At 35.9% G+C, this 62180-nt stretch overlaps 1 protein-coding gene across 1 annotated transcript; it reads left to right on the top strand.

Moving 5' to 3' along the window:
• The first annotated feature begins 1899 nt into the window (after positions 1-1899).
• On the top strand, positions 1900-37920 carry LOC123537446 (uncharacterized). Its single transcript, XM_053532469.1, has 7 exons — positions 1900-2045; positions 19816-20130; positions 22907-23050; positions 23497-23622; positions 28298-28543; positions 34684-34842; positions 37784-37920. Exons 1-7 carry the CDS (start codon positions 1973-1975, stop codon positions 37915-37917), a joined length of 1197 nt encoding a protein of 398 aa, XP_053388444.1. The 5' UTR covers positions 1900-1972; the 3' UTR covers positions 37918-37920.
• The last annotated feature ends 24260 nt before the right edge of the window (positions 37921-62180 follow it).

Below are 62180 nucleotides of genomic sequence, written 5' to 3'. Positions count from 1 at the left end.
CTGTACAGGTAAATACTCAAGTGACAAGCGAAATCAAATCATAAAATTAAAAGTACATAACATTAATTAAATTCCTTTTGGGGGTATTATTAAGAATGTAATTCCAAGGATTTAAAAAAATATTTTATACTTTAAATTTTATGATTTGATTTTGCCTGTCATTTGAGATTTTATAGAATCGGGCGAAATCAACACCAGTATACGTTTTTGCTTTCATAGCCATGCTAAATATGAATGTTTTTTTTCTTGAAAATTGGCATACACACGCAGAATTATATTCTTAATAAAAACGGATTTTTAAAAAATATTCATTACTTTAAACTTTATGATTTGATTTCGCTTATTTGATTTGATTTCGCAAAATCAAATTTAATTTCGCTATTGGTCATATGGAACAAACTCAATTTCCATAGGCCCAAATTGTAATGTTTCCGGTCATGGGCCTTTCCTCACATTTAAACTTTTGATGCCACCTACTAAGGGTGAAAGAACTATCCAAGAACTATCGAAAAACTGCAAGAAATGTACATGTTGACCGTCACTTTTGGGCACTTTTTTCTCTTTGGACTCGGTTACCCATAGTCCGGCAGTGATAAATCTTTTTTATTTTTCATGAAAATGCTCTATTGATAAAACATGCATCTTTCTCATACAAAATGCATCATTCCATATTAGTTTAGCCAGTAATCATGGGTTACAGTTTTATTTTATGAAATAAGATAGTTTTCAAACATATCCAACATATTTTACACCAATGGGAGATCACTTTACATGGTAAATATACACCGCGGAATCCATATACTTTTTAAAGGTTAAAGGTCAGTAATTCAAACCCTTCTTTGTTTCATATAAAAAACGGCATCTTCAGGTCGTCTTTACGTATCTTTAGAGAACATCACTTTTTCTTACACCTATTTTTCATGAAAGTTCTATCACAAATTAACGAAAAAATGAAAAGAAAATAGGGGGTTATGTAGTTCCTAGTGAAATGCCAGTCAGTTGTGGTCTGCTACCCTAAAAATGGCGCATATTTGCTCTCGTCCGCGCAATAAACACCTACTTCCGGTTTCGATCTGCAAAACTTGCCATGTGGGGTGTATGAACATGAAAACCGTCTCATTTCATGCAGAATGTATTCTAGTAGTGAAAAATGGTGATTAAAGCACTCGTTCTACATGAATTTGCGCAAAAAATGGGAAAATTAGGATCTATTTATTATGGACTTCTTCGACTTCTACACCACGGAAGCACATTTTTGACCGAATTACTGACCTTATTCCTAAACCAATCGGCGATCTCGTTAGTTGGTTCCTTCTGACCTAAATTCAGTCCGATGTAGGCAGATCACTACCAAATGAAATGTAAGCCTCCGCTGGCCTATCACAAGTAGTTCAAATATAAATAGTGCTAATCTTTCTCCCTTTCCTCGCGCCTTTTCTCAGTAGCATCGTGTTTTCTTTCACTCTACCGCGTTTCAGTATGTATCACTTAGCATTCTTTCAAAATCGGCATGTTCCTATCGCATGCTATGTAAAAATGGCGGCGTAAGAATCTAATGTTTTGAAAAGAGAAATTGAAAGAAGTGAAAAGGAGTAAATTCAGCGGGTTAAATTTAACGAACTGTACAGTTTTCTTATATAAATGTTAACACCCGCTTTTCATTTTGTTTTTCTAAAGCAGCAATATAGTTCTTTACGGGAATAAAAGTTTCTGAAAATCTGATATGCTAGAAAATGTCGACAAACCGTTTTAAAGTGGGTGGAATTTATATAAAATAAAGAACAGCTGGATTTAGTGGTGTTCAGCCTGTAGCTCATGCGGTCTTCTGCGCATGCCGGTTCTGTATATAAGCTTGGTTTTCCAGTTCTAAAAATAGCACCTCGAACAAACAACAAGGACAACAACGCACAGCCAGCAAAGTCATCATAGATCTAGTAATAATATTATACGATTGACAGTTGATGTAGTTAAGATGGTAGAAATGAATATTAAAACAATTTCAAGTGTGATAGCGACTATACTGTGTATATTACCAGTTCATGCAGGTATATTGTTCTTTTTTATTTATAAATTATATTCGATATTAGCTCTTCGGGTCTCCCATAAATCAGTTTATCGGCAAAGCAGAAGCCTTTCCCTGGTGGATTGTTTTCCCAGTTACAATTGCTAGACATTATGTGAAAAGCTGTGGGACTTTTTAAAGGAATATTCGAATAGGAAGTGGCTGAATCAGGATAAATTTTCAGTCAACTGGCCAGTCATTTCGTCCTCATTGACGGTAGTCCAAATAATTGTACTCAACAGTTGAATATCGTTTATATTTTTGACTGGTCGATATCCCCCTACTTTTAGGTAGACAACGTAAAATATCAGAATGTAAAATCGGTCTACCCAAGGTCTCATTATTTAGACTACTTTGACGGCAGCACGAAATACCCAAATAAATTTCGTCCCCCGTATTTCGGCCCCTCTGTACGTTCATACTTATCAAAGTTAGAAAATGATTAATAATGTGATTATGATATGTTCTGCATAACAGTATGAAAAATTTTCATTATTTTTGTTTGTTTTAAAATTGTTAGCTAAAAAGATTCAGCTCAGAGATGTTTATATGCTGTTAGGGATCTCTGCTTAATGGACGCGACCATCAGAAAATAAAAAACAGCGTCAGTTAAGATATGGTAGCCAGAACTATAAAATTGTTAGATTGTATGTAATTAAAAGTGCAGAGTGCGTGCCCATTTCGTAGCTTAAAGTGGAAAGTTTTCTAGTATGTTATTATTCTAATGGTAATTGTTTTGAAATACAAATATTTAACACAAGTTTTAAAAAAATTAGAAAATGTCAGATTTTAAATGTGAAATTACACAATGTGTACTCTTATTGTCATGTACTCAAGCTTATTGTTTCTAATTACAAGTTGATTATCATACATAAAAATAATTATACTGCTTGTAACAAATATGTTATTTCTAGCAATTAATTATCTACACGTTATTCTTTTCATAAACCTTTTAAAAGATAATTAATACATGCATGGTATCGTGATTGACAGTTTTTTTTTTATCCATGTTATAATCAAAGGAAGAAAACAAGCCAGACTCGATCTTGTCTACATAATTTTTTTAAAAAAAGAATATAATAACTAAATAGTTAAAGCTACAACACTACTTTAATATAACGTGTAACAAAAGTACAAAGTACCGACGGATTAACATGTTTATTACAGCAAATTAAAGTAATCTTTACTTGCTTCATTATATGTTTGTCTCACTTATCCATTAATTGATTAACAGTTAACATATGCTGTTTTATTCTAATTATAAATATTTAACACTGTGACTGTGTTTCCTGCATCAGTTATTTTCTTAAGTTTTACTTTACAAGTTAATTTATCTTAAATAGTGTGTAAATAAAGGACTGAGTGAAAACAAAATGACAAAAAGATATGCAGGGGGGACGAAATGACCAAAACGGCGACCAGTTGACAGAATATTTCAAGAGGGGGGACGAATTGACTAAATTTGGGGGACGAAATGACCAAAATGGGTACAAGCGGACAGAATAATTTGGGAGGGAGTTGGGACGAATTCACCAAATTTGGGGGACGAAATGGCCAAAATGGGGACGAGTTGACTGGGAGACGAGTTGACTAGGGGACGAGTTGACTTGATACCCTAAATCAGGAGGTCTGATAATGCTGTTACTCAGTATATGAGCTGTTATGGGATGTTCAGTAATCAATATGTAATATTGTATTGTAAGTTTATCGGAGGGAGAAGGTTATCAGATAAGTAGTAACAAGGACGTAATTTGCGTCCCTGCTTAAGAAAATTGATAATAATTATAGATCTGTGCGGCATAATGGGTGCTTAAAATTTTATTCAAAATATCATGTCTTTCTAATGATTGAAGGACTATAATTTCTTCTATTTCCTATCACTTGTAATACTTTGAAAACAAGGGAAAAAATAAGAGCTGTTGTTTTTAACGAAAACTTTGTAATATTGTATACTTTAAATTTATTTTATTTTGGAAATCTTATGTTAATTGTTTTTAATAATTATAGTATCTTGTCTGTATATACGATTTTCAGTCCATTGCTTGATTCAATAATTGTATTAATTTAATTACCGGACTCCTATACAATCCATATGTGGTGTTACAGTGCAGTTACCAAACAAAAATACCCATTCATGAGTAGTATTATTTGCAGCTAAGCTGCGATCATGCAGTGGATGCATTGGTCTAGAGGGCTAAGATGCTTTCCTCTGAGCTGAAGGCCCCAGGTTTGATTCCTGGCTACACCCGTTGCATTGTGTAAGGCCAGGCACTTTATCTGTCATGATTTCCTCAATTGAACCAGCTGGAAATGGGTATACACAAATATCTGGGGTTATTTGATATACATGTAATTGGTTTTAACTGTGCTCATAAGCTCAACATCATTTATATTCATAAATGTTTCACAAAGCAAAGCTGAATAAAATTTACCTTTACATTGAGATCTATGCTACAATTTATTTGATATTTACATGCTTAGCTAGTTTTGCGGGATATTTGCACTAAGACCAAGGATCGCGGTCTATTTCGCAGAAGAATTTAAAAGATTGTAGTGTTGTTTTTAGGCTGGCGATATTCGCCAGACTATTATAACCATATATCGAGTTTCTGTAAAGTTCAACAGGTGCTGAGACTGACAACACAAAATATAATTTCATGCGCAATTCAAATAGTCCGCCACGTTAATCAGTTTTGCCATAGAGTTGTATAAAGAATGTTAAACTTACCTGTTTCAATAGATCTACTTGCGCAAATATGTTATAATAATGTTTTATTTTTCTAACGGTAAATACTTGAAAGATAACATTAGAAAATATTACATAATGATGGTAAATTAATTCGCCTCCATGAATGAAATGTCCGTATGAATGGAACTAACTCAATGTTGACCGCTTCGTTATAGATTATGACCTCGGTCTATAAGGAGCTAAGTAAGCAAACGCTGGTTCCGAGAAACAACCGTCGATATGAATTATACTGCGCATTATTCGACTACCTGACATAACGTGGAAAATAAGAAATATGAAATATCAATTGAAATGCACTTATAGTGATATGAGTTATGTCAGGTCTTATATTTAGGGCTTTCAGATCATTTGCTATAGGTACTAAGGGACGTAATCGCTGCGTGATTGCCACAGTAACGTGATAAGAAACAAATGACCACATTATACCTGTTTTTAGGCTATTTTTATGCCCCCCTTCGAAGAAGGAGGGGTATATTGTTTTGCAGATGTCGGTCGGTCTGTCGGTCGGTCGGTATGTCGGTCGGAATGTAGACCAATCCGTTTCCGGATGATAACTCAAGAACGCTTGGGCCTAGGATCATGAAAGTTGATAGGGAAGTTGGTCATCACAAGCAGATGACCCCTATTGATTTTGAGATCTGTATGTCAAAGGTCAAGGTCACAGTGACCCTGATTAGTAAAACGGTTTCCGGATGATAACTCAAGAACGCTTGGGCCTAGGATCATGAAAGTTGATAGGGAGGTTGATCATGACTAGCAGATGACCCCTATTGATTTTGAGGTCAGTATGTCAAAGGTCAAGGTCACAGTGACCCTGAAAAGTTGAACGGTTTCCAGATGATAACTCGAGAATGCTTAGGCCTAGGGTCATGAAATTTGATAGGGAGGTTGTTCATGACCAGCAGATGACCCCTATTGATTTTGAGGTCAGTATGTCAAAGGTCAAGGTCACAGTGACCAGGAACAGTAAAATGGTTTCCGGGCAGTAACTCAAGAACGCTTGGGCCTAGTGTCAGGAAAATTGATAGTGAGGTTGGTCATGACCAGCAGATGACCTCTATTGATTTTGAGGTCATTAGGTCAAAGGTCAAGGTCACATTGACCAGGAACAGTTAAATGGTTTCTGATCTTCTTGTCCAAAACCACAGGGCCTAGGGCTTTGATATTTGGTTTGTAGCAAAATCTAGTGGTCTTCTACCAAGATTGTTCAGATTATTTCCCTGGGGTCAAATATGGCCCCACCCCGGGGGTCACATGGTTTATATAGACTTATATAGGAAAAAACTTTGAAAAGCCTCTTGTCCAAAACCACAGGTCCAAGGGCCTTGATATTTGGTGTATGACATCATCTGGTGGTCCTCTACTAAGATTTTACAAATTATTCCCTTAGGGTCAAATATGGCCCCGCCCTGGGGGTCACACGGTTTACATAGACTTATATAGGGAAAAACTTTGAAAATCTTCTTGTCTAAACCACAAAGACTAGGGCTTTGATATTTGTAATGTAGCATCATCTAGTGGTTCACTACCAAGTTTGTTCAAATTATCCCTCTAGAGTCAAATGTGGCCTCACCCCGGGGGTCACATGGTTAATATAGACTTATAATAGGGGAAAACTTAGAATCTTCATGTCCGTAACCTATATCATTCAAATTTGGGCCACGTGTATTGTTTTGAGTGGCAAGATGAACTTTGACATGAGTTGACCTTGATCTTGACCTAGTGACCTACTTTCACATATCTGTAGCTACAGCCTTCAAATTTGGACCACATGCATTATAATCTAAGGTTTGTGTACCGAAACAAACTTTGACCTTGTTATTGACCTAGTGGCCTAGTTTCACATTTTTGAAAGTACAGGCTTCAAATTTGGACCACATGCATAGTTTTGTGTTCCGAAATGAAATTTGACCTTGAAATTGATCTAGTGACCTACTTTCACATTTCTGAAGCCACAGCCCTCAAATTTGGACCACATGCACAGTGTTTTGTACTGAATGAAATTTGACCTTGATTTTGACCTTGAGCTAGTCTTGAAATTTGAAACGTTCAAAAATGGCTCAGTGGTGGGTGCCAAGATCACTCAGTGATCTCTTGTTAGGTTAATAGGTTAAAGGTCAAGGTCTGATTGAACCAGAATGGTAGAACTTTTGTTTACAGTGAGCATACAATTTCTGTTCCTTGTGCAATTACTGAATGCATCAAGGGGGGCATTTAGTGTTCGACGAGCTCTTGTTATACTAAATTCGTTTTAAACATTCTGACGAATACTGAAAGATATAATGTAAAAAGCGCTTTGTCACCAATCTGCTTTAAGGGTGGGGTGTAGATGTAGTGAGTTTTGTTTAAACACACGTTTTCAACTTTTTTCAGGTTATATAAGATAGTGGACCCGTATTGGTAATGTCTAACAATTGCACTAACTTGATCCAGTTCTGAAGTTAACATATTTCACACTGTGATTCATCTTTAAATGACTTTTACCGTGTCGTTGTTGTTTGTTTGTTTGTTTTTTATTTGTTAATTTTGTATAAGTTATGTCTTTTTTTCCTCCAGCTGAAACAGTGACAAATTTCAAAGTGATAGCCATTGTGCAATACGATTACAGAGAATTCATTTTCCCAAATATTTTTCTAAATGAAACCTCAAAATATTGCGTAACAATTATAAAACACAAAATACAAGAGATCACAGAGTGATCTTGGCGCCCACCAATGTGCCATTTTTGAGTGTTCCAAATTTCAAGTCTTAATGAATAGCTCAAGGTCAAATTTCATTTCCGTACACATCACTGTGCATGTGGTCCAAATTCGAAAGCTGTAGCTTGAGAAATGTGAAAGTAGGTCACTAGATCAATTTCAAGGACAAAGTTCTTTGTACACAAAACTATGCATGTGCATCAAGTCTGCAGGCTGTAGTTTGAGAAATTTGAAAGTAGGTCACTAGGTCAATCTTAAGGTCAAAGTTTATTTCGGTACACAAAACTATGCAAGTGGTCCAAATTTGAAGGCTGTAGCTTGAGAAATGTGAAAGTTGGTCACTAGGCCAAAATTAAGGTCAAATTACACTTCAGAACACAAATCTATGCATGTGGTCCAAATTTAAAGCCTGTACCTTCAAAAATGTGAAAGTAGGTCACTAGGTCAATGTCAAGGTCAAAGTTTGTTTCGGTACACAATCCTATGCATGTGGTCTAAATTTGAAGCCTGTAGCTACAGAAATGTGAAAGTAGGTCACTAGGTCAATCTTAAGGGCAAAGTTCATTTCGGTACACAAAACTAAGCAAGCTGTCCAAATTTGAAGGCTGTAGCTCGAGAAATGTGAAAGTAGGTCACTAGGTCAAAATCAAAGTCAAATTTTATTTCGGAACACAGAACTATGCATGTGGTCCAAATTTGAAGCCTGTACCTTCAAAAATGTGAAAGTAGGTCACTAGGTCAATGTAAAGGTCAAGGTTTGTTTCGGTACACAAAACTATGCCTAAGGTCCAAATTTGAAGGCTGTAGCTTGAGAAATGTGAAAGTAGGTCACTAGGTCAAAATCAAGGTCAAATTTCATTTCAGAACACGAAACTATGCATGTGGTCCAAATTTGAAGCCTGTACCTTCAAAAATGTGAAAGTAGGTCACTAGGTCAATGTCAAGGTCAAAGGTTTTTTCAGTGCACAAAACTATGCATGTGGTCCAAATTTGAAGGCTGTAGCTACAGAAATGTGAAAGTAGGTCACTAGGTCAAAATCAAGGTCAACTCATGTCACGGTTCATCTTGCCACTCAAAACCATACATGTGGTCCAAATCTGAATGTTGTAGGTTATTGACAAGAAGTTTTTAAAAGCTTTTCCCTATATAAGTCTATATGAACTATGTGACCCCCAGGGCGGGGCCATATTTGACCCTAGGGGGATAATTTGAACAAACTTGGTAGAGAACCACTAGATGATGCTACATTACAAATGCCAAAGCCCTACTAAATGATGTCACATACAAAATATCAAAGCCCTAGGGCCTGTGGTTTTGAACAAGAGGTTTTTCAAAGTTTTTCCCTATATAAGTCCATATAAACCATGTGACCCCCTGGGCGGGGCCATATTAGACCCAAGGGAAATACTTTGAATCATCTTGGTAGAGGACCACTAGATGATGCTTCATACCAAATATCAAAGCCCTGGGCTCTGTGGTTTTGGACAAGAAGATTTTCAAAGTTTTTCTCTATATAAATCTATGTAAATTATAGAAATAAACAAAGGGCTATAACTCATTCAAAAATTGTTGAACCAGTCTGATTTTCAGCGGGACACAACTAGGGTACCAATACATCATTCTGACAAAGTTTGGTCAAAATCCCCCTGGTAGTTTCTGAGGAGATGCGATAACGAGAAATTGTTAACGGAAGGACGGACGGACGGAATGACGGACGGAAGGACGACGGACCACGGACGCAGAGTGATTTGAATAGCCCACCATCTGATGATGGTGGGCTAAAAATTGGTGATAACAATTTTTCTGGGCAGCCTCGAGTAAAAGGATTTAATCAGAAAGAAATTAAGCTCGAACTTTTGAAAATTATGGCTTTGCTCTATGCAAAGAAGTAAAACCTACCTACCTACATTTATTCAAAACTTTGTAAAAATAAATGCAAAATCAAGAACTTTTACAAATGTAATTAAGTATTTTTCAAAGATGTCTAAACATTCACCTTTCAGGTCAAATTCATTTGAAACTGAAGTAAACCAGGGTTCTCGGGTGTAAACCATAGCTTACGAACGTGAACATATGTTAACGATTGAGAATTTAGGTTTACGGCCGTGAACATGGGTTTACAACCGTATACATAGGTTAACGCTGGGGAACATAGGATAATGACCAAAAATCATAGTTTTGTTCGAGAAACCAAGTTTTTAGCCCACCATCATCAGATGGTGGGCTATTAAAATCACTCTCCGTCATTCCGTCCGTCCGCCCGTCCGTCCGTTAACAATTTCTCGTTATTGCATCTCCTCAGAAACTACTGGGGGGATTTTGACCAAACTTTGTCAGAATGATGTATTGGTACCCTAGTTGTGTCCCTCTGAAAATCAGACTGGTTCAACAATTTATGAGTGAGTTATGGCCCTTTGTTTATTTCTATAATTTATATAGATTTATATAGGGAAAAACTTTGAAAACCTTCTTGTCCAAAACCACAGAGCCTAGGGCTTTGATATTTGGTATGAAGCATCATCTAGTGGTCCTCTACCAAGATGATTCAAATTATTTCTCTGGGTCAAATATGGCCCCGCCCTGGGGGTCACATGGTTTATATAGACTTATATAGGGAAAAACTTTGAATAACCTCTTGTCCAAAACCACAGGGCCTAGGGCTTTGATATTTTGTATGTGACATCATCTAGTGGTCTTCAACTAAGATTGTTCAAATTATACCCCTAGGGTCAAATATGGCCCCGCCCTGGGAGTCATATGGTTTACATAGACTTATATAGGGAAAAACTTTGAAAATCTTCTTGTCCAAACCACAAAGCCTAGGGCTTTGATATTTGTAATGTAGCATCATCTAGTGGTTCTCTACCAAGTTTGTCAAATTATCCTCCTAGGGTTAAATATAGCCCCGCCCTGGGGGTCACATGGTTCATATAGACTTATATAGGGAAAAGCTTTTAAAATGTTCTTGTCAGTAACTACAACATTCAAACTTGGACCACATGTATATTTTTGAGTGGCAAGATGAACCTTAACATGAGTTGACCTTGATTTTGACCTAGTGACCTACTTTCACATTTCTGTAGCTACAGCCTTCAACTTTGGACCACATGCATAATTTTGTGCACTGGAAAAAACTTTGACCTTTATTTTGACCTAGTGACCTACTTTCACATTTTTGAAGGTACAGGCATCAAATTTGGACCACATGCATAGTTTCGTGTTTCAAAATGAAATTTGACATTGATTTTGACCTAGTGACCTACTTTCACATTTCTCAAGCTACAGCCTTCAAATTTGGACTACATGCATAGTTTTGTGTACCGAAAAAAACTTTGACCTTGACATTGACCTAGTGACCTACTTTCACATTTTTGAAGGTACAGGCTTCAAATTTGGACCACATGCATAGTTTTGTATTCTGAAATAAAATTTGACCTTGATTTTGACCTAGTGACCTACTTTTACATTTCTCAAGCTACAGCCTTCAAATTTGGACCACTTGCATAGTTTTGTGTACTGAAATGACCTTTGACCTTTACCTAGTGACCTACTTTCACATATTTAAGGTACAGGCTTCAAATTTGGACCACATGCATAGTTTTGTATTCCGAAATAAAATTTGACCTTGATTTTGACCTAGTGACCTACTTTTACATTTCTCAAGCTACAGCCTTCAAATTTGGACCACATGCATAGTTTTGTGTACCGAAACAAACTTTGACCTTTACATTGACCTAGTGACCTTCTTTCACATTTTTGAAGGTACAGGCTTCAAATTTAGACCACATGCATAGTTTTGTATTCCGAAGTAAAATTTGACCATAATTTTGACCTAGTGACCTACTTTTACATTTCTCAAGCTACAGCCTTCAAATTTGGACCACTTGCATAGTTTTGTGTACCGAAATGAACTTTGACCTTAAGATTGACCTAGTGACCTACTTTCACATTTTTGAAGGTACAGGCTTCAAATTTGGACCACATGCATAGATTTGTGTTGTGTACGGAAATGAAATTGACCTTGAGCTAGTCAATAAGTCTTGAAATTTGGAACACTCAAAAATGACACATTGGTGGGCGCCAAGATCACTCTGTGATCTCTTGTTCGAACTTAAACCTACGTTCACGTTCATAAACTATGGTTCACGTTCGTAAACCCAAGTTCATGGTCGTAAACATAGGTTCACGTCTGTATACAATGGTTCTCGGCAATCAAATTATCCAACAATTACATTCTTTGTCGAAAAACTATGATTATCGAATACTAACATAAATTTTCGAGCGAACACACAGTATAACGGGCTTAAACTATAGTTTACTCTCTTGGACCCATGTTTACGTCCGATAAACTAGGTTTCTCGATTGAACTTTAACTTGGATGCACAAGTTAATCAAGATCACAACAATACCCTGTGCTATAGTTTAATATGGAAATCCCATAATATCTAAGATTTTGCAAACATCTTTCCCGCACAGTTTTCATTCAGTGTTTTGTGGTAGCCAGCCTTTCTGTACTTTCAGTACTTTGATTTTGTTGGGAATCAAACTCGGGCCACCTCAGCAAAAAAAAAAAATTCCAGTCTTTTTTACCAGAATACCATAGAGGAATTCATACTTAAGGGTTGTGGAATATGAAGCTTTATAATTAAGGAAGTTTACTTCCAGTACCCAATTGCAAACACTTTAATTTTGAATGGAAATAATAACAAAAATAACTAATTGGCTTGTCTTTCCATACAATCTGTCAGTAACTTAAAGCCTCAAAGCTTCAAAAGAAATACAGCAATGATTTCTGGATACCTAGAGGTTGTTGCCTTTAAAATTTAAAATATCAACAGGTATCATGATGTGAAAAACACTGGCAGTTTGAATTTTCCACAGCCTCAGTGCTTCATTCACTTTAATTACTTTCCCTCAACTTCTGTATATTAATTAAGATGATTCTTTGTTTGAACATTTTCAACAGATAAAAGTCAGTTATTTAGAATGAGAATACAAAGAAGTTCACTTACATTTTGCTGACTTTACTTTGTGAAAATATTAAATTGGATTCGTCATCTTAATTATTGTTTGCCACCAGAAACCCATATGGGTGCACGGCTCCTGTAGAGGACAGTTTGTAAATTTAGTTTGAGGATAGTGAATGGTACTGAAGAAGCGCAGATTCCAAATTTTTAGCTTCCCTATTTCTTAAGCATGCCAGATGTGAAGCTCCCATACACTTGATTCTTATCCAAATGTTAGTAATTATGTCTCTCACCACACCGCTATGGTGGGAAATATATTGATTTACTCCTGTCTGTGCGTGTGTGTCCATGTGTCTGTCTGTTTTTTTTTCACAAATCTTGTCCGTCCTTTAAGTCTTAACAGTTCTTATCCGATCTTCACCAAACTTGAACAAAATGTGTTTGACATTATAAGTCTTCGACCACGTTCGATAACTAGCCAAATCGGCCCAGGCACTTCGGAATTATGGCCTTTGAATTACCGAAAATTCTGATGCCAGTGATACAGGTCTTGTGCATGGTTGACTCAGATACATATTAAATGGAGAAAAATGCCAATCTAGATGATAAGGCAGTTATGGGAGACATTTGCTTTTCTCAAAAGCATCTCTAGTTTTAGTTGGAGGAGCGGATGATGAAGCTTACAAACCCAGAATTCTTAGTCAGACAATGCTGCTTCTAGACCACTGTTTGCAATGTTTAGAACTTTATTTAGTTCATTGCCAAATAATTTATTTTATTTAAATTTCTAAGCTTTATTAATGGATAGGGTTGTAGAGTTGTATTACAATCATGCATATTTTATTATTCTCAGAATAAATTATATATTTAAAACAAATTGTTATGAGGCATTAACTATTTATTTTTTTATAACCAGTTCATTGCCAAATAATTTATTTTATTTTAATTTCGAAGCTTTATTAATGGATAGGGTTGTAGAGTTGTATTACAATCATGCATATTTTATTATTCTCAGAATAAATTATATATTTAAAACAAATTGTTATGAGGCATTAACTATTTATTTTTTTATAACCAGTTCATTGCCAAATAATTTATTTTATTTTAATTTCTAAGCTTAGTGTAGGGTGAAAAAAAGCAACAGTATTAGCAAACTATTTACACTGTTTGAAAATAAACCTTGTCTAGTACTTTTTGAATAATTGCAATATATAATTATGAAGAATGTTTTTATACTTTGCATTCAGGGTGTATAAAATGATACATTCCTCACCAGTCACCTCTATTAAGGGGCCAATTGCTTTAAGCAGTCACTTCATTCTTATTTCATCTTAGCAGCCACTTTCTTCAACCTTTAGCCTGCTGCACGTACGTGCAGGCTGATCATGGTCTACACTGTTCGCTATTCAGTCAGTAAATTGTCATTGAAAACCCCTTCAAATAAGAAATAGTATGGCTCAAACTGAATGATTGACCGGCCCATTTTAGAAATTTAGCAGGCTTGCCTGGTTGATTTAAATAGAGACTGTATCAAAAGAAAAACATTTACATATAAAGATTTTGAATTGGGATTTTACATAAGAAAAATATTAGTGTATTTTAGTGTAAGAATGGAATACCAAGAACAGGAGTGCAATTAAGTGAATGAATTAAGACTGATTACACCATGAAATAGGAAGCGACCACTCGGTGTTACATGTTAAGTAGTCCAAAATGTAGTTCCATGTTATTGATGAGATGTGGTATGGGTTATATAATGATACGACACTTTGACACTTCTTATAGGTGCATTTTCTATTTTTTAGAACAGATTATTTTTAGCTCGACTTTTCGAAGAAAAAGTAGAGCTATTGCACTCGCCCTGGTGTTGGTGTCACCTATTGATAAAGTTTTTGATAGAGTAAAACCATGAAAATATCTCTGTTACTATCAATGCTATTAAAGTATTTACTATTACAGTGTACACCAGGAGGAACATTCCCCATAATTCTGATTTGAATTTTGACAGTGTTATGCCCCTTTTTAACCTAGAAGTTTTTTGTTGATGTTTTTGATCAAGTCAAACATCTGTTTCTATCAAAGCTTATGACTTGAAATTTAAAATAGTTATTTCGTATCGTAGTCTGCACCAGGAGAAACAATTCCCATAACTCTGATATAAATTTTGACAGAGTTATGCTCCTTTTTAACATAGAATTTATTTGTTAATGATAATCTGAATATCTGTTGCTATCAAAAGCATATGACTTTAAACATAAAATAGTTGTTTAGTATCAAAGTCCACACCAGGAGAAACAATCCTTACAACTCTGAAATGAATTTTGACAAAGTTATGCCTCTTTAACTTAGAATTTTTTTTTGTTGAAGTTTTTGATAAAATCCAATATCTCAAGATCTGTTACTATCAAAGCTTTTGACTTGAAACTTAAAATAGTTATTTACTATCAAAGTCTACACCAGGAGAAACAATCGTCATAACTCAGGTTTGAATCTTGACAGAGTTATGCCCCTTTTTAACTTAGACTTTTTTGGTTAAAGTTTTATAAAGTTTTTTTTCTGGCAAAGCTCTAATTCAGAATCCAGTCCATTTGGTAGCTAGACTAATTTTTACATTCCAAATTCCATAGATCTATCTCCATGGTGTTATTTTGTGAGGAAATAAATTTTGACTAACATGGCCTCCCATACGTTGTAAAATCTAGCCCCTGCAACAGCTGTTTGTAGCCACTGTATCCCACTTTTAATTTGCCACTTGCTTGACTTTAAAAGAATTTCTTGTGAATATTTTACCTTTATGTTTTAAGTTATTTTTAGCTCGACTATACAAAGTATTGAGAGCTATCCTACTCGACCTGGCATCGGCATCCTTCCGCGTCCGCACTTTGGTTAAAGTTTTGATGCACTTTCTCTTTATCTTTGTTATTACTTGATGGATTTACTTTAGAGTTAAAATAGTTGTTCCTCATCATCACCCTGGTGACATCATATGACACAAGGGTCATAACTCTGGCACCAATATTTCATGAATTATCCCCCCTTTTTACTTAGAATTCCAGGTTAAAGTTTTGGTGCACTTTCACTTTATCTCAATTATTACTAAGTGGACTTGATTCAAACTTAAAATAGTTGTTCAACATCATCACCCACATCATATGGCACAAGGGTCATAACTCTGGCACCAATATTTCATGAATTATCCCCCTTTTTACTTAGAATTTCACGTTAAAGTTTTGGTGCACTTTTGGAACCACTGCCTCACCCTTGCATGATCGTTAGAGGCGACTAATAGGGTCTTAACACTTGGTTTTGCTGTAACTCTGTGATTCAAGCAGGTATGCAAATTTTGATTCCATACCTCATGTTTTTATTACGATTTAAATGAGATGTGAAACCAAAATTTGTAGTCCTGTTTGGCGCCATAAAACCTATACTGTGTTGGTGCGCCGTAAAACCCAAATAAAATAAATAAATGAATTTGGTGTACTTCAAAATTATCTCAGTTATTACTAAGTAGATTTGATTCAAACTTTAAATAGTTCTTCAACATCATCACTCACATCATATGGCACAAGGGACATAACTCTGGCACCAATAGTTCATGAATTATTTCAACTTTTTAATTAGAATTTCAGTTTAAAGTTTTGGTGCACCTTTACTCTATCTCAGTTATTACTAAATGGATTTGAATCAAACTAAAAATAGTTGTTCAACATCATCACTCACATCATATGACACAAGGGCCATAACTCTGCACCATTATTTCATGAATTATCCCCCTTTTACTTACAATTTCAGGTTAAAGTTTTGATGCACTTTAACTCTAACTCAGTTATTACTGAATGGATTTGATTTAAACTTAAAATAGTTGTTCCACCTTATCACCCACATCATATGACACAAGGTCCATAACTCTGGCACCAATTGTTCATGAATTATGCCCTTTTTACTAAGAGTTAAAAGTTAATTTTGATGCATTTTCACTATATCTCAAGTTATTACAAAATGTTTTTGATTCAACATGACACTAGGTGCATCACTGTTGCACCAATATTTCATGAATTGTGCCCCCTTTTTGCTAAGAATTATACTTAATATTTAATGTTTTGATACACGTGATCCTTTTCTCTCTTACTACTTAATACTTTTGGCACAGACTCAAGCTATTATCCAATATCTCATCCATGTTGGAGTCATTAAACACCCAAGTGACAGCTCCAGCTTCGTCAAATGTGCCCAGTTCACTATCCAACATCGAAATAGTCGAGCATGCTGTCTCCTGTGACAGCTCTTGTTAGTCCCCTACTGGTTGAAAACCAGTTTCGGGGACTATAGGAATGCGCTTTTCCGTCATTCCGCCCGTCCGTCTGTCCGTCCGTCCGCAATTTCGTGTCCGGTCCATAACTCTGTCATCCATGAAGGGATTTTAATATTACTTGGTACAAATGTCCCCCATGATGAGACGACATGTCATGCATAAAACCAAGACCCCTAGCTCAAAGGTCAAGGTCACAATTGGGGGGTCAAAGGTCAACAGGGCTTTTTTCCTGTCCGGTCCATAACTCTCCAATCCTTGAAGGGATTTTAGTATTACTTGGCACAAATGTTCCCCATGATGAGATGACATGTCATGCGCAAATCTTGGACCCCTAGCTCAAAGGTCAAGGTCACAATTGGAGGTCAAAGGTCAACAGGGCTTTTTTCCTGTCAGGTCCATAACTCTCCCATCCATGAAGGGATTTTAATATTACTTGGCACAAATGTTCCCCATGATAAGACGACGTATCTTGCGCAAAACCTGGACCCCTAGCTTAAAGGTCAAGGTCACAGTTGGAGGTCCTAGGTCAACAGGGCTTTTTCCTGTCCGGTCCATAACTCTCCCATCCATGAAGGGATTTTAATATTTCTTGGCACAAATGTACCTCATAATAAGACGATGTGTCTTGCACAACTTTCAGACCCCTAGCTCAAAGGTCAAGGTCACACTTAGCAGTCAAATGTTAACATAGCATTAACATGGTCTGTTTTGTGTCCGGTCCGTAACTCTGACATTCATTAAGGGATTTTAATATCACTCGGCACAAGTGTTCCCCATGATGAGACTACATGTCTTACACAAATCCCTGACCCCTAGCTCAAAGGTCAAGGTCACAATTGGGGGTCAAAGGTCAACAGAGTTTTTTTCCTGTCCCGTCCATAACTCTGCCATCCATTAAGGGATTTTAATATTACCTGGCACAAATGTTCCCCATGATGAGACAACATGTCGTGCGCAAAGCCCAGACCCTTAGCTCAAAGGTCAAGGTCACAATTGGAGGTCAAAGGTCAATAAGGTTTTTTTCCTGTCCGATCCAGAACTCTGTTATCTATCAAGGGATTACAATATTACTTGGCATAAATGTTCCCCATGATGAGACGACATGTCATGCGCAACACCCAGTACCCTAGCTTAAAGGTCAAGGTCACACTTTGAGATCAAAGGTCAAGAAGATTTTTTTCCTGTCCAGTCTATAACTTTGTCATGCAAAACAGGATTTAGATATCAGTTGGCACAAATATTCCCCTGGATGAGACAACATGTCATGTGCAAAACCCAGGCCCAAGGTCTAATGTCAAGGTCACACTTAGAGACCAAAAGTCAGACACAAGAATAACTTTTTCTGGAGCATTTCTTCATGCATGGAGGGATTGTGATGTAACTTGGCACAAATGTTCACCAACATAAGACGGATTGTCATGCGCAAGAACCAGGTCCCTAGGTCTAAGGTCAAGGTCATATTTAGAGGTCCAAGGTCAAATTCAAGAATGACTTTGAACGGAGCATTTCTTCTTCATGCATGGAGGGATTTTGATGTAACCTGGAACAAATGTTCACCACCATGAGGCACCCTTGTTTTTAAAATTACGTCCCTTTGTTTTGCTATAAATAGATTTTATTGTAACTTTTTTATTACTGGCGGTAGAGAAAAATCGAGACCACTTTTCTGTGGTACAACATGCATGTTACATCCAATTTTTAGGTGTATTTTGACCTATCTCTACCTGGTAAAGAGTTTCTTGTGGACTTATATAGATTTTTTTTTTTTTATGATTAATTTCCCTTTGTTGTTACTATAAATAACTTATATGATAACTTTTTTTATAATCAGCCAAAACAATTCAATATGAAAACAACTGTGGGTTTTTATATATGCACATTTTAATCCAAGTGTGTTGTTATAACATATTGTATATATAGTACAATATTGTTTATACATCATTGACAGATATCAATTCATTATGTTATACTGGAGTAGAGAAAATTAGGTGCCTTCCAGTAGGGGACTTTGTATTGCATCGCAATACTTCATTCACTTGTTATGTCTTATAATGTTTAAAATTATAAATGCAGTTGAACCTTCCTAAGCAGCCACCTGTATTAAGCAGCCACCTGTATTTAGCAGCCACTTGTATTAAGCTGCCACCTGTATTTAGCAACCATCTGTATTTAGCAGCCCCTGTATTAAGCAGCCACTTGTATTTAACAGCCACCTGTATGAAGCAGCCATCTGTATTTAGCAGCCACCTGTATTAATCTGCCACCTATATTTAGCGCCCACCTGTATTATGTGGCCACATGTATAAAGCAGCCACCTGTATTCAGCAGTCAACTGTATTAAGTGGCCACCTGTATAAAGCAGCCACCTGTATTTAACAGCCACCTGTATTAAGCTGCCACCTGTATTAAGCGGCCACCTGTATAAAGCAGCGGCCTGTTTAAGCAGCCACATGTAATAAGCTGCCACCTGTATTAAGCAGCCACCTGTATTAAGCTGTCAACCTGTATTAAGCTGCCACCCGTATTTAGCAGCCACCTGCATTAAGCTCACACCTGTATTTAGCAGTTACCTGTATTAAGCTGCCATCTGTATTACGCTGCCACCTGTATTAAGCTGCCACTTTTCTTAAGCAACAAGTCAGCTAACTTCCCAAATTGTCTTTTTGTTCTAATTTCATTTTATCTTAAGCAATCACCTGCCTAAAGTAGCCGTATTGTGTCTCTTCATTGACTGGCTACTAAATACAGGCTTGACTGTATAAAATGGAAGAACTTGACAGTGATGTTTTAGTTTATTTAAGCTTGATTGTGATTAAAGATTATTTGAATACTGTAATGTCAGCTTGCGGGAAAAACCAGTACTGGTATCATATATGAGAAGGTGTGGTTGTTGAGGCTCAAACCCATGGCTTCCTGGTTGAGTGGCTGACATAATAACAAGTCAATAGACGACCATTCCCCTCAATGCTTTTGAGCAGCAAAATTTTCATAATAAAATCCTGAGTTTTCTTCTCTTTTTCAGAACCAGGGGACACTGCCTTCCTACGTCCCCAGTATCCTGTGAAGAAAATTGGTGATAAGGTAGAATTTGAATGTAGGTCACCCCTCAACTATACTAGTATTGTGTATGAATCGGTGAAATTTGAACTAGAACATGACGGCAGGGTAATTTCGGATAATCCAGAGTACCATTCTGTGATAAAAACGATTTATAGCGTTTGGAAATTTTCAAAGGCAATTGCCTCAAAGCAAGATGCTGGGATCTACACCTGTATTATTACACCATCTGATAATGGGAAAGTTGTCAGGGTGATGACAGAACTGTATGTTGTGGAAGGTAAAACTATTATTTTTAATTATTAGAAAATGAAAACTTATCCTAGAGTTTATCAGGTCCTCAAGCGGAGGTGAATGTTCCCTAGGCAATATTTTGTTGTTGTTGTTGTTTGGTTTATCATTGCACCAACACAATTATAGGTCATAATGGTGACTTTTCAGCTTTGATGGTAGAGTAAGACCCTAGGTTCATCACAGGCAGGCACCTGCGGTAGAACCACCAAAGTTCCGTAAGCCAGCTGGATGGCTTTCTCACATGAAGAATTTAATGCCTCGAGTGAGGCTCAAGCCCACATCGATGAGTGGCAAGTGATTTAAAGTCAGTTCTCTGTGACAATTTGATAGCTGAAATTACTTGTGGAGAACAGGTTTGTACTGGTACAGAATCCAGGAACACTTTTTAAGTTAACTTCACGTGGTTACATAATTGAAATACTGTTGAAAAACGGCAACAAACCCAAAACAAACAAACAAACAAAGATAACTGATATTATATTTTATGTTGTTAATAAAAAGAATGGCAGCCAAATTGTAAACAAACCCATGTCTCATAATGCTTTTGCTTAAAATATGTCTGCCAAATTTCATGCTATGAACATAAAACATCTTAAGTTCTTGTTAAATTATATTTCCAATAATTATTATGCCCCCTTTTGAAGAAGGAAGGGTATATTGTTCTGCAGATGTCAGTCGGTCTGTCGGTCGGTATGTAGACCAATCAATTTCCGGATGATAACTCAAGAACGCTTGAGCCTAGGGTCATGAAAGTTGATAGGGAGGTTGGTCATCAGCAGCAGATGACCCCAATTGATTTTGAGATCTGTTTGTCAAAGGTCGTCACAGTGACCCTGAACAGTTGAACGGGTTCCGTATGATAACTCAAGAAAGCTTGGGCCTAGGATCACGAAAGTTGATATGGAGGTTGGTCATGACCAGCAGATGACCCCTATTGATTTTGAGTTCATTAGGTCAAAGGTCAAGGTCACAGTGACCAGGAACAGTTAAACGGTTTCCGGACGATAGCTCAAAAACCCTTTGGCCTAGGATTATGAAAGTTCATAGGAAGGTTAATCATGACCAGCAGTTGATCCTTACTGATTTTGAGATCAGTAAGTCAAAGGTCAAGGTCACAGTGACCCCGAACAGTTAAACCATTTTTGGACAATAACTAGAGAACGTTTGAGCCTAGGATCACAAAAGTTGATAGGGCGGTTGATCGTTATCAGCAGATGAACCTTATTGATTTTGAGGTCAGTAGGTTGAAGGTCAAGGTAATAGTGACCCGGAACAGTTGAACGGTTTCTAGATGGTAACCCAAGAACGCTTGGGCCAAGCATCATGAAAGTTGATTGGGAGGTTGGTCATGACCAGCAGATGACCCCTATTGATTTGAAGTCAGTAGGTCATAGGTTAAGGTCACATTGGCCCTGAACAGTTAAATGGTTTCAGGAAGATAACTTGGGAAAGCTTGGGCCTAGGACCATGAAACTTCATAGGGAGGTTGATCATGACCAGCAGATGTCCCCAGTTGATTCTGAGGTCAATAGGTCAAAGGTCAAGGTCACATTGACCCGGAACAGAAGAACTTTTTGTGTACAGTGACCAAGTAATTTCTGTTCCTTGTGCTATTACTAAATGCATTAAGGGGGGCAATTCGTGTTCTGTGAGTTCTTGTTTTCTCTATTATTTGTCAAAGGTTTGAATATAGGTGAATATACTAATGTGTTTTATTGAATCCACTGGTTTTGATTACCTCCCTTTATCACTCTAACTATAAAAGTGCATGTGCTGTTAAGGTATTAGATCACTAATAGTAATGTTTACAAAATGGCCTTTGCTTTGTATATTCTGAAAGGTAACAGTGTTTGGCACTATTTTGCAATTTTTAAACAACTTTTACCGTGCCGTTTTTTTTTTTTATAAATTTCGTATAACTTATGGTATCTCCTCTTCAATTAGAGACAAATTTCAAAGTGATAGCCACTATCCTAAACGTTTGCAGAGAACTCATTTTACCATTAATTTTAATAAAAGAAACATCAAACTATTGGTAAACAATGATAAAACACAAAATAAAAATGTCAGTATCATTTTTTTCTGTGGTGCCTCAAGTAAACGGATTTAATGAGACAGAATTCATACTTCAACATTGAAAAAATAAGGTCGAATGCTGTGTTTCTGTTTTGAATTTTGCTTACTCCATTTAAAAATAACCTTAGGGCAGAGGTAAAGCCTACCTAAATTTCTTCCATAATATATAATCTAAGCGTGAAAGCAAAATAGAGAACTTTCACCGCGTGTAACTCAATATTTTTAAAGATGTGTAACTCTACCACTTCTGTTTAAGTAGTAAATTCACTTTGAACACCAAGAAATCGCTTAAAGATTCATCTTTTTACATTTTCGTACAAGAAATCAATAATAAGTCTTAAAAGAAGTAAAAACTTACTAGAAAAAAAGTAAAATAAGGAAAAAAAATTGGGTCCGAGTAGTGCTTGAACCTACGCCCCTCCCAGAATTGCAGTAAAAGTAGGTTTATGGTAGGAATTAAATACTCTTCAAAAAAGGAGGTTCTCTATTAGTGATCTAATACCTTAAAAACAGCACTTTTCTAGCCATGTAGTTATGTAAAACATTATTTGGACTGCTGTTTCATCTGTTTTTGATATAAATTTCAAAGCCTTATGGAACTTTTAAGTTATATGAACAATGTTCAGTATTTTGTAAGTTGGTGTGCTTTACTTTATTTTGACATGATGAAGCTATTCCTATTTTAGGCAATGAGAAGACACAGCTTGTGGAGTTAGGAGAAAAAACAAAAATGTCTTGTTTGAGTTCCAGAGATGAGCTGAATGTTCCAATATTTACAGTGGTGAATGTTGATGGAGAAAATTTAAACGGCTCTGTTATTTCTGAAACAGGTATACTGTATTTTCAACAAAGTAGTATTGGGAAACAGCAATGCAGTCTTGCTAAAGAATTTACCATATACTGTAAAATCATTTAATTTCGTGGGCATGAAATTTCGTGATTTTGGTCAAAACGGCAATTTCATGGGGATATAAATTTGTGGATTTCAACTTTTGAATATAAAATGAATGGGAATTTTACTTTTTATTTTGGTTAAATTTCGTTGATTGACTCAACCATGAAATCCATGAAAATTAGTGAAAAAATTGGCAGCTTCAATTTCCACATTTACCGAGACGTGGTTATAATAAATTAAAGATAAACAAATTTGGCTTTAGCATAGCTAGTAAGGGTGATACGTAAATATTTCTGCTTGAATTAACAGTTAAGTTCAGTTGTAACATGCATGTCCATTGATATGTCTGCTTATCAATTAAAACTTAATTTCTTGTTTCAGTGAAAGAAGATGCATTTAAAACGTACATCTGCCTTGTCACCACAAAAAAAGCTATGGACAGTTACCGAAATATGAAAAATGCAGTAGAAAACGGTGCTGTAGCTGAAATTAACATGACTCTTTCAGGTAATTATGCTTTTCAAAACCAGAGTAAAGGGAAGGATTTTAAATGTTTTAGTTTTAGAATTTAAGGTTGGTTTCTGCCTACAAAGAAGAAGTGGTACAGTTCAACCTCTGTAGAGCAACACTTTTTGGGAGATACAAATATTGCTTGTTATGTAGATGTCTCGAGACGTTATACTGTATACCAGTCTGTCTTGTCATTTCATCGGTAAACCATCTGGTTTCTGATCAATAACTTGAGAATACTTAGAATCTCAACAGTCAGCTGTCATCAGATAGAATAATTTTCCTATGGTTGTGGTGTCTTTGTGCCTGAAAACAGTTTCAATAAATAAAGAACCTTTTTGCTGTTAATTTTTAGTAGATTATAGATTACCAATGTTGTTTTAAGCTCACCAGAGCACAAAATGTTTTGGTTGAACTATTGTACTTACTGTACAAAATGTATATCATTTTTACATTGTCCATCTGTCCATCTATCAACACTTTTCCTTAAACAATATCTCCCCTGAAATTCTTTGGTGGAAGGTGATGTAGTCCTCTTACAAAGCTATTTCAGATGGTTCTGCTTTGGTGCACTTAAGGGTCCCCAGATCCAAAAGTAGAAAAATCTTCAAGTGATATCTCCTTAACATTTTGATTTTTAAATTATGATCCTTTCCATAACTGCTGGCCAGATTTTAAAATGCGAAATGTTTTTTGAGTGATCGTCTGCCAAAACTTTTTAGATTATTTTAATTCATAAAAATACAACTGCAAGGGATTATGGTATTTATCCCTATATGTATGTAGTGGAAAATTTAGATATCTTTTTAAATATTAAACCCTACAAAAGAAATTCATACACAAAAGGATACTTTTAAACTGGTAAATTTCATATTGAAGACAAAATGTTCATTGAGTAATAAATGTGATTTAATATGATAACACGTCAGTAACAGATAAAAGCATAATATTTATAAAATTAATTCTGATTTTGTAATCCCATCTTAACTTTTCAAATTGTTTAATAATATTTCAAAATTCCAACACAATAACTGTTAATCATCTGAAAGGAATTCCATGTAATTAAACGTAAAAGATAAGTGGGTAGTCTGAGTACTATAAGTGACTGCGGACATTTAGGCTTATAAATAGCTGTAGTTGATAATTGTTTACTCAACATGCATTTCCTGGTAGAAAACGCACATACCGGTTATTCTAATTATAGAAATTAGGCTTTCCATTAGACAAAATTGATGTTTATGTCATATTGTGAGTTATTCTATTTTTGTAATGCCATTTGTCATCTGTATAAATTATTTTGGGGCAAGATAAATATTGCTTGGGAGTCTGAGCGTTACTGAAATAGACCATTTCAAAATATCTACTTAAACGATATAATATTTATGTATAAACAAACTTGATTATGTTTACATGTACAAATTAGTATTATGTTAACTCTCAGGCCCGGATCTAGAAATATTTAACTAGGAGGCACCTGTCTAGAATGAAGACGCCACCATCAAGGTGCTTAGCGCCGAGAGTGGGTAGGTTTGGCCCTGGAAATTTTTGAGGTACATGTATGAAATGGTGGTTTCTGGTGCATTAAATTGTGGGGGTACTCCCCTTACTTTAGTAGGGTCAGGGGGCTCTCCCCCTGGAAAATTTTGAAATACAGGTATGAAATGCTATGGCCTCTGGTGAGTTTCTAGGTCTAAATTTTGAGAAAATATTATTCCTTTGCCAAAATAGTAGGGTGCATCTTTAATGAGTATATAGGTCACTTCTCAGCCAACTGGGGTGGGGGTGGGGGCATGAGCCCCCTCGGCCTGGCCCTGGAACTGGGCCTGACTCTGTTAGACTGGACTACATGGTTCATCTGAAATATAAAGTGGATACAGGTGCTAATTATATAGTCTGTCTCCTAGACCCATGCTTTATTTATTTATTCGTCTTTAAATACTTACTTGTCACCGTCCAAAGCAAGGAAATCGGGTTTTTTCGAAAGATGAATATGAAATATACTTTATGTCAGACTCAGCTTAATTGAAGATAGTACTACTCATTTTCAACTTGACCATTGAGGGACTAGTGAGAGCTAGTCTGCTTACCAGGGCTGCCCTGGCTGGGTGTTGGCTTCAGAGGCGGCATCAGTCTCACACCTTGGTTAAAGTTTTGCATGCAAGTTCATATATCAGTAAACATTGCATATTAGATTGAAACTTTACCCAAGGCTTCCTAATCATCAAACCTTCTTGAAATTTAATTCAAATTACGGCCCATTTTCAACTTAGTAGTTTTACGTACAACTAAGTATCAAGCATTATCTCAGTAATAGCTCTTTGTATTGAATTGAAACTTCCCACAATGTGTGCTAGTCATCAGACCAGTTGAAATTATCAAGTTAGATAACTCTTGGTCGAATTTTATTTAGGTTTAATTATGGGCCGTTTTTCAACAGAGAAGATTTGATTCAAGTTTTATGTGCCACAAACAAACTGTATTTTAGTAACAGCTATGTATATTCGATTGAAACTTCACACATTTTAGCCATCTGTCTTACATACCCGACTCTTTTTTCAAATTAATTCAAATTATTGACCTTGAAAATTTGATTGAAATTGTGCATGCAAGTTGTTATCTTTGCCATCTGTAGTAAATTGAACCTGAAACTGAATAATTTGATTATTTCTATACAGTGACATATTCAATGGCATTGTACATAATAATAACTATAACAGGAATAATAACAACAACAATAATAAAAACAATCATAACAGCCTTATTTAAACAAAATGTCATGACTGCACCCTTCCCCCTGAGGTTATTTTAACCCTATTGCGAATATTATTAACATTATACCCCCACAAAACGAAGTTTGGGGGGGTAAATAGGAGTGAGCTTGGTCGGTCGGTCGGTCCGTTGGTTTTGCATGGTTTCCGGATGATAACTCAAGAAAGGCTTGACCAATTTTAATAATTTTTGGTACACAGGTGTAACATCAGAAAATACAGGTCAAGTTCCAATTTGGGGTCAGTAGGTCAAAGGTCAAGGTCACAGTGACCCTGAACATTTAAACGGTTTCCGGATGGTAACTTGTAAACGCTTGGGTCTAGGATCATAAAATTTGGTACACAGGTGTACATCGTGAAATGCAGGTCAAGTTCGACTTTGAGGTCTGTAGGTCAAAGGTCAAGGTCACAGGGACTCGGAACAGTTAAACGGTTTCCGGATGATAACTTGAGAACGCTTGGGTCTAGGATCATAAAATTTGGTACACAGGTGTACATCGTGAAATGCAGGTCAAGTTCGACTTTGAGGTCTGTAGGTCAAAGGTCAAGGTCACAGTGACTCGGAACAGTTAAACGGTTTCCGGATGATAACTTGAGAATGCTTGGGCCTAGGATCATGAAAATTGATAGGGAGGTTGGTTATGACTAGCAGATGACCCCTAATGATTTTGAGGTCAGTAGGTCACAGGTTAAGGTCACACTCTAGTTTATTTTTTATTATTATACCAGATTTATATATACCAGTACTTAAAGCCTTACATGGTACGCCCAGACGGGCTGCATATAGAGGTTCAAACCCCCTGGTTAATGGTGCCATCACAGATTATTTGAAAAAAAGAAATACTACAGTACACACTACCCTACCCATAGAGCCTAAAATTACGTTTAATTAAACAAACCTTGAAAATATAAATGTTGAAATGTAAAACCTTTTACAAAAATTTAAAAACTATCACCTGCTGCTATCGCATATTAAACAGTTATTAAAAAAATTTAAAACAATGGCACGGAGTCTCTGAAATACAGTGTCTTAAGATTTTTTTTTTAATGTGTCAGGTGATTTACTTTTGCGTAGTTCTAACGGCAGTTCATTCCACAGTTTTTGACCAATAGTACAGAAACTTCTATCATTGAATGTTGTGCACTTGTTGTATGGAACAACATAACGACATTCAGAATTTTCTGACGATCTCAATTGTAATATATAATAAGTCATTCATGTAAGTCTTGCTGAATTACCACCTTTTTTCAATTTAGAAGGTGTCAAGTAGTCAAGCACTCTGTCTTATGGACAGCTCTTGTTTTCACAGCAACTGTAAATGTGACTTTATATGAACAATACAGCTTTTTGATATTCTTATGTACTATTTACTCATCATCAGGGTAGGTAACTCAAAAAATAAGACAAAGCAGCAAGAAGACCAGTAATCTTTCTACATACCCAACTTTATCTTAAAACAGAATTGGGAAAAAACAAATGCTGAAAAAAAAGTTCTCTGTGTAAAAAAAACTAGATAAATAGTGATATGGCCTACTGCTGATTTAAGGTCTGTGTTCTCTGTAAGGGCCAAAAAATGTTGGAAACTCATAGTCACAGATTTCCCTTAAACTGTTTTTTTCTTGAAGAGCATACAAAATGAAGAACATTCTGTGTTACATTTTTTTTTTTATTTATGTCCCAGTTGCCATTGAAACAAAGAGGCAATACCTCAACTTGAATTGACTGCAGTTTTTCATTATGCTGTCAAACCTGTATATAAAGACTAAGATTGGTATGTTCCTAATGTGGCCTTCCTCCCAGGTTGACTAACACAGAAGATATTTGAGATTTAAAGGAAGTCTCTGTTCACAGGTGGTCGTAAACACATGTTTTACTATATTAGCATGTGTTGCTTATCTTTCAGTGGTAGAGGTAAAAGATTGTACAGACAGGACATCATGTGCGTTAGAAGCGCGGGTTTATGGTGAGACTCCTGTAAACATATCGTGGCTGGTTGATGAGAAGTTGCTTAGCCCAGAACTGGAGGTGGAGAAAAATGTGACAAAATCGAAGACTTCTTTGTTAAATCTAACAACTACAACTCCAATAGAGGTGCGTGTCAGTGCTGGGCATGATAATATATGGAGGAAAAATCTTACTTGGTCTCAAGGTAAACAGTAATTCCTATATGATTATATACATATGTGTCTTTGTTTTCATAGGCATAAACAATTGAATTCTTAAAAAGTGCATCAGGTAGTTCTGTATGTTTAGAACACCTGAAGTGTGATTGCATATTGTCATAGGATGAAGCCTAGATCTGGCAAACTGAAACGTAAATCAAACCACAAAAGAATGGCAAAATTTTTATTGATTGATAAAACCCAAAAAACCTCTGTCTTTCCTGTGATTAATTATATGAGCAAAACTTCTGACAAAAATCAAGACTAGGTCATAAAATCAGTTTCAAATTAGTGAGTCCATTTTATCATGGGCATATATATTAAAAGTAAACACACAGACCTATACATTTTATTTACTAAACTATATGTCAATTTACAATTGAGGTTTCATTAAAATCTGCATTGTAGAATTTTTATACGCCCTTCTGAAAGATGTGACGTACGTACGTATTATCACCAGGGAATGCCCTTGGTGGGAGGGCGGGTGGGTGACAGCATTAATCTTTGTCCTGAGCATAATTTCTTCTTCATGCATGGAGAGATTTTAATGTAACACCATCATGAGATGGAGTGTCTTTCGCAAGAACCAGGTCCCTAGGTCTAAGGTCAAGGCCACACTTAGAGTTCAAAGGTCAAATTTAAGAATTACTTTGTCCGGAGCATTTCTTATTCATGCATGGAGGGATTTTGATATAACTTGGCACAATTGTTCACCATCATGAGTCAGAGTGTCATGCGCAAGAACCAGATCCCAAGGTCTAACGTCAAGGTCATAGAGGTCAAAGGTCAGATACAAGAATGACAACTTTGTCCAGAGCATATTGCTTTGACCTGTGATCTCAGGACTTGTTGTATGGATACCTGGACCAGAGACCTACTAAGACTAAATTTCTAAGCTATGCATCTACTGACAAATATGCAATTCGGGCAGCATCGATCATTTTTAACGATAGCCCTTGTTTTCCTATTTTTGAAGCTACTGTCATGATATCTTATATGTGCAGTTCTGTAACAAAAACTTCTTTTCTAACAAGCTCTCAAGGGCGTATTTTGTGACTATAGCACCGTTGTTTCTGTATGCAAAAATGTCCTCAAATCGTGATTTTCCCAGTCTAGCAAAAATTCAAACACTTTACCCTATTTTTATTTTATTGGGCAAATGTTCTTAGTATATCTTTATGTTTTGAAAACTCATGGTTTGATAAAATAATACATTTTAAAAAAAATTAATCTGAACATGCATATCTACCTCAAATTGATAGTGTCTGTACAGTAGCTAGAGTGTGATTTTTTTAACTATACCAAATATGCAGAATACTAGTATGTATCTCTATGATATCAAGGCCAAATTTGGTAATATTCCAAAGTGTTATCTCTAGAGTTATAGTCCTTGAATAACTTGACTTTGCAAAAAATATGATAGCGTCAGATCTATACCCGGAGAATTTTTTCTTTAATCTCAACTATACTTTTGCAGAATGTGTATCTTTATAAATTTTAGGTCAAGTTTGATAATCAGGCAGTATCAGAGATCAAATAACTCTCGGCTACGTCTTTGTAACTGACTGCTTTTCCATAAATACAGTTTCAGTTCTGAACCAAACACACAGTGTAAAATATTTTTTTTTTTTTTAAATAAATTCTTATTTGTTGGTGATGATTTGTGTATAACTGCTGATAACAGTTTTAATGAGTTAATCTAGTTAATGTAATTGGAGGATTAAGGTAGTGAACCTATACTAACAATTGGCATTTTTCACTCCGTTACATATTCTTTGCGGATGCGCAGGCTGGTCTGGATCCATGCTGGTCGCAAATACACTACCATATGTTGGTTTTTTCATGGCGCGGCTCAAATGTAATCACATGAATATTTCCGAGTGTCATTGCAGATCTACTACTAACTTAAAATGTTTTGTAGATGTTTGTGGCATAAGACATCTACCAGGCCACCATCTTAGGACTTTTCCTGACTTTGATTTTTTGCTAGTTTTTTTACAGCCGAATACAGTCTGTTTTCCCTAGGCAAAAATAGCTATAATTTCCCCCTAAAATTGTTATATTTTCCCTTACTAGAAGGTCATATTTTCCCCTTGGAATTTAAAGAAAATGTTCCATAATATGCATAATGAAAACTTTTACAAAAGTTGGCATTTATATATTTCTCAACCCCAATTGTTTCAAATTAGCAACTAGCACAGCTGTTATGGACTGATAATTATATTACACTAACTGTGTTTACCTCTCATCAGGACATTGGCATCAGTTCTTGCAAATAGGTACTATGCCTGTTATCATGAAAATCAAATAATTTGGATTTCCCCCTTTTTTAGCTCACCTGTCACATAGTGACAGGGTGAGCTTTTGTGATCGCCCTTCGTCCATCGTCCGTCGTCCGTCCACCGTCCAGAATTTCTTGTGAACACGATAGAGACCACATTTTGCAAGCAATTATGATCAGACTTGTACAAAACTTGTATTGGCATGATATCTTGGTTCCTTTCGAAAACTGGCCAGATCCCATCATTGGTTCTAGAGTTATTGTCCCTTAAAGGGCCAGAATTTGCTATTGTGCGTGCGTCAACAATTTCTTGTCTGCATGATAGTGGTTTCATTTATGATTTTATTTTAACCAAACTTGCACACAACTTGTATCACCATAAGATCTTGGTTCCTTTCTTGAACTTTTTGTGATCGCCCTTCGTCCATCGTCCGTCGTCCATGAAGAATTTCTTGTGAACATGATAGAGACCACATTTTGCAAGCAATTTTGATCAAACTTGTACAAAACTTGTATTGGCATGATATCTCGGTTCCTTTCGAAAACTGGCCAGATCCCATCATGGGTTCTAGAGTTATTGCCCCTTAAAGGGCCAGAATTTTCTATTGTGCGTGCGTCAACAATTTCTTGTCTGCACGATAGTGGTTTAATTCACAACTGGTATCACCATACGATCTTGGTTCCTTTCTTGAACTGGCCAGATCCCATTATGGGTTCCAGAGTTATGGCCCCTGAAAGGGCCAGAATTATTTTGACCTTGTCTGCACAATAGCAGCTTCATTTATGATTTTAATTTAATCAAACTTGCACAAAACTTGTGTCACCATAAGATCTCGATTCCTTTCTTGAACCGGCCAGATCCCTTAATGGGTTCTAGAGTTATGGCCCCTGAAAAGGCTAAAATTAGCTATTTTGACCTTGTCTGCACAATAGCAGCTTCATTTATGATTTGATTTTAACCAAACTTGCACACAACTTGTATCACCACAAAATCTTAGTTCCTTTTTTGAACTGGTCAGATTCCGTTATGGGTTCTAGAGTTATGGCCCTTAATAGGGCCAGAATTAGCTATTTTGACCTTGTCTGCTCAATAGCAGCTTCATTTATGATTTGAATTTAATCAAACTTGCACAAAACTTGTGTCACCATTAGATCTTGGTTCCTTTCTTGAACCGGCCAGATTCCTTAATGTTTTCCAGAGTTATGGCCCCTGAAAGGGCCAAAATTAGCTCTTTTGACCTTTTTTGCACAATAGCAGCTTCATTTATGATTTGATTTTAACCATACTTGCACAAAACTTGTATCACCATAAGATCTCGATTCCTTTTTATACGCCCGAAGGGACGTATTATGTTATCGCCTTGGTGTCCGTCTATCTGTCTGTCTGTTGGTTAGCAATTTCCCTTGCGCTCTGTAACTCTTGAACCCCTTGAAGGATTTCAAAGAAACCTTACACAAATATTCACCTCATCAAAGTGATATGCAGAGTGCATGTTTCGGATGGCTCACTTTAAGGTCAAGGTCACACTTAGGGGTCAAAGGTCATATGACTTTGTTTTGTGTGTATATTGCTCTGCATTTGCGTTGCATTGCAGTGCTCTTGTTTTTATTTGGCAGATCCTTCTTTTGTTCACTTAAAATAATTTTTTTTTAATTACTTCCCTTTTATGTTACTATAAATAGCTTATTTAGTAACTTTTTTATTATTGGCCGTAGGGAAAAACCGAGACCACTTTTCTGTGGTACAACATGGATGGTACCTCCAATTTTTAGGTGTATTTTGACATAGTCTGTACCTTGTAAGAATTTTTTTTCTTTTTGGTTAAATTTCTTCCTGATTTCAAAACAATTTTACACAAGACTAGTGTTCCTTGGGTGACACTACTATATTCCTTCAAATAATTTTGATTCAGCGAAAAACATGGCCCCCAAGGGGTTTTGCTTATTTTCCCTATATGCCTATATAGAACTTTGAAAATCTTTTTGTCAGAAACTGCTGGTCTGTTTTCAAAATAATTTTACACAAATGTTTCTTGGGTGACTCTCTACCAAATTCCTTCAAATAATTTTGATTCATTGAAAAAGTGGCCGCCTGGGGGAGGGGTTCATTTTCCCATATGGCTATAGAGAAAACTTCTTGTATGAAACTACTAGCCTGATTTGAATGTAATTTTATTTGAAGTAACTTTAAGAAAATTTCAACTATATTTTCTCATAATTCTTTTGATAGATCTTGATTATGATTTTTTGATCGTCTTTTCCTTAAGTGCAATGATAACAGATGAGCAATATAGGGCCATTATGGCACTCCTGTAGGGTTTATTGTGCCATATTTTTCCCTCCAGAAAGCCACAGGTTGTTCTGAAAAATCAAAAAAAATCACTGGCTGAAGATTTAACACTATGCTGTTATAAAGCCTGTTCACTGATCAAACTCTTTTCTTGTGTTGTTGTGACTTGTGTATGTCAAGGGGTTATTTCGGATGTGGTCTAAGTGCATATAAATAAAGAAGCCCTTAAAACTGTTCCTGTCTCACCCTTGATATAATCCTCAGGTGTGTAGGAATCTGTTATTTAAGGTATGGTGCAACTTCTCAGGTTTGAACACAACTAGGAAGACTGAAATAATTATGTGTGTTGTACAGAGGCTGCTGCTCTGCAGAGGATAATTGTTCCCACCTTATTCCAAGAAAAAAAGGGGACATAGAAATGGGCTGCGTCCTTCCTTCTGTCTGTCTGTCCATCACACTTTGTGTCCATTCCTTTACTCTGACATCTATGAAGGGATTTTGAAGTTACAAATGTACTTGGCACAAATGTTCACTGAAATGAGATGATATGTCGTGTGCAAGACCCAGACCCATAGTTCCAAGGCTGTGTTCCTTGTGCTTTGGGGGGTTATATTTGTGAATACATTATGAATAAAATATCATGAAAAATGAGCTGGCAATACGTTTTGTAAAAAATGTCCCTAGGCAAGGGTTATTGGTAACTCTGTTACAAATTCTTGTTCATTAGGAATTTCCTCAGTTGAGAAAGAAGATTTTTGTCTTTACAGGGAGGTATTCAGAGCTTCAAAAGTTATTGTAACAATAGGTTTAACTGTACATGTATTGTTAGAACTTGCGTCATTCTTTCTTATTCGAACATTAAAAGTAGTATAGTAGTCGCAACTTGACCGCGATGGTTGACCTTAGGCTGATTATTCATATCGATTATTTCATTGTAGAAATAAGGGGTGCTTAGGTAGGCCGTGTATATTTAAATGGGATGAGTTTGTATACAGCGTTTTACGTACACACCTTTTCAATAATAGGTTATGCCTCATTATGTATTATATTACAAAGGTCAACCATCGGGGTCAAGTTGCGTCCGCTATACCCACATAACATTTAGACCCCTAGTATGGTTGCAGGTTTGGTTATGGTCTAATAAAAATTCTTTGTTTGCAAATTTTTTTTTTGAACTTTTTTTTATAAAGTGAGGCATTTCGGAAATTGTTTTTGTGTAAAAAAAATGAACACATATAAAGGGGGTATGCCTTTAAAGCATCAGTAAGTTGATTTCTAAGGTCACTGACATTTTTTATAAAGCATAAAAAGTGTAGTTTTTCAACTTTTTGTTGAAAAGTTGAAAAAAAAAATTCTCCAAAACATTTAGGGTTGCGCCAAAACTTTAGGGTAGGTCGGGATACCGGAAGCCAACAATTTTTTTTTACACCTAAGGGAGAAAATAAATACAAAAATTTTGGAAGCATTAACTGAAATACTGTTGAAAAATGGCGCTAGACCCAAAACAAACAAACTTTCAATTATGATTGTTCTTGCACTTTCATGTTTTGATTTAGACTCCACAACTGTCAAGCCTGGTGATACATCATCCAATGTTGGTGCTATAATTGGAGGTGTGATTGGAGGTATTGGAGGTCTTGCAGTCATTGTTGGTTTAGTTGTATTGGCAGTCTACTGTTTCAAGAAAAGAAGAAATGGACATCCAGAAGAAAATGGTAAAGACACTACGTCTTTTATGGGGATCCGGACAAAATCCCCTGCGGACAAAACCCCCTTCGCTCATTTTTGCATAGGCGGACAAAACCCCCTTCATGTTTTTTACAAGGAGGACAAAACCCCCTTCGCTGAATTTTACAAGGAGGACAAAACCCCCTTCGCTGAATTTTACAAGGAGGACAAAACCCCCTTCACATTTTTTTACAAGGAGGACAAAACCCCCTTTGCTTTTTATAAGGATTCAAAAGGGAAAACATCATAATACACTAAGATTTATCATTTTATTTATAGAAAAAGATGTCTTGAAAATAATTATAATTAACAATTATAATATGGATAATTGATGTACTTACTCTGTTATATACAATTATTACAGTTTGTTCCATAGTAACTTTGAGATTAATCAGACAATTATTATAGTTTGTAGAAAAAAGTGTGAAATATCTCTTAATTAATTGACATGTTAATTTGTTAACTGTATGTTTTTTCTCACTGAACTTTTCATTAAAGTAAATTTTTAAATAACTCTCAGATAGTTTGATTAATTAAATATTATTATATAATTTGCCCTCATTCTAGGATGAAGGGGTTTTTGTCCTCCCTGTAAAAAACGTGAAGGGGGTTTTGTCCTCCTTGAAAAAAGTGCGAAGGGGGTTTTGTCCTCCTTGTAAAAAACATGAAGGGTGTTTTGTCCGCCTATGCAAAAATGAGCAAAGGGAGTTTTGTCCGCAGGGGATTTTGTCCTACACTCCTTTATGTTGTGTATATAAATAGAAAAAAATGGAAGTAAAAGAATGTATCAAAAATGAAAAAAAGATTTAAGTAAAAGAGTATTTTGAAGTTGTTTTTTTTTCGAGAGTGTTTACAATAAGCTTTCATCACAATCGAGCTAAAACAAATTAGTATAAACTAAACTAAATTAAACTAAATTACAGCCTGTTAAAGTTTCGAACAACTTGGCCCATTTAGAAAGTAGAACAACTACATCATTCTTACAAGAAGGGCACGATATACGAGCATCTACGCACTAAGTATATCCTGTATAAACACTGACACTGGTTCCTGTTTAAATAAGAACAAAAAATGAATATAACTATGATTATTTTGTCACTTTACACCGATTGTTGAAAAGTGATTTCTAATAGAATCTGATAATTTGTATGTGATTATGTATATTACCAGTAAGCACTAGTCCATACTTAAAATACCAGATTACTTCAAACAACAATATTTTTTTTATCCAACATGTTTACCTCCAATTTGCTGTCAGCCTTTTTTGTAGTTTCGGAACCTGGATATCTTCTTGAATCAACGTATCTGTCATCGTGTTTGGCCAACATGCAAACTCCTTACAAAAACTAATTGTTCAGCATGCAGTTCAATTTTGAATATTTTTGAGAAATCCATATTTAACTGTTTAGCATTTGTGATTGCAAATGACTCAAAGTGTTAATGAACGTCTAATCTTAGTGAATCCCGTATTTGAGTAAAACTGAATTTATACAAATAACCTGCATTCTTTCATATGCCCTACTGACAAAATAAGCGCTAACGGTACAAAGATAATATCACTTTTATAAAAACACGTTAATCCTAATTTCTATAGAACGCGTGGGAGAGTTTTCAATAATTGCAGCTTTTATGTCACATGGTCTAAGTCGGATAGACAACTATTATAAAAAAAGTAAAGTACGTAGAAACTGAAAACTGAAAATATTAAACACGTTTATTTATCTGAAAATTATGAATTTTCTCATTGCAAATAGCAGTGTAACATAGTACTACAGTAATCTGAAGTGAAATGAATCTGAGCCATGCCATGAGAAAACCAACATAGTGGGTTTGCGACCAGCATGGATCGAGACCATCCTGCACATCCCCGCAGTCGGGTCAGGGTCCATGCTATTCGCTAACAGTTTCTCTAATTGCAATAAGCTTTGACAGTGAACAGCATGGATTCTGACCCCTGACCAGACTGCGCAGATGCGCAGGCTGGTCTGGATCCATGCTGGTTGCAAACCTACTATGTTGGTTTTCTCTTGGGGCCGCTCAATCTCATTTCTGTCTTTCTCAACCAAGAGCAAGAGTATGGTTCAGATATGCTGAGCTTAGCCACTTGGGATATACAAATGTATAATATTCACCAGTCAGATGTGACAAGGGAACATTTTTTTTCTTCAAATTTTTGCATTTTCCATTGCCTGGAGTAAGGTAGTCAAAGTTCTACCTAAAAATTAAAACATGCTGAAGCAGAAAATGTTGAAAACTTTGGTAAAATTATGTCTCCCACCACACTGATTTACTCCAGTCTGTGTGTCTGTGTGTCACAAAGCTTGTCCGCACTCTAAGTTGAACATTTCTCATCCGATCTTCACCAAACTTGAAAAAAATGTGTTTGACCATAAGAAATAAGCCAAGTTCGATAACTAGCCAAATCGGCCCAGGCACTTTTGAATCATGTCCCTTGAATTACTGATTGGATCCATTCGTCCAGACCGTCTGATTGAATCCTTTCATCTAAACCATCTAGAGAAACTAGACGTTTTTCATAGGGGCAGTTGTGGGAGACATGCGCTTTTCTCAAAAGCATCTTCCATGTTTATTACAAATTGGTTCAATTTCTGTTACCACATTTACATAAGAATTATATTCTACAATGTAGTGATGTATAGTTGTGGACAAATATGAGGAGTAAACTGCAATTTATAAAACAGATTTTCCCCCCAATAGGCAGTGTAAAAACTACTGGAAAGGACCTAAAATAGTTCTTTAAATCTGTTACTAATAGACCTCTCAAATAAATTCAAAACTGGATGTTTGCAAACTTTTGGCCTTGTGAAAATTTCTAATTTTTCAGTATAATTCTTAGTATCTGTTGTGTAAGTATACGGCAAAGCTGGTTTAGCATGCATTAGTATGAATCTTCTAATATGTTCTTAGGTGGACCAGAAGCACAACATTTGAATACCACAGTGGCAATGGAGATGGGACATCGACATGATCAGAATGACATAGAAGAACCTGCACAAATGGCAGATCAGAATGGCGAGGTGCATGCAGACCCTGATGCCTGAGTCCTTTGTTGATGTTGTGTGTTACTTTGGTACATGAAGTATGATTTGTTGCAGTGTAAAACTGCATCTTGCAGTTTCAAGTTAAAGTGTAACACAGTTGTGATTTATTAGATATTCATTTATATTGTACAAGTGCAGGGTTTGTGCCAGGTCCAGACCTATAGATGCCACTATGCAGATACCCAGCTAGATGACTGCATCAATTGGATTACAGCAAGGAGCATTTATTTTTATGCTAACTGTTGAAATACTGAAAAATATCGGTATTTCTCTATATCACTCAAAGTGCCGAATTTCCATTTTTTCTAGATAAGATTATCTCCCTTGCAATAGATTTTAATTACGTCCCTTTGTTGCTTTTAGAAGTACTAGTACTCTATGATTATCTCAATGCTCAAGCCATACAAGAGTCATATACAGCTAGACAATACTATATAGAACAAGCTAGCTGTAATACAGTTTGTAAAAGAAATAATAGTAATGTCTAGAAATGTACCTTTGGTTGCTTGACCATGCCATTCATGTAGCTATAGAAAATGTGTGCTTCCTCCACTTTTCATTGTTTCAGTATTGTAGTGTAGATTTAAGTGGTGACAACACATATAGTTGGTTGTTGTCTTAGTTAATAATCACAAGACATCAACTCAACCTTATGTAATATTCCAGCATTTTCGTTGAAGTACTTTCCATGTAAAATGTGTTTCAACTTCCATCCCTATTTGTTATGCTGTAAAGCTCCTAGATCAATATTTCCTATTTCTGTAATCTGTGATCATATTTATTCTACAGATTGATTTATCAAGGACTTTCGACATTCCTCAGTTGTTTTATGTTATTCAACAAGCAAACAGCATTGACACAAAATGTGTTAAGATAGGCTTACTTAACTATTGTTATTTGCCACTGTCTGTTATTTATGGAAGTGTATTTTTGTTTACTAAGTATTTAAATGCAGATTTCACCAATATTCGATATCACTGTGCCTAAGTGTCCATGGTAATTTAGCGGATGCATCATGTAACACAGTAGCCTAAATAAATCAAAATTTCGTCATGAAGTATTAGTCTTATTTGAACATGTAAGCATGTAATAACACATAAAATTTGTCAATCTTCACATATAAGCATAAAAAAAAAGAAAATTGTTAGTTTTCAGTGAGATATTGAAATATATCTTCACCAATAAGGACATAATTCTGATATTTTCACTCAGGCTCAGCTTTCGAGAAAATATTCAATGTCTCCCTTATCAGTGAAGATATATTTCAATATCACACTGCAAACAAACAGATATCCTCTATATATTATGCATGTGATGATTTCTTAAAATGCATTCTTTATATTTCATATGAGTTGTTCTTCAAGTCCAATCTATGCATGTATAATCTAAGGACCATGACAACCTACCAGTTGGGACCATACATGTGCAAGGAATTAAACTGTTCAATTATATTTGGTCTAAATTTTACAATAAAACACATATTAGAATAGAAATAATTTAAAGCAAAACCGTGTTTTGAACACTATTTATACACACCAGCAGTTATAATTATGCTGCGCTCTCGTGAAATTATTATGCTTGATGTCATAATAACTGACCATTTAGTATAAATATGTGTTAAAACATGGTTTTTGCTCTAAATTATTTCATAATTTAAGATGGACTAACTTTGCATTAGGTATAGAATCTACATACATTTTTGTATTTATGAAAATATTCATCAACTGGCAGCTACAATTTATTTCAAAACATCAGGTTATTTCATTGTTCATAAAGCCATTTTGGCCTACATGCAGATCTGGTAATTATTTATTGCAAAATCTTGTAGAGAAAAGCAATATATTTTGTATGATATTCATTTGAGAATGAACAAAGTTTTTTTTCCATTGTTTCTTTGTAAAACCATAAAAATGTATGTTACTTATATCAGGGTTCGCACAGATCTTGGAAACCTCTTGAAAATGAGTAAACCCCTATAAAAACTGAAAAAGTACTTGAATTTTTAAAAACATTTCTTGAATTTTACCCAAAACATCTTGAAAATGTTCAGTCATTAGGTGACTTTGTGGAAAGAATTTAAAGCCCGCCCGCTTAGCTCAGTAGGTAAGAGCGTTGGTCTACGGATCGCGGGGTCGCGATTCGATCCTCGGGCGGTGCGTATGTCTCCGTGACTATTTGATAAACGACATTGTGTCTGAAATCATAAGTCCTCCACCTCTGATTCATGTGGTGAAGTTGGCAGTTACTTGCGGAGAACAGGTTGTACTGGTACAGAATCCAGGAACACTGGTTAAGTTAACTGCCCGCCGTATATGACTGAAATACTGTTAAAAACGGCGTTAAACCTAAAACAAAGAAACAAAGGAAAGAATTTATTTGAAATAAAAGAAATACAAAAGAATGAATACAATTTGAAAGAAAACATGGTATTTGGTCACATCCAGTGCTATTCAAGCATTTTATTGCAGTTTACAGAGAATACAATTTCTACTCTTAACACTTTTTTTCCAAAATAGTTGATGAAAGTTGTTTCCGACCAAGAATTCCGTTGTGAGAAATATAGCCCACAGACGAATTAAAAATGTACTTACCGGAAAAAATCCTTCAAAAGTACATGAATTTTTATTCTCTGTGTGAACAATTTTCATAAAAAAAGTTCATTTTCAAGGAACACATGCAGTCATTGTTTGTTGAAGATATTAATTTTCAACAGATTTATTCCGACTGCTGTTTTTATTACAAAAGAATCTGTTTGATACTACTCAATTATATGCTTTATGTTTGTTGTGATTAGTTTCCTGGTGTTGTTATGTATATATATTGACCATTGCATAAGTGAATGTATACTGCATGCTACTGTGATTATTTTTTTAAGTAATTTTAAATGTTTGTATAAAATACATGTACATCTGTTTAATGTTTGACTGCTTGATGCATTTTGTGATTTTGTACAGTTTTACTGTTTCATTATTATACACAGATTTATGCTTTTTGCTGATAAATTATTTGTCAGACTTTTAACTTTGCATTTTAAGAAAATCTTATCGCTGATCTTTTGTGGCATTTTAATGAACTGTTTACATACCAAATTATTTCCACATTTTATCATCCATCCATGCTAGAAAGAATTTCATTACATGTTTTATATAGGATTGGATCTGAGACACTCCTCAATTTTTAGAGTGTACAAATTTTTTACTATTCTATATTTTTATAGTTAAAACTATGAATTTTTTCTTCAGTTTTTCTTCAACAATATTCTTGTGCCTATAATATACTAAATATTTCTTTGTAGTTCTTTCCATTATTTCAAACACAGTCACACATTTAATGATAAGAAGTCACATTGTGGGCAGAGTGCCATCATGACATTTTGACATAAAAATCTGATGTTGTTCACAACTTACTCGAAAAAAAAAAAAGATTTCTCTATATTCAGTTAACCTTCAGGATGTTGGAATCAACAATAAAATGGTTTACCTTTTAAGTTCAGTCAATAGGAGGATTTATCAACCTCGGGCTACACCCTCTGTGGATATCACTTCACAGGTCAATTTATCCTCATATCAACCTGTCTAAAAGGCAGATATTGTATTTTATATCAAGTTTACGTATGTAATCATTATACAGTTTTTTTCAGTGATTGAACTGTTAAATGTAATGAGAAAAGGAAATGTAAATGGATGATGTTAGCTTTTGGCTCAATTATTTCTCAGTTATTTCTGGTGTAAAGATATATTTAGTATACGGTAGAACTAGTAACAAAATATGCTGTATTTCATTAAAATATCTACTGTAACTGTCTCAGTATTGAAAAGCTGTCATGTCTAAGTCATATATGCCATTTTTTTTGTTAGCTCACCTGAGCACTTGAGCTTTTGTGACCACACCTTGGCCGTCCATCCGCAGTTTTCTTCAGATCAGATCTTCTCAGACACTACTAATCAGAATTGTGCAAGACTTGGTCAGTAGCATTCTGCCATGGTACTCTGTCAGGTTTATACAAATGATTCAACTATACCCATTTAAGGGGCCACCAGAGCTAAAATAGAAATTTCTTTAAACGACTTCTTCTCATGAACCACTGGATGGATCTGCATCAAACTTGGTCTGTAGCATTAGTATAAGGTCTTCTTCCAATTGTTATCAAATGGGGGCGCTCTGCCCCTTTTAGGGGCTGCCAGAGCTAAGAATAGAAAAAAAACCTTTGAACAACTTTTTCGCATGAACTGCTAGATTGATCTTTATTAAAATTGGTTAATAGCATTATTGTCAGGTCCTCTCCCAATTTTATTCCAGTGGGGGTGATTTGCCCCTTTAAGGGGCTGCTACAGCTAAAAATAGAAAAACCATTAAGAACTGGTTCTCATGATCTGCTTGATGGATCCTTACTTGTTCATTTGGGTGCGCTTGTCCTCTTGTAGCAGCCACTAGAGCTAAAAATAGAAATAGCTTTGAACAACTTCCTCTCATGGACAGTTTGATGGATATTAACCAAACTTGATCTGTATAGCATCATTATACGGTCCTGTCTCAAATTTGTTCAAATGGGGGAGCTTAATGGTCCCTTTTGGGGGCCACTAGAGCTAAAAAAAGAAGTACCTTTAAATGCCTCCTATCATTAACTGCTTGGTGGATATTGATCAAACTGGGTCTGTAGTATCATTATAAGGTCCAACCCCAAGTTGTTTTTCAAGTTTGGGTTCTTAGAAATAGAAATAACTTTAGGCGACTTTTTTCATGAACCACTTGATAGATCTTCATCAAACTTAGCCTGTAGCATTATTGTAAGGCCCTCTCACAAAAAAATATTCAAATGTGGGCACCCGACCCCCTTTAGGGGCTGCAAGGGCTAAAATAGAAATAACATTAAACTTCTTTTCATGAACTGCTCGATGTAGATAACCATATAAGGAAACCTTCAAAAACACCCTCAAGCCTGCTTCATTTATCTTTCGATTTTTCCACACCCACTTTTAAAGACCCAAGAAGCATACAATGCTTGAACTGCTTGTCATCTGTCACACCAATTTATGTTGTCAACTTCTGCTGCCTCTGGAACTTTCAACACCTGGAGCATATAATGGTGGTCTTGGAAGTGCAAACTCTCTAAGCCTGTTTAAGCTCTGAAAATTGGGTCAGCAATCTAGGGCAATCATGAACCTCTTGTTGCTTTTAATAAAATATTAACATTATGTGTTTAAGTAAAGCATTTGGCTCAATCATTTCTGATATAGATTTGTTCATAGCATGTATTTTATTTTATGATATGACCAAGCAACTTGACTCTGTCTCAGACACGTTTTCTTGCCATCACAATGATTTACATGTATACTCATTGTGTCTGCCATATTTAAAAACAGATATTTTAAAGTAAATGTATTCATATATTATGTAAAAAACCATGAATAAGGACCATGATAGTTTTTGTTAGAAAAATCAAAATTCTCTCAGGATTTAGTTAACTATTGTTTAATTTTCTGTTCTTTGTGTATGTTTTTTGCAAAAGTTGATTAGTGTACTAAAACGGAATCCTTTCTATATTTTAAATGGACTTTTTCCCTATTTCAGAATGTATATTGAATTTAGATACTTTGTGATAGATTATAGCTATCGAAAAATTGGTAAATGATGGTTTCAAAAACCTGATTTTAAGGATTAATGATTGATAAGTTACCTGCTTCTTAAAAATTATCCAATGAAAATTTTCAGTCAGCTCTCAAATTTATCTTTTTATGCATTTTCTTTCCAGTGACTATACTATAGATATTTATTACTATAATGTCAAGGTTACATATATCAAGACATAACTACTGGTATTGTCAGATGTTTCTAAATTTTCCTTTGACAGAATTTAATAGTAATAGTTTAAAGAATCATAGATTTAATTTAGTATTTTACTGGTATAGACTTAGTAGAGAATTGGTATTTATTATCCCCCGACGAAAGTCGGAGGGATATAGTTTTGGCGTTGTCCGTCCGTCCGTCCGTCCTTCCGTCCGTCTTTCCGTCCGTCCGTCCGTCCTTCCGTCTTTCCGTCCGTCCGTCCGGAGCCATATCTAGGAAATGGTTGGGAATATTTATTTAAAACTTCATATACGTGTTTCACCACTATGAGTTCTTGCGGCCCGTCAAGTTTCAGTCAGATTGCCCTAGTAACACCAGAGTTATGGCCCTTAGAAGTTTTAGTATATAACTATATAGGTACTATAAAATATGGCAATTTCTGCATCATAACTTTTGATATATTTGACTTAGAACTATGAAACTAAACAGAATTTAGATCACCATAATGTGGTTGTGTACGCACAATTTCATTCGGATTTATTTTGTAAATTAAGAGTTATTGCCCTTTAATTGTATAAAAATACACATATTGTACATAACAAACTTAAACCCTTGGTAGAATTTCATTAAATTTCTTTCATTCTTTTCCATGAACATTTATTGTAAACATGTGAAGTTTTGTACCCACACCTGGTCACCCCCCTTACCTTGATCACACACCTCCCCCTGACCCCCCCCCGCCCCCCCCCCCCCCCCCAAAAAAAAAAAAAAAAAAAAAAAAAAATTCCTTATTTTAGATTTTTTCAAACAAACTTCATATACATGTTCACCACTATGAGGTTATGGGGCCCATCAATTTCAGACAGATTGCCCAAGTAACACCAGAGTATGGCCCTTAAAAATTTCTAGTGTTAACTATAAGGGTACATAGATCTATAGATAGGCAATTCTGCATCGTAACTTTGATATATTTGACCTAGAACATGAAACTTTAAAAGAAATTTAAGAGCACTATAATGTGGTTGTGCACAGACAGTTTTGTAACGATTTCTTTTGTAACTTCAGAGTTATTGCCCTTTAATTGTCTAAAAATCCACATCATTTATTTGTACATAACAAACTTACCATTTGGCAGAATTTCATTAAATTTCTTTCATTCTTTTATATGAACATTTATTATAAACATGTGAAGTTGCGCACCCACACCTGGTCACCCACTTGCCTTGGTCACACCCCCTCCCCCTCCCAACCCCCCCCCCCCCCCCCAAAAAAAAAAAATTTTTTTTTTCATTTCTTATTTTAGATTTTTTTCAAACCTTCCAAGTTGTACCATTCCCCCACCTCACTTCTCCACCCAGTCATGCCCACCACTGATCATGCATTCATGCATCCTCTCCCCCCCCCCCCCACCAACTTCACCCTTTTACCCTTTTTTTTTTTTTTCATGTTTAATTTTCAATCAATATTTATAATCAACATGTGAAATTTTGTTTCCTCTCCCGTTCCCCTGCACCCCCACCCCTAAGAAAATAAATATATACATATAGTATATATACATATATATATTCCATTCCTTTTTTTTTTTTTTTTTAAATGTTCAAACCTTCAACATGTTAAGTTGTGACTGCACAAACCTTGCCCTCAGCCATGTTCAAGATATCTTACCTGTGTTCTCTTAAGGACAACTGTCCTTTTAAGTTCAAATGTACATGTTAAACAGCAACACCTGGTGCCAAACCACTCGAAGACAATATTTCGTTCCAGTTAAACTTCAAGCTCATATTTCAATTAACTGCATTTAATTTAAAAGCTAAGCTTATTACAGTAAGCATATCCCATTCAAAATAAATTCTTTAGTCAGGATCAAAGTATCATACATTTATTATATACTCTTTAATTAAACATTTGTTTTCTGTTAAATTGATTTTGACTAATGAAATTATTTGCTTCTTATTAACATCCTTTCACTTTTTGCCGGATATATATTTTTGCCATTCCTCACCACAAACCCTTTCGGCGGGGGATACCAATTCATCGAATTTGCTTGTTTGAATAATAATTTCATATGGGTAATATTTGTATAGACATATAATTATGCTGGTAAACTGATTGGTGAGAGTTTATTAGTCCCCTACTGGTTGAAAACCAGTTTCGGGGACTATAGGAATGCGCTTTTCCGTCATTCCGTCATTCTGTCATTCCGTCATTCTGTCCGTCCGCAATTTCGTGTCCGGTCCATAACTCTTTTATCCATGAAGGGATTTTAATATTACTTGGCACAAATGTTCCCCATGATGAGACGACGTGTCATGCGCAAAACCCGGACCCCTAGCTTAAAGGTCAAGGCCACAATTGGAGGTCAAAGGTCAACAGGGCTTTTTTCCTGTCCGGTCCATAACTCTCCCATCCATGAAGGGATTTTAATATCACTTGGCACAATTGTATCTCATAATAAGATGATGTGTCATGCTCAACTTTGAGACCCCTAGCTCAAAGGTCAAGGTCACACTTAGCAGTCAAATGTTAACATGGCATGAACAGGGTCTGTTTCGTGTCCGGTCCATAACTCTTTCATCCATGAAGGGATTTTAATATTACTTGGCACAAATGTTCCCCATGATGAGACGACGTGTCATGCGCAAAACCTGCACCCCTAGCTCAAAGGTCAAGGTCACAATTTGAGGTCAAAGGTCAACAGGGCTTTTTTCCTGTCCGGTCCATAATTCTCCCATCTGTGAAGGGATTTTAATATCAATTGGCACAATTGTACCTCGTAATAAGACGATGTGTCGTGCACAACTTTCAGACCCCTAGCTCAAAGGTCAAGGTCACACTTAGCAGTCAAATGTTAACATGGCATTGAACAGGGTCTGTTTCCTGTCCGGTCCATAACTCTGTCATTCATTAAGGGATTTCAATATTACTTAGCACAGATGTTCCCCATGATGAGACAACATGTCCTACGCAAATGCCGGAGCCCTTGCTCAAAGTTCAAGGTCACCATTGGGGGTCAAATGTCAATAGGGCTTTTTTCCTGTCCGGTCCATAACTCTGACATCCATGAAGGGATTTTGATATTACTTAGCACAAAGTGTGCCTAATGATGAGGCAACATGTCATGCGCAAATCCGGACCCCTAGCTCAAAGGTCAAGGTCACAATTGGAGGCCAAAGGTCAATAGGGTTTTTTTCCTGTCCGGTCCAGAACTTTGTCATCCATCAAGGGATTACAATATTACTTGGCATAAATGTTCCCCATGATGAGACGACATGTCATGCGCAACACCTAGAACCCTAGCTTAAAGGTCAAGGTCACACTTTGAGATCAAAGGTCATAGGATTTTTTTCCTGTCCGGTGTATAACTTTGTCATGCAAAACAGGATTTGAATATCAGTTGGCACAAACATTTCCCTGGATGAGACAAGATGTTGTGCGCAAAGCCCCGGCTCTAGGTCTAAGGTCAAGGTCATACTTAGAGGTAAAGGTCAAATTCAGAATGACTTTGTCCGGAGCATTTCTTCTTCATGCATGGAGGGATTTTGATGTAACTTGGCAGAAATGTCCACCACTATGAGGCACACATTTTTTAGGATTATGTCCCTTTGTTGTTACTATAAATAGATTAATTGTAACTTTTTTATTACTGGCCATAGGGAAAAAATTGAGACCACTTTTCTGTGGTACAACATGCACGGTACATCAAATTTTTAGGTGTATTTTGATCTATCTCTATGGTAAAGAGTTTCTCGTGGACTTGTATTTATAGATTTTTTTTTTTTTTTTAGGGTTTATTTCACTTTGTTGTTACTATAAATATCTTTTATGATAACTTTTTGTATAATCGGCCAAAAAAAAAAATCCAAATGAAAACAACTGAACGTTTTTATATATGCAAATTTTAATCCAAGTGCTTTGTTATATTTTATTGTATATATAGTACAATATTGTTCATACATCATTGACAGGTATCAGTTCATTATGTTATACTGCAGAAGAGTTAATTAGGTGCCTTCCAGTAGGGGACTTTGTATTGCATGGCAGTACTTCATTCACTTGTTTATTTCGTTATAAAAGAAAAAGTTGAGCATTTGATTTTCTGTGTTCTGTCTAATTTACTTTCTTCTCTTTTAGATCTTATTTATACCTTACTTCTTATAACTACTGCAATGTGATAGACTGCAATACATGGTGTTGTACTTGTTTTTTATGTATGAAAGTAAATATTTAACAAAAAATTTGTATGTTTCCGTGTTTGTGCATGTGTATATGTGTGTGTGAAGCTTACATTATTATGTCTCCCACCACACCACACAGTGGTGTGGGAAACATATTGATTTACTCCTGTCTTTGTGTGCATCTGTCACAAATCTCTTTTCTGCGCTCTGAAGTTGAACAGTTCTCATCCGATCTTCACCAAGCTTGAACAAAATGTGTTTGACAATAAGTCCTCGATAAGTAGCCAAATCGACCGTGGCACTTTGGAATTATGGCCCTTGAATTACCAAAAATACTGATGCCAGTGATACATGTCATGGTGCATGGTTGACTCAGATACATAAATTCATAATGAAAGGCCATTTACTCCAAAACTTCCAAAACTATCAAAGGTATATTTTCTGTGAGTAAATAGTATATAAAGACAGACTTACTATTCAGATGATTAGGCAGTTGTGGGAGACATGTGCTTTTCTCAAAAGCAGGTCTAGTATTTTCTGTATATACATTATTAACATATTGTTTATTGTTGTTATATACGACTCATATTGTTTGTAAGATTCCGAGATTCTCATGTATATATTATTACTGTGAAGTTTCGTTTTGGAGACTCAATGTGGCCTTATACTTAAAGAAATACATCTTTTGAGAAAACCTTTTCAGTTTTATAAACTCATTTTTTTCAGAATTTTTCTTTTTCTCACACATAGGTGTTAATCTCTCTTTTACATTGAAGAGCTTAGAGTGTATGAGAGTCACATGAGTCTATGTCAGATAGCTGTATTATTCCTTTGTGTATTAGGTGGTTTAGTATGCAGGAATGAATTTGACAACTCTCTCATAGAATTCAGCTGACTAAATTGGTCTTTTTAAGCACTCTTTAGATCACCTGAACTTAAGGTTCAGAGCGAGCTATTAGTATAGGTTGATGGTCCATTTTCCATTGTCGGTTGTCCACAGTCTTACATACATGTCTTCTCCCGTGAACCTCCTGGTCAGAATTACACCAAACTTGGTCAGTAGCTTGCTTGCATGGACCTCTATCTGTTTATTTAAATGGTTTGCTTGGCCCCTTGTAGGGACCCCCAGAGCTGAAAATAACTTAAAACAACTTCTTCTCATGAAATGTGCAATGTATCTTCATAAACTTGTTCGTAGCATTAATATGAGGTCCTCTCCCATTTTTTAAATGAGGGGTGTTTGACACCTTTTAGAGGCTGCTAGAGCTAAAAGTAGAAAAACCTTTTGATGATTTATTCTCATGAAAAGCTTGATGGATCTTCATCAAACTTGATGTGGCGCATCATTATATGTTCCCCTCCCAAATTTAATCAAATTGCCTTGATTGGCCCTTTTTAGGGGCCACTAGATCTCAAAATAGAAATGATTTTAGGCATTGCATGGTGACTTCTTTTCATGACCCACTTGATATATCTTCATCAGACTTGATCTGGGGCGTCGTCTTCCAATTTATGTGTTGGCTCTTTGCTCTTTTATTGGGGCTGCTAGAGCTAATAATAGATAACCCTCAAAATGACCTCATATGAGGTACTTGACTGATCTTCATCAAACTAAATCTGTAGCATCATTATAAGGTCCTCTCCAAAATTTTGTTTAAATTAGGGTACTTTCCTCTATTAAGGGCTGCTGCAGCTAAAACTAGTGAAATTATAAACATCTTCTTTTCATGAACTGCTTGATTGATTTTCATCAAACTTGGTATGTAGCATTATTGTAAGGTCCTCTCCTAATTTTATTCAAATGGAGGCACTTGTCTCTTTAGGGGCCACTAAAATTAGAGAAACCTTTATATGACTTATTCTCATGAACTGCTTCATGAATCGATAACAAAGTTGGTATGTAGCATCATTATAATGGCTTCGCTTTGCCCCATAACAATTCTTATGCCATCACAGCAAAATATAGAAAAAATGCTTTAAATACCTTTTAATGAACTGATTAAAGATTGTTCACCGAACTTGGTCAGAAGCAAGGTCCGCTGGTCAAGATCCCCTCAGGTGAGCGAGATAGGCCTACTTGCGCTTTTTGTTTTCATTCTTTTCTCGTTATTTAAAGTCAAAATATTGAAATACCCAAAGCAGATAGGAATGTTTTATTAGTAATAAAATCATAAATGGTTACAGCAACTACTTGTTCACACATATTTAGGTGAATTTCATAAATTTGTGATATAGCTTTTGAAAGACATGATTTTCCAAAAAGCTTTATTTTGAAAAAATACTGAGTAAAATTTACCCCAGCTTTTTCCTGTTAGAATTTTCTTACATTTATTATTTTTTGTGCATTTTTTACCTGTGATCTATTGTGTTTTAGTAACCTTTAATTTAAGAGTAAATGTAAACATATAATTTACACAAAAATAGATTCTTATGAGCTGGGTCAAAGGTTATAAAAAAAGAGTTTGGCAACCAGTCTCAGAATGCAGCTTTGTCATTGGTCAGTTTCAAGACTGAACTCCAAATCAGCCAGTCAGATGTGTCAGAATTTAGAGACTGGTTTCCACAGTCAAGTTTTATATCCTTGTACCCTGGACTTGATGTCTTTGATGATTTCATCCTAGGCTTTTAAAGATTCTTACAGAATCAGTTTAGTTTTAGGTCTATAAAGTGGGTTATATTTGCATTGATTGTTTTTTTGGCTAATTTTCTGCCAAGAAAGCCATACTCAAAATCAAGGTACTCGTGACATTTATTCTGCATCATATTCATTAGAATTACCAGCTTTCGAAATTGAAGAAATCAGATGTGAAAATTAACCCAAACAAGAGTAATAAACAGAAGAACAATAAAAAAATGAGAACGAAATGATATAGGCTAATAGACATACAGTACAACCTTTCCAGAGCGGCCCTCTCTTAAGCAAAAACCTCTCCATAACAACATCATCAAAATTTCCCTAAGCTGGAATAAACTACCAAATTTACCTCTCCAGAACAACAACCTCTACATAACAGTCAATATTTGTATCTCCCAAAGTGTGTTGCTCTACAGAGGTTGCACTGCACATAGTATTATACATGTTGGTTGATGAACACATATTGAAAAAGTTGAGCATTATTGACTTTTCAATGTTGTGACCTATTTTGTTTCTGCTGTTTTAATAAGATCCTATTACACCTTCCTGTTTTAAACTAATATAAATGGATGCAATAAATTGTGTTGTATATGTATTTTTTATCAAATATTAACGGGTTGATTGGAACACATGAGCCACGACGAGTAGATTTACTTCTTTTATTATTTATTTTCTATAAAAAAAAAAAAAAAATTGTGTATGAAATTAAATTTTTAAACTAAGATTTAACATATCTTTAAGTTTACATTTCTGTAATGTGCTTTGGTTTTCAAGTTAATTATCATGTCATCATTTTTGTAAATCCATTTTAACTCTTTTTATCGAAAAAGTTGTGTTTTGTTTTTCAAAGTTACATTAGTATTCCTTAACAGGATTTTTTTACTGTAATTTTCTGCATCTTTTTTTTATAAAAAAAACTTGTAAATTGATTGTATGTCGAACCAGGAATTAAATGTTTTTGTCTGTCTTGTGTTTAATTATATTTATTTTTGGTGGCTGCTGCCACCAGTGTCAAAAAGAATACTCCGTTTGAGAAATCTTGTCAGTTCTTAAGACCATCCTAACAACACAACCAAAAATAGTTCCAAGCTTTCCAGGTAAACAATTATCTACACAACGTGCAGAATATGCAAAGCTACAATATATGCCTTAATACCATTTTTAGCTCACCTGAGCAATGCTCAGGTGAGTTTTTCTGATCGCTCGATGTCCGGCGTCCGTCGTCTGTCGTCTGTCAGTCGTCTGTCTGTCTGTCAACATTTAGCTTGTGTATGCGATAGAGGCTGTATTTTTCAACTGATCTTCATGAAAATTGGTCAGAATGATTACCTTGATGAAATCTAGGCCGAGTTTGAAAAGGGGTTATCTGGGGTCAAAAACTAGGTCACTAGGTCAAATCAAAGAAAAACCTTGTGTATGCGATAGAGACTGTTTTTTTCAACTGATCTTCATGAAATTTGGTCAGAATGATTACTTTGATGAAATCTAGGCTGAGTTTGAAAGTGGGTCATCTGGGATCAAAAACTAGGTCACAAGGTCAAATCAAAGAAAAACCTTGTGTATGCGATAGAGGCTGTATTTTTCAATTAAGCTTCATGAATTTTGGTCAGAATGATTACCTTGATGAAATCTAGGCCGAGTTTGGTCAGAATGATTACCAGAATGATTACCAGCATTGCTCAGGTGAGTTTTTGTGATCGCTCGATGTCTGGCGTCTGTCTGTCGTCTGTCTGTCAACATTTAGCTTGTGTATGCGATAGAGGCTGTATTTTTCAGCTGATCTTCATAAAATTTGGTCAGAATGATTACCTTGATGAAATCTAGGCCGAATTCGAAAATGGGTCATCTGGGGTTAAAAACTAGGTCATTAGGTCAAATCAAAGAAAAACCTTGTGTATGCGATAGAGGCTGTATTTTTCAATTAATCTTTATGAATTTTGGTCAGAATGATTACCTTGATGAAATCTAGGCCAAGTTCGAAAATGGGTCATCTGGGTTAAAAAACTAGGTCACTAGGTCAAATCAAAGAAAAACCTTGTGTATGCGATAGAGGCTGTATTTTTAGCTCACCTGAGCAATGCTCAGGTGAGTTTTTCTGATCACTCAATGTCCGGCGTCCGTCGTCTGTCTGTCTGTCGTCTGTCGTCTGTCGTCTGTCAACATTTAGCTTGTGTATGCGATAGAGGCTGTATTTTTCAATTAATCTTCATGAATTTTGGTCAGAATGATAACCTTGATGAAATCTAGGCCGAGTTCGAAAATGGGTCATCTCGGGTCAAAAACTAGGTCACTAGGTCAAATCAAAGAAAAACCTTGTGTATGCGATAGAGGCTGTATTTTTCAATTGATCTTCATGAATATTGGTCAGAATGATAACCTTGATGAAATCTAGGCCGAGTTCGAAAATGGGTCATCCCGGGTCAGAAACTAGGTCACTAGGTCAAATCAAAGAAAAACCTTGTGTATGCGATAGAGGCTGTATTTTTCAATTGATCTTCATGAATATTGGTCAGAATGATAATCTTGATGAAATCTAGGCCGAGTTCGAAAATGGGTCATCTCGGTTCAAAAACTAGGTCACTAGGTCAAATCAAAGAAAAACCTTGTGTATGCGATAGAGGCGGTATTTTTCAATTGATCTTCATGAATTTTGGTCAGAATGATTACCTTGATGAAATCTAGGCCGAGTTCGAAAATGGGTCATCTCGGTTCAAAAACTAGGTCACTAGGTCAAATCAAAGAAAAACCTTGTGTATGCGATAGAGGCGGTATTTTTCAATTGATCTTCATGAATTTTGGTCAGAATGATATCCTTGATGAAATCTAGGCCGAGTTTGAAAATGGGTCATCTCGGGTCAAAAACTAGGTCACTAGGTCAAATCAAGGAAAAACCTTGTGTATGCAATAGAGGCTGTATTTTTCAACTGATCTTCATGATATTTAGCCAGAATGATTACCTTGATAAAATCTAGGCCGAGTTCGAAAATGGGTCATCTGGGATCAAAAACTAGGTCACTAGGTCAAATCGAAGAAAAACATTGTGTATGCAATAGAGGATGTAGTTTTCAATTGATCTTCATGAAATTTGGTCAGAGTGATTGCCTTGATGAAATCTAGGTCGAGTTTGAATATGGGTTATCTGAGGTCAAAAACTAGGTCACTAGATCAAATTAAAGAAAAATCTTGTGTATGCGATAGAGACTGTTTTTTTCAATTGATTTTTATGAAATTTGGTCAGGATGATTGCCTTAATGAAATCTAGGTCGAATTTGAATATGGGTCATCTGAGGTCAAAAACTAGGTCACTTGGTCAAATCAAAGAAAAAACTTGTGTATGTGATAGAGGCTGTATTTTTCAATTGATCTTCATGAATTTTGGTCAGAATGATTGCCTTGATAAAATCTAGGTCGAGTTTGAACATTTGGTCATCTAGGGTCAAAAACTAGGTCATATCTAAGAAAATGCTTGTTTTATCGCAAGAGACCAATTTTTTGGTCCAATCTTAATGAAAATTGGTCAGAATATTAATTTTTGTTTCCATGAAATCACTAGGTCAGACATGTTTTACACTGTTATGGTGTGTTTCTTAGGTGAGCGACCTAGGGCCATCTTGGCCCTCTTGTTCAATTAAGCTTCATGAATTTTGGTCAGAATGATTTCCTTGATGAAATCTAGGCCAAGTTTAAATACGGGTCATCTGTGGTCAAAAACTAGGTCACTAGGTCAAATAAAAGAAAAACCTTGTGTATGTGATAGAGGCTGTATTTTTAGCTCACCTGAGCAATGCTCAGGTGAGTTTTTCTGATAGCTCGATGTCCGGCGTCCGTAGTCTGTCTGTCGTCTGTCGTCCGTCGTCTGTCGTCCGTCAACATTTAGCTTGTGTATGCGATAGAGGCTGTATTTTTCAACTGATCTTCATGAAACTTGGTCAGAATGATTACCTTTATGAAATCTAGGCCGAGTTCGAAAATGGGTCATCTCGGGTCAAAAACTAGGTCACTAGGTCAAATCAAAGAAAAACCTTGTGTATGCGATAGAGGCTGTATTTTTCAATAAATCTTCAAGAATATTGGTCAGAATGATAATCTTGATGAAATATAGGTTGAGTTCGAAAATGGGTCATCTCGGGTCAAAAACTAGGTCACTAGGTCAAATCAAAGAAAAACCTTGTGTATGCGATAGAGGCTGTATTTTTCAATTGATCTTCATGAGTATTGGTCAGAATGATTGCCTTGATGAAATCTAGGCCGAGTTCGAAAATGGGTCATCTCGGATCAAAAACTAGGTCACTAGGTCAAATCAAAGAAAAACCTTGTGTATGCGATAGAGGCTGTATTTTTCAATTATTCTTCATGAATATTGGTCAGAATGATAACCTTGATGAAATCTAGGCCGAGTTCGAAAATGGGTCATCTCGGATCAAAAACTAGGTCACTAGGTCAAATCAAAGAAAAACCTTGTGTATGCGATAGAGGCTGTATTTTTCAATTGATCTTCATGAATTTTGGTCAGAATGATTGCATTGATGAAATCTAGGCCGAGTTCGAAAATGGGTCATCTCGGGTCAAAAACTAGGTCACTAGGTCAAATCAAAGAAAAACCTTGTGTATGCGATAGAGGCGGTATTTTTCAATTGATCTTCATGAGTATTGGTCAGAATGATAACCTTGATGAAATCTAGGCCGAGTTCGAAAATGGGTCATCTGGGTTCAAAAACTAGGTCACTAGGTCAAATCAAGGAAAAACCTTGTGTATGCGATAGAGGCTGTATTTTTCAACTGATCTTCATGAAATTTAGCCAGAATGATTACCTTGATAAAATCTAGGCCGTGTTCGAAAATGGGTCATCTGGGGTCAAAAACTAGGTCACTAGGTCAAATCGAAGAAAAACATTGTGTATGCAATAGAGGATGTAGTTTTCAATTGATCTTCATGAAATTTGGTCAGAGTGATTGCCTTGATGAAATCTAGGTCGAGTTTGAATATGGATTATCTGAGATCAAAAACTAGGTCACTGGGTCAAATTAAAGAAAAATCTTGTGTATACGATAGAGACTGTTTTTAGCTCACCTGTCACAAAGTGACAAGGTGAGCTTTTGTGATCGCGCGGCGTCCGTCGTCCATGCATGCGTGCATGCGTCCGTAAACTTTTACTTGTGACCACTCTAGAGGTCACATTTTTTGTGGGATCTTTATGAAAGTTGGTCAGAATGTTCATCTTGATGATGTCTAGGTCAAGTTCGAAACTGGGTCACGTGCCTTCAAAAACTAGGTCAGTAGGTCTAAAAATAGAAAAACCTTGTGACCTCTCTAGAGGCCATATATTTCAAAAGATCTTCATGAAAATTGGTGAGAATGTTCATCTTGATGATATCTAGGTCAAGTTCGAAACTGGGTCACGTGCCGTCAAAAACTAGGTCAGTAGGTCTAAAAATAGAAAAACCTTGTGACCTCTCTAGAGGCCATATATTTAACGAGATCTTCATGTAAATTGGTCAGAACGTTCAACTTGATGATATCAAGGTCAAGTTCGAAACTGGGTCACGTGCCTTCAAAAACTAGGTCAGTAGGTCAAATAATAGAAAAACCTTGTGACCTCTCTAAAGGCCATATTTTTCACGGGATCTGTATGAAAGTTGGTCTGAATGTTCATCTTTATGATGTCTAGGTCAAGTTCGAAACTGGGTCACGTGCCATCAAAAACTAGGTCAGTAGGTCTAAAAATAGAAAAACCTTGTGACCTCTCTAGAGGCCATATATTTCATGAGATCTTCATGAAAATTGGTCAGAATGTTCACCTTGATGATATCTAGGTCAGGTTTGAAAGTGGGTCACGTGCCTTCAAAAACTAGGTCAGTAGGTCAAATATTAGAAAAACATTGTGACCTCTCTAGAGGCCATATTTTTCATGGGATCTGTATGAAAGTTGGTCTGAATATTCATCTTGATGATATCTAGGTCAAGTTTGAAACTGGTTCACGTGCCATCTAAAACTAGGTCAGTAGGTCAAATAATAGAAAAAGCTTGTGACCTCTCTAAAGGCCATATTTTTCATGGGATCTGTATGAAAGTTGGTCTGAATGTTCATCTTGATGATATCTAGGTCAAGTTCGAAAGAGGGTCATGTGCGGTCAAAAACTAGGTCAGTAGGTCTAAAAATAGAAAAACATTGTGACCTCTCTAGAGGCCATACTTGTGAATGAATCTCCATAAAAATTGGTCAGAATGTTCATCTTGATGATATCTAGGTCACGTTCAAAAGTGGGTCACGTGCCTTCAAAAAGTAGGTCAGTAGGTCAAATAATGAAAAAACGTTGTGACCTCTCTAGAGGCCATATTTTTCATGGGATCTGTATGAAAGTTGGTCTGAATGTTTATCTTTATGATATACAGGTCAAGTTTGAAACTGGGTCAACTGCGATCAAAAACTAGGTCAGTAGGTCTTGAAATAGAAAAACCTTGTGACCTCTCTAGAGGCCATACCCTTGAATGGATCTTCATGAAAATTGGTCAGAATGTTCACCTTGATGATATCTAGGTCAATTTCGAAACTGGATCACGTGCCTTAAAAAACTAGGTCAGTAGGTCAAATAATAAAAAAACCTTGTGACCTCTCTAGAGGCCATACTTTTCATGGGATCTGTATGAAAGGTGGTCTGAATGTTCATCTTGATGATATCTAGGGCAAGTTTGAAACTGGGTCAACTGCGGTCAAAAACTAGGTCAGTAGGTCTAAAATTAGAAAAATTTTTGACCTCTCTAGAGGCCAAATTTTTCAGTGAATCTTCATGAAAATTGATCTGAATGTTCACCTTGATGATATCTAGGTGAGTTTTGAAACTAGGTCACGTGCGGTCAAAAACTAGGCCAGTAGGTATAAAAATAGAAAATCCTTGTGACCTCTCTAGAGGCCATATTTTTCATGAGATCTTCATGAAAATTGGTCAGAATGTTCACCTTGATGATATCTAGGTAAAGTATAAAACAGGGTCACGTACCTTCGAAAACTAGGTCAATAGGTCAAATAATAGAAAAACATTGTGACCTCTCTAGAGGCCATATATTTCATGAGATCTTCATGAAAATTGGTCAGAATGTTCACCTTGATGATATCTAGGTCAGGTTTGAAAGTGGGTCACGTGCCTTCAAAAACTAGGTCAGTAGGTCAAATATTAGAAAAACATTGTGACCTCTCTAGAGGCCATATTTTTCATGGGATCTGTATGAAAGTTGGTCTGAATATTCATCTTGATGATATCTAGGTCAAGTTTGAAACTGGTTCACGTGCCATCTAAAACTAGGTCAGTAGGTCAAATAATAGAAAAACCTTGTGACCTCTCTAAAGGCCATATTTTTCATGGGATCTGTATGAAAGTTGGTCTGAATGTTCATCTTGATGATATCTAGGTCAAGTTCGAAACAGGGTCATGTGCGGTCAAAAACTAGGTCAGTAGGTCTAAAAATAGAAAAACCTTGTGACCTCTCTAGAGGCCATACTTGTGAATGGATCTCCATAAAAATTGGTCAGAATGTTCATCTTGATGATATCTAAGTCACGTTCAAAAGTGGGTCACGTGCCTTCAAAAAGTAGGTCAGTAGGTCAAATAATGAAAAAACGTTGTGACCTCTCTAGAGGCCATATTTTTCATGGGATCTGTATGAAAGTTGGTCTGAATGTTTATCTTGATGATATACAGGTCAAGTTTGAAACTGGGTCAACTGCGATCAAAAACTAGGTCAGTAGGTCTTGAAATAGAAAAACCTTGTGACCTCTCTAGAGGCCATACCCTTGAATGGATCTTCATGAAAATTGGTCAGAGTGTTCACCTTGATGATATCTAGGTCAAGTTCGAAACTGGATCACGTGCCTTAAAAAACTAGGTCAGTAGGTCAAATAATAAAAAAACCTTGTGACCTCTCTAGAGGCCATACTTTTCATGGGATCTGTATGAAAGATGGTCTGAATGTTCATCTTGATGATATCTAGGGCAAGTTTGAAACTGGGTCAACTGCGGTCAAAAACTAGGTCAGTAGGTCTAAAATTAGAAAAATCTTTTGACCTCTCTAGAGGCCATATTTTTCAGTGAATCTTCATGAAAATTGATCTGAGTGTTCACCTTGATGATATCTAGGTGAGTTTTGAAACTAGGTCACGTGCGGTCAAAAACTAGGCCAGTAGGTATAAAAATAGAAAATCCTTGTGACCTCTGTAGAGGCCATATTTTTCATGAGATCTTCATGAAAATTAGTGAGAATGTTCACCTTGATGATATCTAGGTAAAGTATAAAACAGGGTCACGTACCTTCGAAAACTAGGTCAATAGGTCAAATAATAGAAAAACATTGTGACCTCTCTAGAGACCATATGTTTCAATGGATCTTCATGGAAATTGGTCAGAATTTTTATCTTGATAATATCTAGGTCAAGTTCAAAACTAGGTCACATGAGCTCAAAAACTAGGTCACTATGTCAAATAATAGAAAAAACGACGTCATACTCAAAACTGGGTCATGTGGGAAGAGGTGAGCGATTCAGGACCATCATGGTCCTCTTGTTTTCAATTGATTTTATGAAATTTGGTCAGGATGATTGCCTTAATGAAATCTAGGTCGAATTTGAATATGGGTCAACTGAGGTCAAAAACTAGGTCACTTGGTCAAATCAAAGAAAAAACTTGTGTATGTGATAGAGGCTGTATTTTTCAATTGATCTTCATGAATTTTGGTCAGAATGATTGCCTTGATAAAATCTAGGTCGAGTTTGAACATGGGTCATCTAGGGTCAAAAACTAGGTCATATCTAAGAAAATGCTTGTTTTATCGCAAGAGACCAATTTTTTGGTCCAATCTTAATGAAAATTGGTCAGAATATTTGTTTCCATGAAATCACTAGGTCAAACATGTTTTACACTGTTATGGTGTGTTTCTTAGGTGAGCGACCTAGGGTCATCTTGGCCCTCTTGTTCAATTAATCTTCATGAATTTTGGTCAGAATGATTACCTTGATGAAATCTAGGCCGAGTTTGAAAATGGGTCACTTGGGTTTAAAAAACTAGGTCACTAGGTCAAATCAAAGAAAAACCTTGTGTATGCGATAGAGGCTGTATTTTTCAATTAATCTTCATGAATTTTGGTCAGAATGATTGCCTTGATGAAATCTAGGTCAAGTTCGAATATGGGTCATCTGGGATCAAAAACCAGGTCACTAGGTCAAATCAAAGGAAAAGCTTGTATATGCGATAGAGGCTGTATTTTTCAATTGATCTTCCTGAAATTAAGTCAAAATGATAACCTTAATGAATTCTAGGCCGAATTTGAAAAGGGTCATCTTGGGTCAAAAAGTAGGTCACTAGGTCAAATCAAAGAAAAACCTTGTGTATGCGATAGAGGCTGTATTTTTCAATTGATCTTCATGAAATTTGGTCAGAATGATAGCCTTGATAAAATCTAGGTCAAGTTCGAATATGGGTCATCTGGGATCAAAAACTAGGTCACTAGGTCAAATCAAAGAAAATACTTACTTATACTCAAGATTTTTGCTCCAATTTTAATGATAATTGGTCAGAATATTTTTTTCCATGAAATCACTAGGTCAAACATACTCTGTTTAATATGTTGTGTTATGGTGTGTTTCTCAGGTGAGCGACCTAGGGCCATCTTGACCCTCTTGTTCAATTAATCTTCATGAGAAATTGGTCAGAATGATTACCTTGATGAAATCTAGGCCGAGTTCGAAAATGGGTCATCTGGGGTCAAAAACTAGGTCACTAGGTCAAATCAAAGAAAAACCTTGTGTATGCGATAGAGACTGTTTTTTTCAACTGATCTTCATGAAGTTTGGTCAGAATGATTACCTTGATAAAATCTAGGCCAAGTTTGAAAGTGGGTCATCAGGGGTCAAAAACTAGGTCACTAGGTCAAATCAAAGAAAAACCTTGTGTATGCGATAGAGGCTGTATTTTTCAATTAATCTTCATGAATTATGGTCAGAATGATTACCTTGATGAAATCTAGGCCGAGTTCGAAAATGGGTCATCTGGGATCAAAAACTAGGTCACTAGGTCAAATCAAAGAAAAACCTTGCGTATGCGATAGAGGCTGTATTTTTCAGTTAATCTTCATGAATTTTGGTCAGAATGATTATATTGATGAAATCTAGGATGAGTTTGAAAATGGGTCATCTGGGGTGAAAAACTAGGTCACTAGGTCAAATCAAAGAAAAACCTTGTGTAGAGGCTGTATTTTTCTATTAATCTTTATGAATTTTGGTCAGAATGATTACCTTGATGACATCTAGGCCGAGTACGAAAACGGGTCATCTGGGGTCAAAAACTAGGTCACTAGGTCAAATCAAAGAAAAACCTTGTGTATGCGATAATGGCTGTATTTTTCAATTAATCTTCATGAATTTTGGTCAGAATGATTTCCTTGATGAAATCTAGGTCAAGTTCGAATATGGGTCCTCTGGGATCAAAAAGTAGGTCACTAGGTCAAATCAAAGGAAAAGCTTGTATATGCAATAGAGGCTGTATTTTTCAATTGATCTTCCAGAAATTAAGTCCAAAATGATAACCTTAATGAAATCTAGGCCGAGTTCGAAAATGGGTCATCTGCGGTCAAAAAGTAGATCACTAGGTCAAATCAAAGAAAAACCTTGTGTATGCGATAGAGGCTGTATTTTTCAATTGATCGTCATGAAATTTGGTCAGAATGGTAGTCTTGATGAAATCTAGGTCAAGTTCGAATATGGGTCTCGTACTCTGGGGTCAAAAATTAGGTCACAGTTCGAATCAAAGAAAATACTTATTTAAACTCAAGATTTTTGCTCCAATTTTAATGATAATGGGTCAGAATATTTTTTTCCATGAAATCACTAGGTCAAACATGTTTACACTGTTATGGTGTGTTATGGTGTGTTTCTCAGATGAGCGACCTAGGGCCATCTTGGCCCTCTTGTTAATGTAAATTCGGAGACTAAAATCAATACAAACTGAAGTCAACGTTTTAATTAAAACAACCACGTGTATGAATACAAATATGCAAATTTATGGTCACGTGAATAAACGATGACCTCATGTCACCTGAACTGGAGCGATGATATTGATTAGCTATTGAGTACTGCCCCAGAGGTCACGTAGCTTATAACGTAGAAAAGGTATCTTATATATATAGAAACCTAGCCTGGGAATCCAGACTGACAGTTCAAAAATATTTCCTAATCGCAGTGTCACATGTATAACTCCCGAAATTTAAAGCTTTATATGATAAAGAACAATGACTTCTGCTAGCAATAATCCGCGGCTAAAAATAGAAACGGAATTTCAACGGAAAAGTTTCCAAACATTTCCGGTCCATAGACAATACCAGTTTGTACTTCTGATAGCTTTTCCAGCAAGTTGTAACACTTTTCAAATATGTCAGAACAAACTTAAATGTTCGTCATAGCTATCAAAGTTGTAAGATATTATATTAATGCAACTCTTGTAATCTAAGAATGTTACTGAATTTTCGACTGCATTGTCTCGTTTTCGTTTCAAGCATGCAAAAATATGACCACATGTTTTAGGCTATTTATAGAAAACCAATAATCAGCAGTTATATGGATTTCCACAGGCGTTGATACGGAATTCCGTTAGGGCCATCGCTTTTAAATGTTTTGATCTGG

Source organism: Mercenaria mercenaria, unplaced genomic scaffold, assembly GCF_021730395.1.
Source record: "Mercenaria mercenaria strain notata unplaced genomic scaffold, MADL_Memer_1 contig_1271, whole genome shotgun sequence".
Lineage (NCBI taxonomy): Eukaryota > Metazoa > Mollusca > Bivalvia > Venerida > Veneridae > Mercenaria > Mercenaria mercenaria.
The sequence above is the reverse complement of the archived record's forward strand: the minus strand, read 5'-3'. Positions and strand labels throughout refer to the sequence as shown.

Bases quoted from the DNA above. Each gene is read 5' to 3' on its own strand.
- LOC123537446 (XM_053532469.1), top strand. From the start codon at position 1,973: ATGGTAGAAATGAATATTAAAACAATTTCAAGTGTGATAGCGACTATA. The intron at 28,544-34,683 runs GTAAACAGTAAT...GTTTTGATTTAG, and splicing joins AAATCTTACTTGGTCTCAAG to ACTCCACAACTGTCAAGCCT. The intron at 34,843-37,783 runs GTAAAGACACTA...ATATGTTCTTAG, and splicing joins TGGACATCCAGAAGAAAATG to GTGGACCAGAAGCACAACAT.